Source organism: Synchiropus splendidus, chromosome 12, assembly GCF_027744825.2.
Source record: "Synchiropus splendidus isolate RoL2022-P1 chromosome 12, RoL_Sspl_1.0, whole genome shotgun sequence".
Taxonomy (NCBI): domain Eukaryota; kingdom Metazoa; phylum Chordata; class Actinopteri; order Syngnathiformes; family Callionymidae; genus Synchiropus; species Synchiropus splendidus.
Genome location: NC_071345.1, coordinates 4872649 through 4937703, shown reverse-complemented (window position 1 = coordinate 4937703; position 65055 = coordinate 4872649). Strand labels below are relative to the sequence as shown.

The following is a 65055-nucleotide window of genomic DNA, read 5'->3' as shown; positions in this document are numbered from 1 at the left end:
TTACAAACCCATGCTTGCTTTTTCATGCGTCTTAACTCTCCACACACCTCTGCCCCACACAGCCGAGCAAATCATTCTCTTTCAGTGCAGCTCTTATCGGGACAGATAGCAGATTGATGCTCTGATTGATAACAGCTTCAAGCCAGCTGTCCAATTTCCAGCGAAGGGTAGGCAAGGTCACCGCGGGCCGCAGCCCCATCACTCAGTTTGAGGACGGGACCGTTAAAAATAAACTTTTTAAAACACCCACTTGGCATGAACGACCATGCAGATGATGAATAATGAGACAGCAAGGGAGCAGCGGAGTGGATTAAGGGGGATTGTGGGTCAGCTGGCTCGAGGAATGCTGAGTCTGTCATTTTGGATCTGCTCTGATCTCTTCGGAAGAAAAATCTATCTGTTCAAAATAGTCTTATTTAAAATATTTATCCGTCTCTGTCACCCATCGAAGGTCACAAATCACAGATTAAGAAACGTTGCTATAAGTGAAGGGTAGATGAGGTGTCATGAAACATTATTGGAATTTTCAGGGGCCACTAGATGGCGCTCTTGGTTTAGACATGATGTGAGGTTTCATTGAATTGTTCAAGTCCAAACATTTTACAGCAGACAGTGCCCTCTCGTGGCCACTGAAAATCAGGTCACTGTTTCATGAAACCTCATCTATCCATCAATACTGTGTCATGAAACCTCAGCTACCAATCACTTGGCGATCTCCAGCGAGTTAGCCGAACTTTTCTCATTCCTACTGCTTAAAACACAAGCGTCAGAAGGACCATGAGGCTGTTTTCAGACCATCTCGCACAGACCTGGGCAAAGTGTGGCCCGGGGCCATATGCGGCCCTTTGCCTGTGTTTTTGCGGCCCTCATGAGGTCAGACTAAAACTATACAACTGATAAGTAGTCATTTTTTGGACTGTTTTTTGTCTTGTTTCTTTCTTAGAATTACTATTTCAACAGTAATTATAACATGTTCAGGACTAAAAAATTTTAAAGTATCTAAGTATTTTTTGTTCCTCAAAATACGTTGAAAAAAAAATATTTTTTTAAAAATAATTTCTTTAAATATTTCATCGATATTTTTGCTATAGTTTTATCATTATTTATATTTAAATTAACTCGCATATTAAATGGAATATTTGTATAGGTTTCACGCCATATTAGCACTTTTTAATATCCTTGCTTCCATCTTTAATGGTTCATTTTCTCCTTGTTACTTAAGCTTATTTTTCCGTCACGTTTCTTAGTCATCGCCGCCTTCCTTTTGGCATGGCGGCCCCTCACAACAGTCACAGTTTATAATGTGTCCCTTTAGAAAATATAACTGTCCACCTGTGATCTAGCAGCTGGATGCACACGTGAGGTTGGGTGCGTAATGTGCAGCCATATTTGGTAAACAGAACTGGAGTTGTGGGCCCAACCGTCAAGGTCAGACCCTTGAAACGTGTGCTTTGATATGGACAGCAAGACGGTGGGCATAGAAGCCAAAGCTCGGGAGAACAAAACCTCACCAGCGCTGAAAAATAGAGGCGCTGGAGTGTCAGGTCATCACCCATGCTGTTGCCTGTTTTGAGCACATTTGAGAAAACGTTTTCTTGCCACTACACCTGGCCAATACCTAACTTGCAGGCTCTACTCAGAGTCTTGTGTGGATGACTGAGTGCAACAAGCTCTAATTTCAGGGGGGAAAACAGTTCTTTTATCACAGATAGCGCCATCTAAAGGGCTCTAAAGATGAGGCTTCATGAAGCCTCACCAGCCCATCACTGCCCTGCATCATGACATAAAAAAGGCAGTCAAACTATGATAAATGGTCACAGGAAATATGCACTAAGACTATTGCCTCATCTCTTATCGCTCTTGAATCTCAGATGTGAAAAGCATGTGACTCTCTGAATCATTTCACATGTTTGTTCAAAGCAATATCTGCTCCAGGCATGAGTTGTCAGACATTTACGCAGAAGATGCTTTGGCGATATTTGGCTTTGGTATATGATTTTTAATGTGTGTGTCGCTATGGCAACGGCCTACTCAGCAGTGCCTCGGCGGCTTTGACAACTTCAAGCTGATGTTTTTGTGACAAACAAGGTCTTCTGTCGAGTAACTTCCTCAAACATTATAAATGTCAGCGTGGAATCAAAGACTGACTCAGGCTTTATTGTGAGGCACGTTCCCACACAGTTGACGGAACTGAACTTTGTAGTTTTTATTAACAGCAAATATAATGGCATTTTACTGTCACCTTTGGATCTGATTCTGTTCTTTTTGCATGCAGCTCCAGATCACACAGTTTTGTTGGGCTGGTGAGGCGTCATGAAACAGTGTCGCAGCCCACAGATGGCCTCATGGTTGACTTCCTTTGACTTCCTTTTGGTTGACTTCCTACAGACCTAGATTTCTGGTTGATCCCAAGTTGACAACCATGACATTTTTTCAGTCAACATTATTGCGATACTCATGATGGATGAATGAGGTTTCATGAAACAGTGTCCTGATTTTCAGATGCCACCAGATGGCACTGTCTGCTGTAAAATGTTTGGACTTAAACAATGCAAAAAGACTCACAGGAGATCGGACGAGAAAACAATAGTATTTTATCTAACAAAGAATTTACAAAAATCAAACAAAGGTTGAAGAATCCAAACAGAAAGCATCACCAAACCAGGAGATCAAAAGAAAGTCCCAAAACTGAAGGCGTCAGATGTACACAAACGGAAATACTCTGGAGATCACGAACAAGGAGTCTGAAAAATACAAATACAAACATAATGATCAGAGAAAAACAAAATAACAAACGTGGTGGTCAAAACAAACTCATGAGGGACAGAACTAAAATCAGAGGGAACAGGAAACATGCGGAGATCTGAAACAAACAAAGAATAGAAACAGCAATAAGTCAGGCACCAGGGGAAAACCAATGGATCAGAAAACACAGGATACGCGGAAACCACTTACCTACAGATGAGTTGATTCGATCTGGCACACATTGCTGGAACCAAGGTGCGTAAGAAGTTCTAGCTGTGTGCCAAAACCAAGAGGGAAGCTCCAACAAAACAGGGAAGAGGAAGGAGACGAAAACGGAAGTGATACAAAATAAAAGCAACCTCACAGCATTTCTAAACCAAGAGCTCCATCTAGTGGCCTCTCAAAACGAGGACACTGTTTCATCAACCCTGCGATACTGTTTCATGATGCCTCATCGACCCATCACTACCTGCAATTTTCAGAGTCCACTAGATGGCGCTCTTGGTTTAGAAATTATGTGAGGCTACATTGAATTAGTTGTTCAAGTCCAAACTTTTTTCAGCAGACAGCGCCCTCTGAGAATCACGATACATTTTCATGAAACCGCAATACTGTGTCATGAAACCTCATCTACCCATCACGATCCGATACCTTTTTGAAATGCTGTTGATAATCATGTCCTTATTTGGACTGCAGGTGGCAGCAACGATCTGGAACTTGCTCAGTCAGCGCCTGTAAGGAACATTTGAAACGGTGGATCCAGGTGGTGATCGGAAACACACAGAAATGCTACCACAAAATCCACAAAACACCCATGAGAGTTTCAACTGCTATTTCGATGGAGCAGCATCTGCGTGAGACACCGACCTGCATTCCGTCTCTCCTCAGAAAAATGTGCACATGCTGTATGGTCTGTGTGCAGCTGTGTGACAGCTGACTGACACTCAAGTGCGCGGGACGCATGAGCGAGCAGGTCACCGCCGGTGCCACTGTCCACTGCGATCTGACCGGATCAAACGCCCGACGTGAAGTTGCGGATGTATGCATTTAACGTTCCCTTACACAATCAAAGGTGGACACCCACGCTCAGGCCCGGGGCGCTGCACACGCACGCAGGCGCCACGCGCCTCGGAAAACACATCCGGACTTGTGTATGGCAGCACATCACACAGAAGGGCAGGGATATAAGTAATTTAGCGCGGTGTGACACTTTCACGGTCTAATTAGCCCCAGTGTTGCAGTAAACACGTCCCGATGACCCTCCAGTTCCGGTTACTCATGAAGTATAGATGCTACTGATGGCACGGCCTCCGTGAGTCACCAGCCTCCAGATCGTCTGGACAGGGTTCCCGATCGTAGCCGACGTCTCGGCCGATAGAATGAAGCCAGAGAAGGCGCGTGCGGGGATGTGTGGGTGTTGGGTTTTCTATTCTAACCGTGCGCAGGGTGGTGGACCAGGCCCGGGCGGCTGCGGTGCGTGAGGCGCTGCAGAGGCAGGAAGCGCTGTGGCGGCTGCGCTGACAGGGATTTTCCTCTCCTGCAGCAGCAGACGTGGCCAGTGAGCTGTGATCGCACTGTGCCTTCATCCTTCCTCTCTCTCATCCGCTGGAAGGCCTCAGCAGCAGGGCGCCCCAGATTTAAGCGCCGCCCCTCTCGTTCGCCTCAGGTCCGCCGGACTTTGGAGCAACACTGACACCTGCTGGTGCGATGCGGTTATGCGCCTGCAAGTGGGTTCTCTTTTGTTTTTACCATGGTTGTCTTGCTTTGTTTATTCACTTCCTATTTTCGCCATTTTGAGCTTCTATTTGAACTGTTTAAAGCGTTGCGTTTTAATAAAACCAAACTTCCAACTTCAGTGTAGTGGAGACTTTAAGTGTCGCTATGAAATATTTCATTGCCGAAAAGATTATTGACAACTTTTTGAGTGAAAATTGGAAGGTAGCGCATCGGATGTGGTGTTAAAATAATAATAATAATAATAATAATATGTACAAGAATATGAATTGTTAGTTAAATTTGAAAAAAAAAAAAAGCATTGCATTAAATCATTAATATTGTAGTAATGTAGTGGAAAGAAGACAGAAATAAAACGAAAATATAACTGCCATGCATAAAAAAATATACATATTATTACTCTTATTATTAAATAATAATAAAATTTAACATTAATAATGAAAAATCCAAAAGCAAAGTAAAAAAAATAAGACACAACCACAAAATTACAACCGTCTCGGAAAGCCAATATTTATGCATGTAAATAACTAATCTAAATAACATTGAGCTGAAATTAAACACTTAAACTTCAGTCACTAAACCGAACAAAAAATCCCATTTCAAAGCAGCAATTTACTGTAAATATTGAAATGTAATTTAAACTTAACACACATTGGTTTAAAACAAAATAATAAATCATGAAAATGATAAGTAGCTATTAAATAATAAATATATGGAATGTTTATTATCATGCAGATTTTAAAAAAGAGCTTGAATTCCTGGTGAGAAAAAGAAATTTTTGATTAGAATTTTTTTTAAGTTCCTTTTTTTTCATTCACTGAAGTTGAATGACCATTTTGTTTGGCTAAATTTCATCAACGTTCAGAGCAGCCTGACAGTGATTATATTTTCTCATAACTGCTCTTTGGCCAGAAGGTTTGCAGCCTCACACACTGCTTGTTCGCTTTTCCATCGACTGATGGATTTCAATTCATCACCCTGCAAGAGAACCAGATCGACCTTTCCAGATGATCCATCAGAAGCCGCGGAGGTTCTGCATGAGGCGACGGCGCGCCCCCCCCAGCAGATGGACAACGGCTAAAACGGTACATCAGCGCGGCTCCTGAGTCAATACAAGATCATGGTGTTAATCTAGTGAGTGGCCCTCTGGCACCAGCCAGCGCCTGAGAGGTTGAGGCAGAGCAAAGAATCATTATCAAATAGCCCCGGCTCAGCATTATTCCCCCAAAACAAGCTGCTTCTGTCACATGGCTGGCCGGACCTTTGGGTGACTTCAGGCCGGAGATTATTTGTTCTCGAGTTAAGAACATGAAATAACACATGGGGACTGCTGCTCATGCACAAGCGCTCAATGGCACGTGAATTTATTTGGACAGTTTTGTGACACAACTCATAAAGATGTCAAAAATAAGAGCAAAATCTCAGTCGCCGCAGATGAAACACAGCAAGCGTCTTTACTTTATGAGACTGTAAACAGGCAACACTGTGAGATACAGCATGTATAAAACATCCAAAGTAACAAGACAGTAACAGAAGACCTCCATCTCAGGTTTATATTGCAGCCAGAAAACAGGAGACCGATCACAATAAACATTCTCCGAACTTCCGTTTAAAAAAAAAAAAAAGGAAATTAGTGCATTAAAATCAACGCTGCGGCACTGGAACACAACCTAAAACCCTTCCGTTTAAAAACGTGTGCAATAGCCATCACGCTGATGCTCTCTGTCCCACGTGGCTCCTCGGCTCTGCTCTCCCCGCAGCACATAAGGCCTCGCTGCATTGACACTTCTAACCGTGCGATTCCTGCCGAGTCATCGACTCAGGAAGGCGCCGAGCTCTCCGCAGCTCCAGCTTCCTTCCACCCTGTTTCTTAGCAGCACGTTGCATTAAATGACACTTTGTGAACATGTTATCGACATACTTACATATTTACAGTCGTCTTTGCCTCAGCAAGCGTCTGCTTTTTTTTTTGTTTTTTGTTTCTTTTTGCGGACAAGGCATGGTGATGATGAGATGCTCGACTGCCTCCTGCGCGCTCACGAGTGTTTGATAGTGTATTTGCCTTTCTGCAGCTGGGAGACGTGCAATTTGGACTTGCTTCCGTCCAGTCGCTTGAACCACACTTCGTCGTTGTTGACGTTGGTGATGATGGCGCTGCAACACAACGCCAAGAACAAACACACATGATCATCTGCGTCGCCCTCGGGCCGCACACGACTTCCCGTTTACAGGGCGCCAATTGCGACCGAATCCTTCATGCAAACAGTCCCACACCCACCTGTTGCTTTACTCCAGGTAAAAAAAAATATCGGAATATCATGAAAAATACTCAAATATAATCGAGATTAGAGCCATATTTGTCCCTTATACTAGTACCACGATACACAAGAGCCACATTTATTTTATGGCAGGAGAAAAGTGAAAAATGTCCAATGAGTAAGTGCGTTTGTCACAAGATAAATCTGGCAACATAAGAGTGATTTGTGGTGAAGCTCCATGAGACAGCGTCCTTGTTTTCAGAGCCCACTAGATGGCACTCTCTGCGCTAAAATCTCTGGCTTCAAAGAAAGAAAGAGGCATCACATCAATGAAAGTAAGGACAGTGTTCAGAATGGTTGCACCACTGAATGTTTGGCAAAGGGGTGAATGGAGGATCAAACTGTCCTGTGACACTAGATCCGCAGCTCTTGTCTGGTAATGCAACAGCGTAGCGGCAGGTCGGGCTGGTCGTGCCCTCTGAAGTCCACGCACCTGGTCGGGTAGTCGTCCTTCCTGTTGATGGAGATGGATTGTCCTCTGCAGTACCACTGATTGTCATAGAAGAGCCGGCCGTCTTCGGAGCGCGCCACGTGGTGATGCCGGTCCGTCTTGACTCCGCCCCCTTTATGAAAAATAATAATAATACAGAAGAGTGGAGTCGACCGCAGTTTAGACGTCGCATTTTTTATTTGTCATTATGTTTTAAAATATTGAAATAAATAAAGACAGGAGAGAAATATATAAAATATATATAAAAATATATAAAATACTGACATTTTTTGGACATAACTTTGTAATACACAAGATAAAATGTTATGATTAAGTCACTGTCAATGTAAATAAAGCAATATGAGGGGAAACAAATAAATTACATTTAAGAAAACTAATAATTAACTAATAACAGTTATTTATTTATTTTCAGGTCATGTTTTTTTACATCATGATTTTAAATACAAATCAATAAATAATAAATGCTTAATAAAATGTAATTCAATAAACAAACTAAATAAATAAAAAATGGAAATTAAAGATAAATGGAAATTGAGAACTGTAATAAATCTATTTAAATAATTCATCAATAAAGCAAAAAAGAACCCCCTGCTGGTTGGTTTAAATACTGCACCTGAAACATGCAACTGTCAGAACATTTCTCGTCCAGGCCTGGTGACTTAAGCTTTTAAACAGTGACTGTCAGTAAGGCAGAGGAGAAAATCCTCACCGTCAACCTTGGCTCGGTGCGGGCCCAGAGAAGCCATCGCCTGTGAGGAGCACAAAAAAGGTCAAAGGGTGTCACCGGATTTGAGCTCACTTCAAACACAAAACCTTTCTTATCGCGGTCCAGTCCTCCAGAATGTCCAGGTCTTGCAGCATATAAACAATATATGGACGTAGCAGCGAGGTTAAAGAAACAGAACCAATGTTAGAAGCCTCGTAGACAACACACAAAGACATCAGGATATCAGAGACGACGACAGGCTTCTTCTTCTTCACCGGGCAGAAGGAGTCCTTCTTCTTGTTTTTCCGCGCATGTAATCCATCGTTCCACAATTCTGTAGAGCAAACAAAACTGGCTCGGACTCACTTTGGGACAAAGACAAAATCTTCTGATCGGAATATTGCGCGGTCACCTGAGGTGATGTCTATACTGTGTCGGTCCTCTTCCAGCCGCCGGATTTTCTCCTCCAGCTCGCTCTGCACGGTGTCAAAGAGCAGCAACTTCTCGCTCTGAAAAAGTAAAGCGTGGACACTTCACTATCACTCCGGCTCGTGTTGCAGCTGCCTGCTGTTTTCTCACCTCCCAGTGCTGGCAGGCCGCCTGGATCTCACAGTCGTATTTGTTCTTCACAGACTCCAGGCACAGTTCCTTATAGATCCCTGCGGGAAAAGAAAGAGGTGTGAATCACAGAAGGTGCCTTATTCTTCAGGTGTAGGGACGCGAGGTTTAGCTGATCGATTTTGTTGACGTCAGAATCTCTGCGTCAGTGTGTCGTGTGGCTGTTTGTGTAAACACACACGGGCATCGAGGTAGACGCAGTGAGGAATGAGCAGATTCTCTGGAATCAGTAAGGTATGTTTCTGTTCCTCTACTTGGTTCCTGACTGAGGTCCGACTCGCTGCACAGCTCTACGTCACCACCTCTGGCTGACCGCAGCAGTCAGTCACCGAGGAGATGAAGTGTTTAAAAGTGTGGCTCTGTTTTGCTTGCAAAGATAAAGTGACACCGCGGTGGAATGATGGTGTTCAGTCTGTGACGCCACACACCCTCCGGCTAACTGCTAGCATGTCACTTAGCACGGAGCTAACTGTGGCTGTAAGAGGAGACTGACATGTTTTTTATCATGTCACACAGGTCACATGATAACAACGAGAACTGACACAGGGGGGCAACATTGAACTCATCGTTTTGAGTTACTCTTCAAATAAGAACTTCGGAGCATGTCAATCAGATACATTATATGAGATACATAAATGAACATAGAACATCTTATGGACCAATAAAGACCTCCGTTTTTCATGGTTCATGGTTTTACAGCAGACCGGGGAATAGTGCGGCACAGGGGCCAAATGCGGCCCTTTGACTGTATTTATGTGACCCCTCCTGGAGTCAGAATAAAACTATAAAACTGACATTGTCCCTGACATTTTTGTCTTGTGCGTTGTCTTTAGTTCATTATGATGCAACTGAAACATAACTTTGTCCTTTTTTTTTTTAAATAGTTGGTATTTTCTGATGGTGATTTCAGGATTATTTCTTGTCCATTAAAATAAATCAGAATTGGAAGTAGATTGAAAAAAGTATGAGACACATGGAGAATCTTTTAATGGAATGTGGTTTAAATTAAATAAAACACCTCTGCTTTACAGGATTAATACATGTTCCTGAACGATGCGTCATTATTTTAATATACAGTGGTGCCTCGGTTTTCAAATGTCTCAGAATTCAAACAAAAACCTCTAGATCTTTTTGCTTCAGATTTCGAACGAAAATCCAGAACTCGAACGCCCCCGAAAAAAGCCGGGAAAAAATATAACGTGTGCGGACCGATCAGCTGCCCCACGAGGCGCTTTGTTGTTGTGTATAACGCAGCCTCTGTATGCAGACGTGTCCCGTTAGCTCCATTTACTGACTGTTTTTTCTTCATATTGAGGTGTAAAACCTTTCCTGTCTCCACACTGGACCGTGGTAGAGTGTCACAGGGGAGGTGCTCGCTCTCCACACCTCCACTCCAGGGTTTGATGTCCTGTTGTGGGCTGGAGCTGGGACAGGGATGAGGCGAGTCTGGGACAGAGCGTGACTTGGTTTATGACTTTGTCACAGCCAAACTGCACAGAAGCGCACATTCAGAGCTGGACACGCACCGGGCACCTCTTCACTTCTGGAGAGACGTCACTCACTCGGCAACCCCTCCCACATGCAGCGGCCACACACATAGAGGAACAGCCACCTGCAGCAGACACTCTACATTCACTCCTACAAAAGCCTGTTTTAAGGCTTGGAATGCATTATTTCTTGTTTGTAATGGGAAAAATCGATTCAGATTTCAAACAATTCGCTTCTCGAACGGCCGTCTGGAACGGACTGTGGTCGAGAACCGAGGTACCACTGTACTAGAAATGAATGGCGTCGGAGTGTCACAGTGAGATGGTTTAAGCAGCTTTAGGTAAAACAGTAATTCAAAATAGGTTCATACACTCGATTGGTCGACTAAGAGAAAAATCAATCGATTAGTGGACAGCGAAACCAAGAGTGAGTTGCAACGCTTCACCTGCCACCTTGGTGCGGATCTGCATGTTCTCCTGCAGGTTGGCGAGGGGCTCCAGATATTCCTGGGCAGAGCCGGCCATCACCTCCTGCAGTTTGACGTCGACCTGGCTCAGCCGCTCCTTATACAACCTCGCAGTTCAAAAGAAGGGAAGCACAAGTTACCAAAGCAGTGACGGCGTGGGTGACGCTCCCTGAAGGACCCACTCGATGGACGTGCAGGGTGGATCACTAGACGCACGAGACATGCGGGGGAAACCTACTGCTCCTTCAGGTCCGTGAACTGCTTCTCCAGCGTGGTCATCTCGTCCAAACACTCCATCCTCCTCCTCTCACAGTCTTCGTCATCCATCTCTGCCCACAAACAATTTCACCTCAACCGACCAAACCATACACATGTCTACTAAAGGTCCCAGCAGCAGTGAATTTCGCTCGAGGAGCAGCTGTCATTGTGTGCCGTTGATGTTTCAGGGCGGCTTTCTCACCGGAGCTGTCTCCATCGTCGGACACGGAGGAGCTAACGGTGTCCTCCTCGTCTGTACTGCTGCCGTCCTGCTCGGGGAAGTCCACCTCCATCTCTTCGTCTTTCTTCTCCCGGGAGTGGACCGGCATCGCTGCGAAAAGTGCCGGTTTAAACGGGCGGCACTTGTGTTTTCCTCCGTTTCCCCAACGCGTCCCAGACAGACGGCTTACCGGGTAGCTCGCCTGCGTCTAGACAGCTGGCGCTGCACACGTGACGCGCTCCAGCCAATCAGACGCGCGCTTACTGAGCGCGTCCAATCACGTGCTGTTATGATGAAATAGGACTACAAATGTACGTATGGGATTTGTAGTTTTACATTGTACCACTGAAACGTTTTGTTTCTCGCTTAATAAAAGCCATAATGACGCATTTTGAGTTTATTTATTTTTTACTATCGTCACCTGAGAAACGAGTCAAGTGGCTCATGCCTCATTATGGACAACCAAAGCATCAGATAGTGGATTGTGTGGTGATTTAACGCAATATTTGTGTTCTGCTCTTCAACTTTATCGACTTCCACACAAGGAAATGAGTTTTACTTTCGTTCTATGCGCACAATGTGAGTGGAAAATGGAAAAGTATCTTAGTTAGAGGTGCTTCCGAGTCGCCTATTTATATATGAGCCAAATCATCTCACATAATTCCGAATTTAAGACAATATAATCATTTAAAAAAAAACCCAACAACCTAAATATACAGTCTATGACTCAATAAAACGCAAATAACTTAAACTTCTTTTTATATAAGCAAAACCAACGATGGGGAAAATGTCTGACATGGTTGCTGTAAAACCCAGAGGCCACCGGTTTGATCGCGGAAATAGAAAATGGGTCAATCGGACGTAAAACACGCGATAATAATTTTGTAGAATCTAATGTGGTTTGTGTCGAAAACACCGTTTCCTCCGCGTGTTTTACGTTCTCACACCGCAGGGGGGAAGTTTGCTGGGTTATTGGTGCGTAGAATGAGCGCGGTGCCTTCGCAATCGAATTATTATTATTAAATATGATTTATTTTTCAGATAAATTTTATATATTATATTGAACTGTGAATCTCCTGGGCTTTTTTTTCATTCTCTGCAGTGTTTATTAAGCGAAGCCATTGGCGGGTTTGTTTTAATGCTTCTGTGTCCGTTTTGCAAGATTCTAAAGTCTCATTCATTTCTCACATGAATCTGCTTTTTGTGAACGGTGCAGATTAAGTGAAGACGTTTCTTCTTAGTCACCGCGTATGAAGTAGCGGAAGCGCGCAGGAAAAAAAAACCCCATACACTGCTGCCGTGTACAGAACCACCACTAGATGGCACTAACTGTGGCGTCAAGAACTCAGTTTCCAGCGCCTCTGTTTTAAACTGGACCTCTATGACCCGTTTGAGACACGATAGGAGTCATATTTTTTAATCGATGACTGGTTTCTGAGCATGTATCTGATATGATTTCCGATAATCTCACACTGCCAGCCAAGCCATGCATGTGGGGACCACATGAGTGGGTAGGATGTGGGCATGGGCTTCAGCTGGGCAGACCAAACCTTTTCAGTCTGTGGTCAAATGTGAACAGAAGCGGCCTCCTACGCACATACACGCACTTTCATCTAAAGCGCAAGGTTTCTGTTTTTATCACAGGCAACAAGTAAAGGGCCGACTTCACCTGTACGCATAAGAGGAAATGGTTCTACTCTTCCAGTACAGTCAAAGTAAAACCATCATTGATAAAAGTGAGCCTTTATCGTGAGACATTTTGATTTCTGTTTTTTTCTCAGTGGAAACATTGCTTATCTCACATTTCATAATCTGTTTTTGGAAGTTTTGAGAAACCTCACGGACGTAATAAGACGAGCACTTAATACCTTTTCACAACTATAAGATGCTATACAATAAAATATTAAATTAAACTAGAAACCGATCTGAATTACTCAAAGGATCAAAATACCAGAGTGCAGATTAAACAGCACTAGTTATCCATCTTTTCATTTAATTCCCTTCCATCCTCATGAAATTTAAGATCTTCACTTCCTAGAAAACAGCGCATTGAATTCTTGTGAGTCAAAAGCTTTTTTTTTTTGTTTTTTTAAAAATGTATTCTCAGCCCAGTATGTGTTTTTAAAGCTGTTGTGGGCCACATAAAATGAATTTCTCGGCCATATTTGGTCCCCGAGCCTTAAGTTTGACATGTGTACACTATAATATACAAATGATCTATGACAAATTCTAGACAGATTCTATTTTGTGGACGGGTGGGACGTGCATTTCCACTTGATGACCCTGCAATTCACAAATATATTATCACTTTTCAATGGATTGGTGAAAAAACCACTTCAGAGGTAGGGATTCTTACAGAAATGCATGTTAGTAGTGATGGGTAGATGAGGTTTCGTGACACAGCATTGAAGGGTTGATGAGGTTTCATGAAAAAGTGTCCTAATTTTCAGAGGCCACCAGAGGGCACTGTCTGCTGTAAAATGTTTGGACTAAACCGAGAGCGCCATCTAGAGGCCTCTGAAAATTGGGACACTGTTTCATCAACCCTGCAATACTGTTTCATGATGCCTCATCCAGCCATCACTGCAGGATATAATAAACAAAAAAAATAAATCACAAAAAAAGAATGAATTGAGATGAATAAATAACTTTAATTTTTATCTATCGATCGAGTCCAAGACTCTTTATGAGTCTTGCTTTGAGTCTGACTGTGAGAGAAAATCGATGACAGTGGGTCAGCAGGACGTCAAATTGTGTCACAAATAATCCATTTTCCATCAGCAAAAAAACAAAAACAAAACAAAAAGATCTGACGTGCACAAGTAGAACATGAGAATCCTAAATACTCATTTGAAACAAATTTTGCTTCCCGGCTTCATGTCTTGTAATATAATATGTTCTGTGTTGTTTATCACAATGCAAAAAAATATGGCGTTAGAAACACTATTTAAAAACGTTTCTTTAAATAAGCTAATTTAAAACCATCTTCCCAAAATGTAAATGATTTGAATCCTCAAATTCACGATTCAATATGCCTCTCTGCAAGAAGGATCAGCCTCTGAATCCGGCTCTGGACCTTTCCAGGTGGAGTTTGCATGTTCTCCCGGTGCCTGCGTGGGTTTTCACCAGGCACTCTGGTTTCCTCCCACAGGCATGCTCACTCTAAGGGTGTCTTCCTGCTTCTGGGAAAGGCTCCCACAACTCCGAACAGGACCAAGCGCTGGTTAACTGAAGGTGGATGTGAGTACGATTCAATACTTGCTGTGACATAACAGTGGTAAGCAAACATCACTTGAAACTGCTCTCCACCATGACCTTGTTACCTTTAGATTTCCAAGAACCGCGGCCTGAAATATCTCGATGCAGCTCCTCGCCCCTCCCAGACCTGCTCTCTTTTTATTCATGAGAACAGATTTCAGGTTAGGAAATGGAAGCACGGCGATATGACAAACCACAAATGCATTTTCTAGGCACGGCATTCACCCGCCCACTCCACCTAATAAAGAGGTGTTTTTTTTCTTCTTCTAAATCTGTCTGAATGTCAGACTGAACCCACGCAGACTCGGCCCGGCTCGGTGGAACCGTCCACGCACCGGTTACAGTCATTTCAGAGGCGCACATTAGTGAAAAGCAGGACGGAGCAGGAAGTGGTCATCGCAGAATCATCACTCTGAGTGAAAAAGGCACTTTCATAGGGAAGTGGATGCTACTCGTTTTAGAAAGCTGCGATGACCTTGTGGAACTTTTACAAAGAAAGCCCCCTCCTGCATCACATTTTATACGTGACTTTTTTATTAACCTGAACAAAATAACACAAAAAAAAATCAGTGTTTTTGTAGATTCATATTTATATATAAACTTGCTGAGTAATACACTTGTTTTTTTAACAGTTTAATTTTTCCGACGTATCTTTAAAAAAAAAAAAAAGAATTAAAAATAAATAAATCAAACAGTAATTTCCACCCTGCCCTCGCTCTTCTCTTCACCAACCATTGCTCTGAATGAATCACCCCAAAACACTGCTATTTTTGGGGGGTGTACTGTACCTTTTTATGGTTAGTTTTGACTGACATCTGATGAAATTTTAAGCATGCGCAAAACACCGATGTGCACTGTAAATGCAGATTTTGTTACAACCACCAGCCACCAAGTGGCAGCGTTTCCACTTGAGTAGTTTTTTTTTTTCTTACAACAGACGTTACAAATGTCAACAGCAACTTTCTTATGGAACCAAAACAAAAAATTGCATGATTTCATCTGTAAAGAAAACACCTGTTCTCCAAAGGAGATACAGTAGATGGGGGTGTTTTTTAGGTTTGGTGTCAGTCTTCCAGTTCTCTTTCAGGTAAAAGGTGAAAGAACAGATCTGGAATTTTCCACCTGTCTGTTTCAGCACAGTATCAGAAGTGGGGCCCAAAAGTCGCTGGGGGATTTGTGTAATCTACTATAGAGGGAAAATCTGTATTGTTGGTTCATGAGCAAACTTAAAAAAAGTGATGCTTAGTCAAACCTTAAATGGCTGAACACATTTAAGTGAACTGCACTTGCAATGTTAAATAAGCAACAGGAAGGAAGGAGCTGCTGTTTATCTCCAGTGCAAACACGCTGTGGGTAAAGTCTAGCGCTGCAGGGGTGGGACCTGTTATTTAACCCCTGCTTACTTTGCCTTCACACTCGGGTTTTACTTCTTGAAACTGTTTTCATTTCACCCTCATTTTTAGATTAGATGCGCAGTAAAGTGGACACACCTTTCTTCCTCTGATTTCGATGGTCAGTTTCAGCAGTGGGTGTGATGCCCCCAGGAGGCGGTTCCCTCACTCAGACGCAAGTTGCTTTACAAAATCCACAATAAGGGCAGGGAGGAGGGGGAGGGTGATACATGATGATGATGATGATGGTGGTGATACCGAGCTGGCGTCAGTGCCTCCTCAGATGTTTGTCTCCATAGCAACGGGGCAAAAATAAAGCGCCGCTTGCACTGCATGCAGAAAAATCTCAAATATGTAACTGGAAGTCCCAGTCTTACACATGCCCGTTCGACACTTGCGTAAATAGAGAAATTAAAAAAAGACACGGTACCGACATGAAAATGTAAAGAAAATGACATTTGAAAAAAAGGGAAAGAATGAGAGTGGGTTTTTGCGACGTGACGCAGACGGCGCCGTGCCCTGTCGGGTGTGTTCCTGCATTGTATTTTGGCTGGCGACACTGGAGGTGTGGAGGCTCCGGTACGGTTGCTATGTGCTCAGCGGGCCGCCCTTCCATCAACAAAGGTGATCCTGGGAATTCCACCTGAAGTACAGGCGGTGCGTGCAAGTGCTCATCCAGTTTAGAAGCAGGTTGTGCAACAGGGTTTAATTTTTAAAAAATCCAAAGAAGAATAAGTGCATTGCAAACAAGTCAGAATCTTTGTTTTGTTCTATTTGCTTAGTTGAGAACTTGTAGTCACACAAATGAAAACAGGTTCGATAAGGTTCTGCAGCTCAATGCAGGAGTTTTCAGAGAACTAGACGGTAAGATACACAAGACAGACACCATGTTTGTTATGCTGCAGGAGCAAACATGGCACCTATATTGACACCTGTATTATGCAAATGCAATAACAATGAACATTAACCTGATGTAGATAAAGGTAACATCAGCTTTATTTTTGCTTTCACACCCGTGGTCTAGCTCCAAAACGCGGAGCACTATTTGTCCTAGTTGGGAGCGGCTGTTCAGGAGTTAGAAAAAAGTACACTCTAAATTAGCATGACAGACTCCTTTGTTGTGTCACTGTTATGGTCGAGTTTGTTCTCGCTTTCCCACCAAAACACATGCTAATCTGAAGGGTTTCCAAATCTACCTAACTTGCATGCGAGGAAACTCCACGATTTGAAATGTGGTAACAGCACCCTGCTCTCATCCCGTGTTCAAACACGCCTGTACTTTTATTATTTGCAAGACTAGGGCATGATCTTAAAACATTTTGCATGTTTAAAAAAAGAGGACTTCACAGGGAGGTTGTTGCATTTAATATTTGTGTGTTTGTTGAGGTAAAAAGTGCATTTTGGAGTTGTTTTTAACTTCCTGTATTGCGCATACTAAGACATTCTTATTTCACGACAGACTTCCAACCCATATGCTCAAAATCTCCCATGTATTTTGGCTGATGGTTGAATGTGGCCCTCAAAGTTTAAAGTCAGTGCAGAGCAATGACGATATAAATCTGTCACTCAAAAAGACTTTAAAAACTAAAATGGATGGTGGAATTGTGAAGGAAACTAACTCAAGCATCTATTTATTATTTTCCCAAATGTATTTATTTAACATTTCAAAATATTTTCAGACACAAATGAGAAAAAAAATACAGTACAATAAAGGTTATACAATAATGATTTAGCAATATTACTTAAATTATATTTTTTATCAGAATAAAAATGAAGGTTAAAAAACATATTGAACACTCACTTGAGCAAAAACAAAAGATAAGAAACGAATAAAGTGCAAAACATCAGATAAACAGAAAAAAAAGACAAATTCACGTGTGCCTCCAAGTATAAAGCGTTCACATCACATATAAAATGACTCCCTCTTAGTCTATGTCATTCTTTCTAATGGAAAACGAGAGAGCATCACTTGTGCTGCTTTACTTTGTTGACTATTTAAATCGAAGGCTGCATGTCAAATCCAAATATTTGACTTATTATCAGGATGTTGCTGAGAAGATTGAATTCAGAGAAATGTTGTGTGGCGATCGCAACCATTTTGAGGAATGAGCACTGGATTTAAAAGGTGTGCTCCTGGAAGGAAACACGGTTTCAGAGGTCAGTGACTTCAGAGTGCACCTTGTGCCTGGTGTTGCCTGATGTGTGCCAGCGCGTCTCATTCATCCACAGCGATATAACCTGCAGAGCATGAGCAGGAAACTACCAGTTTTCATTCTGATGCTGTTCGGGGGGGGATTTTTCTCACAAAAGTACGGCTCTATGTGATTTCCCTGTTCCCCAGATAAGTCAAGTGGAAATCCCCGGCGCGGCTCCGCCCCCCGCCGCGTCTGAATAACCCGGGCGCGCCAGCCCCGCCGCCGCACCACTCGACGCTGAGCCGCGGACGTACGAGCAGCGCACCCGAGAGCGAATATGGACGTGCAGCGACGCTCACACCACAGCCAAATGGATTATAACCGCGAGCCCAAGCCGGGGAAGACGCTGCCGTGTCACGAGGAGCGCTTCGACAGCGGCCTGGACTCGCTGAAGGAGGACGAGCTGGAGCGCGACTTCGCGGAAGTGTCCATCCGAGACGACGCGTCCCCGTGCGAGCACGAGCCTTGGCGCAGCGTCGTCACGGACGACGGCGACACGTAAGTTTATATATTTCTTACTTTCCCCACCGCGTTCTGTGTGCAAAACATTTCTGCGCGCAGAGCGCACTGGCGAAGTAGCGCACTGTTTAGATAAGAGTGCGCTGGAAAACAAGGTGTTTAAAGCGGCGGGGCGGAGCCGAGTGGCCTCAGGCGCTCAGGAAAGTCCCTGGCTGCCTGCCATCAACTGATAAAGCATCAGATGTGTCAAGCCACAACTGGTGGAAATAACCCGACAAAACTCCGCTCTTGCGAAACGCGCCGCCACTGTGGCTTTTTTTTTTTCTCACCGAGTCAAGTGGAACCTCTAGTTCCTCTCTCGTGTTTCCTCTCCAACAAATGCGAACTTCTAACAATCTTCTCTCCTCACAGGCTTCTACACTTGGCCGTCATTCACGAAGCCACCGAACACGCCCTGCACATGATCAAACGCTCCCCAAACTGCCCCTACCTGAACGTGCAGAACCACCAAAGACAGGTACATTTGTTATCAAGTTTTTTTTTTTTTTTTGGGGGGGGGGTGAAGCATGATAGTAATGGCTGTCGCTTCCTCAGACGGCGCTTCACCTGGCGGTGATCACAGAACAGCCGCTGCTGGTGGACAGTCTCCTCAAGGCCGGCGCCGACCCCCGGTTGACCGACGACGGCGGCAACACGGCTCTGCACATCGCCTGTAAAAAGGGCTCCCTAGCTTGCTTCGCCAACATCACGCAAAACGGCAGCAGCCGCCACCTGACTTCGCTCATTTCCAGCACCAACTATAACGGTAAGAGCCGACTTGCTCTCCAGTGGTTTCCGAACTGGATGGCTGAAGCGGTTTCTCTGACTCCCTGCAGGGCACAACTGTCTTCACATAGCGTCTATAAACGGCTTCATCTCATTGGTGGAGAGTCTGGTCAGGCTGGGCGCAGACATCAACGCGCAGGTGAGTTGCAACAGCCGCCGGTTTATTTGCTCCGCCCAGAGATGTTGACGTTTTTTTCCTCTTGCAGGAACAGTGTAGCGGGAGGACAGCGCTCCATTTAGCCGTCGACCTCCAGAACCCAGCGCTGGTGCGTCGCCTCCTCGACCTGGGCGCCGACGTCAACTGTTTAAACTACGGAGGCTTCACGCCGTACCACCTCACCTACGGGAGGCAGAACGACGAAATCCGCCACCAGCTGTACCAGAAGACGGCGCAGGAGCTGAGGGAGCTGCCTGAGAGCGAATCCGACGACAGCGACATGGAGGACATGGACGCGTCGGAAGATGAAGTGAGTGTTCGACGACGGACCCAGTTTGTCGCCCCGATGCAGCTGCTGACCTGACTCGCTCTTTCTGCAGATGTACGATGACATCAAGTTCGGGAAGTAGAACAAGGCCCCCTCCTTGTGAGGTGCGAAGAGCTGCTACTGGGACGTGGGAAACGGAAGTCGGACACGCGGGTCCAGCTTCCCCGTCCAGGCACTGAGGCGCTGGCCCGGGATCATGAATACATCAAGGATGGAGTAGCCTGATCTAGAACAGAGAGACGTGCCGACGCAGTGTTCCTGTTGAAATATACCAATATGTGAATATGTTCAATAGTGTAAATACAGAGATATTATTTTTGTACTTGTGTGAATTGTTAACACTATTAACAAATTATGTTCAGAATAAAACAGATTTATGAAGCTCTTTCAATGTGCTGGTTGATGGATGCGTTCTTTACAAAATGTTGTCACTAGTGACAAACTGTATGGAATTTCCTTGTCAGGGCGAGGTCAGAGGGTCTGAGTCACGCTGCCAAAAGTCCCTGGGCAACAGTTGGGACATGCTGTTCTTGCCGTCAGACTCAACAGTAGGACTTTTATTAGGAGGAAATTGAGCTTCTACGCAGCGGGATTTTTTTTTTTCTTTCCAGAGGATGCAGACGTACTGCTGTGTCAGAGTGACAAGGAAGTGTTGCAGAAGACTGGGAAGTACAGCATTCCTCAGTCAGCTGACTGTTTACAAGATAGGAATCGCTCGGCTCAGCTCGATCCAAGCGTGTGCCGACAGAGCTTCACAGTCCGTGGGTGAGGAGCTTTGATAGCTCACTTCACTGAGACGATAACTGTCCAGAGTTGTTAACATTAACAGCTTGGGCGAGTCCTCTAAACAGCTGTAAAATAAAACCATTCAGGTGATCAGTGGGAGTCAATCTTGAGGGCATCTAAGAGGTATGAATAAAGGCAAACAAAAATATACAATTGTGAAACCTACATAGAGGAATAATTAAATATTCAGTTGGATAAAACTGAAAAGTACATGAGAAAAATAAAGAACTTGCAGGAGTCATTACTTAATACATGCGTGGTTTCAGACTAAATATGACGTAACCAAGTTCACCCAAGTCACCACTTCTGATGCTGACTCAGTCGTGACACGTTCGTCTGTCATGAACAAGTCATAGTTCCGAAACCATTCACCAAGTTTCCCTTGTCAACAAATTTTTGTCATGTGACACATTGATTGGAGTTTGAAAACTGGCTTCAGTGATAGTTAGGATCGGATGAGACAGAGCGACGGGAAACTAAATGGAATACGGAGAGTGTGAAAAGACGACTGAATCGAAAGTTATTCCAAAAAACGTTTTTTTTTAATTGAAGAATTAAACAGTGGGATAAGTATACAGCAAAGATAACACCGTTCTTCATCTGGGAAGTGCGTATCCCGTCATGCTCCTAGTTCTTCCAAAAGATGACGTGTCTCTGCTCGCTCAGTCTCGCTCTGCCAAGGACATCAGGTGGGTGTCCACCTCGGCTTCTGTCAGGATTCTGCACCCACAAGACAAAGGTGAGGACAACAGAAGTGCCGTTTTTCCAACGCAAAAACTTTCATTTACCTGAACTTGGTGTCCTGCGTTGTAACAACTCCTACCTCCAGCTCAGAAGGCTTGAAGTCAATGGACAGAACAGTTGACAGACAAGAGATCGCCGTCTAAAGGGCGACAGGAAGGGTTTATTAGCATCTCTAGAAATCACCAAGCATTCTCTCTTCTCATTTGAAATCGACTAGTTACCTCAATCGTTTGTTCAAAGGTCCAGTCCAGTTTCTTTTTCACTTTTTTCTCCAGGAAGCTGGTGGCTTCGGTTTGTTTCACTCCTGCAGCGGTGGCTTTGAAACCACAGTAGTAACCAGCCGGGTCACATTTGTAAACCTGGGGGCCCAACTCCTCGTCGATGCCAATGACGATCATACCTGCAAAATACAGAACACATTTTTACCAGAGCCACATTCCATACAGACAACGCTGTGTGCTCGTCGGTCCATATTCCATTTCACAGATATAACTGCTCTCAAAGCAAAACGGCAATATGTCAAGGAGAGGAATGAAGGTTAGTGGCAGTAAGAGGGAATACATGTGTGTGAATAAGAGGGACACAAGTGGACAGGTGAAGTTACAGGATGCAGAGATAAAGAAGGTGGAGGATTTGAAGTACTCAAGCTCAACTGTTAAGGGCGATGGAGAGTGTCAGAAAGAGGTGAAGAAGCAGGTCCAGGCAGGATGGAATCATTGGAGAAAAGTGTCAGGTGTGAGGTGTGACCAAAGGGTGTCGGCAAGGATGAATGGGAAAGTGTCCAAAACGGTGGTGGCCAACAATGTTGGATGGTTTGGAAACAGTGGCACTGAGGAAAAGACAGGAGGCAGAGCTGGAGGTAGCAGAGATGAAGATGCTGAGCTTCTCTCTGGGAGTGAGCAGGATGGATAGGATCAGAGGGACAGCACATGTGCTCAGGTGTTTAGGAGACCAAGTCAGAGAGGCTGGATGGAGATGGTTTGGACATGTACAGAGGAGAGAGAGAGAGCCAGTACATTGGTAGATGAAGATGCTGAGGTTGGAACTGCCAGGCAGAAGGTGGAGAGGAAGGCCAAAGAGGAGATGGATGGAGGTGGTGAAGGAGGACATGAAGTTTGAGAGAAGAGGAAGCTGAGGACAGGGTGAGATGGAGGAAGGTGTGGTGACCGCGGAAGGGAGAAGCCGAAAGGAAACGAAGAAGAAGTGCAGCATTTTAGTGTTACTAACCACACAAACTCAACGATGTCGGACTTTTTGTGTCAGATAAAACAATACATTTCAAGATCTGTTTTTATACAAACATCTCAACAAAAATGTTTTCAATGCCAACACATTTGTTATACGTAAAATAACAGTATATTCAATACCTTTTTTGTGAAAGCAGAAGTTAAAAACTAACCAGTTTATGCTAATAGTTAGCATAAACTGGCTTCGCTTGCTTTGATCACACACTCGCGATCAATTCAACCCCCATCACTAAGTGGCATTGAATGACTGTAGGTAGGGATGCATTGATACTGGTATTGGTCCAACACCGGGCGTGAGTACCTGTACTAGTACTGACAGAATGACTACCAATACCACGGAACTGATACCACTATGCAGCAGCATGCAGTATTTGAATGCAAGGTTGACAATTTTGTAAAATTCATGCTTGTACTGCAGTGGGACATGTGACTGACACCCATGCACGAGAAAAACATACTGAGGAACGGTGTTCAAATAATGATATATATATATATATATATATATATATATATATATATATATATATATATGGAAAAAAAATAAAAAAATGTGGAATGGATTAAGTTCTGAGCAAAAGTGAGTACTCAAATGCAAGTACACTACTTGTTTTGGGGAAAAATAGGTATCACTGCACCCCTAGTTCCAAGCACTAAAATGTGTTTTCAACATCATCATTTTACTTACAGCACCCCAGCGGTCGCATTTCAGCGTTCTGCGTGTACACCTGCGAGATGTCGGCGATTCTCTTGCACAGCATGTCCACGGGAATCTCGTAACCATACTTGTACTGCCAGTTTGCAGCTTCGTAGCGCGCTCGCTGAACTTGAGACTTGCTGTCAGCTGTTGGCGGATCAGAGGAAATAAAAATTGGGTCAAAAAGATTTCTTGTTTGAGTCAAAAAGCTTTTTTTTTTTTTTTTTTTTTTAGGAAGATTAAAACGATTCTTCACAGTGCGATCCTACCTGTCATCCCCGACATCACGCATCCAATATTGTCTGTTATTCTGAAAAGGTGGGTCACTGTGGAAGCGTCCAGAAGCTTGTCCTGTGAGTAGAAAACACAGTGGAGTCTTTAGACAAACAGATAAAACATTGCGTCTGTTCTGACTTAAAACAAATCGACATGTGTTCAAAACAAAACCATAATGTAACCAAATGGAATAAACGCTCCTCAGAAAAGAAAAGGTCACATCCAAGTTGTGGTCATGGCCTCTTGCCTAAGAGACAGTGTGTTTCCTGACAGCAGATGGTAGCTACTCAGGGCTATAATGAGATGTTCTGTCCATGACTTGCAAGTTATTTTTTTTACAGCCTTGTTTTTTGCCATGATAAAACTGTAACACAACTTACCGGTACTTTCTTTTGTGTGACAACAACTGCACAATCTTTCCCTCTTACTGCTACAGATGTAAGTCCACCCTGGTTAATAGCCTTGAAAGCATATTCTGTGCAAGAGGGAAAACACAGTAGTTAAGAACCACAAATAAAAATCTGAAGACATTGCTCAATGTCATTGCTACTTTCTCAGGATTAACTAAAATCCAGAGGAAAATGAGTTTCAGAAGGCAATGAATTTAGGTACATTTCAACATAATTTTATTGCAATTTGGAAAGCGGTAAAGACTTACTGTTTACAGGATGTCAAACAACCTACAGCTAATTTAAAGTAACTTGAAAATACAGCTTTGTTAAAGTGAATTTACGGGTGACGTGCCCACGAAGATAATGGAAAACTCAACCACTTAACAACACTGTACCACAACATTAGCAAGTGTTAGCACAGCAATGAATCAGCTCGGTTTGGAGAAAGCTAACAATGCTAACCGGCTAAACAACCAGACAGATAATATACTAAGCGGATTCGTTAACTCGCTGTACTCGCTCCACAGCGGAAATTTAAACCTGCAATTGAGTTTTCGGAGGTTCGATTTAAAACCGCTTTCGTTTTTGCGTGCTGTAACTGGTCACAGAGAAGCCGAGCTAAGCGGACCATGACAGAGCATTTAGCAGGCTCGCCAACAAGCCGGCTTCAGCGGCCACACACCGCCACACTCACCGACTTGATAGAGTCTTCCCTCGGGGGAGAAGATGGTGATGTGACGGTCAAACCCTGCACTGGAACCCCGGGACATGTTTCCGTAGGATGAGTTCGTCCAAACGAAATTGCAAGCAAATTCGACTTCATGCACTGTGTATGCCTCCGGAAGTGAACTGCGGCTAAACAGAAGTGCTTCCGGTTCGAGTGGCCTGCATCGTTTCCTAGGTGATTTTCAGTCAAATGCCCGTTGGAAACATGAATACGAGTCTCAAACAAACATTGACGTTAGCAATTCATTTTGATGCTTCTCGAAAAAACAAATAAAATGACTCTTTGATTTGTTGATGGTGTTCCCGAACGACATTGTTTCAATACTGTGGTAAAAGATGAGAAAAGATTAAAATAATTGTTAAGTAAAATAATGCCACAAAACTAACTAACTAAATATATATATATGTAACATGACTGGTTTGTCCAAAACAATACAGAGCTCTAAAATATTGAGCTTAAACTTTTAGGTTTGAGGGTTTTTTGGTAGCCGAGTGCAAGACGTTTGCAGCCATAGTTTGTTTTTAGGTTTTTGTATATAGGTTTTAAATACTGATGGGAATTTTGATATTTGCATTGCTCTGCATGCTGACACTGCAGCATATTGATGAATCAAATTACATACACACATTTACAAAGCTCATCACTCTAGTGAGACGTACTTTATGTCCACTTCAGGCCACTGTAGTCGGAGACCACTGGTGGTTCAGTGTGTGATGAAGATTAATATTGAGCTACTACCAGATCGGGTTAAAATGAACAAGGAACATGTTTATTTACACGTAACTCTGTTATCTTTTGTCCAGCGATGCGACGCTGCGTCATGCTTGATCCTCCTGCTTCACCTCTCCATCTCCCTTTTGCTCAGTGTAGACGGACATTTTGACACACTTTAACAGAAAAAAACAGTTCTAGACTGCACTTGAATACGTGAATAAGAACTTAAGTAGTAACTGTTAGTTATAATGCTACTATTAACTATGAGTCTCAACTGGTTCAACTGGTTCACACCAATTTTCACATTCCATTTATCACAATATGGCTGCAACAAATTCTATTGAATGAAGAAGTCATTTGAAAAATACTCTCCCCGTGCAAGTTGTAGTTACTGTAGTGATTTTTGCATGGCGAAGAAACATCATGACTGCAACTTTGAGTGTACCCTGATCATGACCTTCTTGTTCCAAATACAAAGGAAAACACAACTGTGTCACGGTGGAGTTTCCCTTTCGTCTCAGGTGATATGGCAGAATAAATGGTGTTTCCTCTTTTTGACTACAGTGACACCTAGACCATGACTGGTAAGCTGACATGGAATATTATGGTCGGTGGGTTTTTTGGTCGACCAGTAAGTCTCAAGATGGATGTTGAAAAGTACCGGCGTCGTGTCACATGAAAGAGCATGTGATGTCAAATATAACCACACCATGCCTTGTAGTCTGATCTAATGTAAGCAGTCTGTCACACTAAAATCCTGAATGAATGAAAAGGCGGTGGGTAGAATTCTGAATGAATGTAAGGGACGCATCAGCAAACCCCCACCCACAACATTTCTACCTTCACTGAACTTTAACCTTGTTTTTTTTTCCGACCCTCCCTCGGTTCTCTCACCTCACTCCTTCACTTTACTTTGGTTCTTACTGCTCTTCGAAATCCTAGCTTTTTGATCACCGGTCTAAAAGCGAGAAAGACCCCCCACCCACAGAGCAGCTCGAGGATGTGTGGGACTGTGTAGTGTAGCTTCTCTGTGTCACACAGTCTTGAATGAGCCGAAGAGGAAACATCGGTGTGCGGTGACTTTTCTTTGAAAACCCGATAAAACAGACCCTTTCAAGTGGTACAAGTGTAGATCCCAAAATCATAATGATTTTCCATCATACAAAATGTACCATGGAAATGACTCTATTATTAATGGATTTTTATTATTGAATGACACGTGGTGAAATTAAAGCGACACACAAACAGCCAGCCAGCACTTTCTATCCACGTGTGCCTGATATTTAACTACTTTTCAGCATCCGAGTTACGAATCTACTAACTTCAGCAGTTGCGTGGCATCGGCGCGGTAGCCGTGGGCATCAAGGTAAAGTGTGCTTTCCAAAGATAATAAAGATAATAAAATCTTATATATATATATATATATACAGCAATTGAAAAAAATGTATTTTATTATCTTTGGAAAAAGCACTTTTCCTTGATGCCTGCGGCTATATATATATATATGAATGATATATATATTATCTTTGGAAAACGCACTTTACCTTGATGCCCGCGGTTATATATATATATATATATATATATATATATATATAACCACAGGCATCAAGGTAAAGTGCGTTTTCCAAAGATAATAAAATACATTTTTTCAATTGCGGTATATATATATATATATATATATATATATATATGGTGGCTGATGGCTGTGGCAACCACCATAACCGAGTGCAAGACGTTTGCAGCCATAGTTTGTTTTTAGGTTTTTGTATATAGGTTTTAAATACTGATGATGATTATCCAAAGATAATAAAAGACATTTTTCAATTGCTGTTCGCACAGATTAAACTTTCTCCCGAACGTGCTCAACATCAATCTTGAACTAAACTTCAGTGTTAAGTGTTTGCAGCCGACTTATGTTGCTTCTGGTATGATGCAATTGGATATTTTCACATGGTTGTTTGGTGGTGTGATGTAAAATGTGGTCTTCTACTTCTTCAAAATAAGGAGAAAACACTTGGTTGCAGATTTGTTAGAATGTATAACAGAGTTTTTTTTAGCTTAAAATGTGTGTTCACTTTTAGCGCATTGTTTTTCCAGAATATGCCAGTGGTTGATGCTCATGTTGTGCGTTTACTATCCCAACAGGTTTTCCTTGATGACTATGGAATGGAGTTTTTAACACACATACAGACATGATCACATCATGCATTCCGCACGGAGTCATACGTCTCATTAGTGCCACCAGGGGGGGAATAATTCGGAGTACATCATGACCCCTGGCAGCGTTCATGTGACTGGACTGTACTTGTGATTCGATGATGTCATCTTTGATGTGGTTATGTCGAGCTGACTCATTAAAATGTTCTGCTGTGGGCCAAGCTCATCTGGAAAAGGCAGCATTAAGTGTTTATGGTCATGTGATGTGGCAACACTGGCTGAGGGCGAGTGGCCTGACAGCAGCTGGAATTTGCCACTGTGGGATAATAAATAAGCTGTCGGGGTGCAGAAGTGAAAATGTGTAGCAAAGTTACAATTACCTCACATACAAATACTTCAACTTTTAAGAAGTTTTTTACTTGCCCAACCATAAACGTTTGGAAAAATACCAAAAAGTTTGCAACAAGAGCAAAAAGGAACCTCCCCTTTCCTCCTTTAGACACAGGAGTATGTCTTGTAGGACAGAACTGTGGATGATTTTTGACATTAATATATTTACAAGGTGATGAGGAAGCAGCCTGTTAAACATTAACGGAGGAAAGACTTCACTTCCTGAAGTACACACGCATAGATGGGGACCATGTTTTCTGCCTAGTAACACAGCTATATTATTATTTTTTAAGTGCTTTAGAAATAAAGTTTTTCTTGTTGTGTTGAAAGGAATATGTTGTGGGAGGTGGGGGAGGAGAATTTTACCGTTTATTTCAGTAATTTCTTTCACCATACTTGTTTTCTCTCCACGTGCTTGTCAGCGTTTTAGTCATTACATTCACCTCCAAAGTCGAAAACACTTCCAGGTTAAGTTGTGACTCAAAATTCTCAGTTGATGTTGAGAGCTCTTTTCTGTTTTTAAGAGGAAGTGCCATCTAAGGTCGCCCACTTGTCTGCTTACCATGTTGTCAGCGGTGTTGGAGTCATGAAACGTGGTGCTACGGAGTTTAATTTCAAATTAAAATGTGATATGTTCGTGGAGAACATGTGTAGTGCACAACTACAGTAGGAATTACATGCAGTCAGTCAAGTTCTGTTTTGCATGGCCGCACCAATCAACATGTCGCTCTCTAACCGATTCATTGAAACCAGGTCCCAGAGCTAATGCATTTAAACTGACGCTTCTGTTTCTTTACAGCTGAACCTCCTGAGAACGACGACTTCCAGTCACAACAATGCGAGCAGAGTGCACAGTAGTGTTCAGTCGACATCTGATCTGGAGATTTTTGGGAAAGAAAGCGTGATATCTTCTGCTTCTCTTTCATTTGAATGAAGAGCAAATAAAAAAAAAAACATATCTCCAGTCTTTGTCAAGTTGTAGTGAACCTGTGACTGGAAACCAGAGCTCAAACCCATCATGGAGCCAAACCAACATGTGTTTTGCTGTGGCGTTTTGGTAAATTTCCTGCATTGCATCGGCATCAAACTAGTCAAAGTTCGAAATACTGAGTTGTACTGTAAGTAAGTGTGTTTTTTAGCCAAGAAACTGTGCTGTAAAGCAGGTGTTTTTTCAGTCAAAGCCACATCTCAATTACGACAGTGGGTGAATGACAGTTAATTATAGTCAAAATTTTGAGGGAAATGCCAATTTCCTCCCAGACCGGTTTTGTTACTCATGTGGTACTTAGGCCGAGGAATATACTTGGCAACACATGCGGCACAAGTACAGTGTGCATTTTTTTTAAGGTCACTGAAAGTGAGTAATGAGCACAGAGTGTCTAGCTCATTGTCTGGTCTTTCAATTGTCTGTGGAAACAATTGAGCAAAAATGGAAGGGGGGTATGCGTCGCCTTAACCCACATATCTGTCTGTAAATGTCACATGAAAATAAGCAGGACAGGCATCCTCATCGCAGACATGGTCGATCTCACTGGCAGACGATCGATCGGTGGGAAGGCTTAAAGGTAATAGAGAAGTTGAAATAAAAAAGGAGGCCACAGGACGGATGTCGGAGTTCTGGGTGAAATTGATATATGTAGTAGACGGACGCCCAACTCTGCCACATCCTGCTGCTCACGTAGTGTGCTGCGGAGTCACAGATGATAAAATAACAGACTTTCACCAGCGCATAAACAGACAAATGAGGACTGAGTGGGCTGTTCTTTTTTTTTTTTTAAGGGCTTAGATTGAGGGGGTTTGGAGGTAGAAAAATAACACCATTCCACAATCAAATGTAAAAATTCTAGCATGAAAAATATAGTTACAAGGAAGAAAACAACTTCAATACCTGTACTCGTACAGAAAGAAAGGCCACCGATACGTTTTATGAAAGTCTATGACAAACACAAAAATTGTATTTGTACCGCTGAAACTTGCGACCGCCACCCATACACAAGAAAAACACTGAGGAATGTCGTTCAAATAACAAGATATACGGAAATATCTGCATCAGTGGGTACTGAAATGCAAGTACGCAACTTGTTTTGGACAAAAATTGGTATCGGTATATATATGTTTATATATATATATATATACACACAATCAAAAGTATATATATATATATATATATGTATATATATATGTATATGTATATATATATATATGAGAAAATAAAAACATATTAATTTGCTTTTGTTATTCGATAAACTTCGGTTGCAAGGTCAAATTTAACATTGGTACGTTGTTTACTTCCATATCAGCCGGAACATCAGAACAGATGTTCACTGACGCTTTTAAACAACATATGACAACAGCCAGCAGAGGAAGCACACTACTGTGCCACAGGGCAACAGGAAACCCAAAACCTTGTGTATTTTTCAGCTGTCTTTTGAGAGTGTCAGTCTACACCGCGCGCATTCAGACAGACTTCCACTATCAGGTTCGGCTGCGTCTCACGTCCCGCTCGCTGTGTGCGTGACCACAGCAACGCCATTTAATGTCCATCATTTGATATCGAGGGTGAGAACCAGAGGAGGTTCACCGTCATAGTCTGTGTAACTTTACTCTGTTTCCTCAGGGCTGTCTCTTTCACTTTTTTTTTAATACAGGAAACCAAAGGCTCAGATGGGTGAGGTTAAATATATAACGTTTGTAAACAGCAGAACGTTGGCCTCATTTGATGCGCACGCTTTCAGTTTTAAACCGAAAGTTCCACTTCTGATTGTGATACATGGCTTGTGTTTTTATAAGTCACCGGTTGCTCTAAACAATAAGTGGCTTATAATAATGTATATTTAGATTCTCCTGTGGCTAGTTTCAATTTTCCATTTCAAGTTGGATGAGCAGAATCCACGGTGGCAGGTAATGCCAAGGGAAGTGAATTTAAACGTGAGAGAGTCCTTTTCAGAAGTTTGTAGAGGCGTTCTGGGGTAGGGTGAAGTCAACTGCATCCTTCAGTCCAGAGGTCATTTGATAACTCTCTATCATACAGGCATACAGTGACTCTGTGTTCGAGTCTCTGTCCATGACAGACGGGGACAAAATGTGGCCCAAAACAAAGGACACAACGACTATATATTACTCTAAACTCAATAGAAATGCTTGTCCCTCAAACATAAATGATTGACAGTTGTTTTTAAAAAAATATTAAAATTCAATAAAAATAATTTGAGTAAAATGTACATCAAATCGAAGAACATATTTGAAGCATACAATGTCATGGTGGTGAAGTAATTTCAGTTTGTGTTGAATATTCTTTTTCTTCTGATCTGGTTATTTAGCGTGACAGCGGTCTCACTAGTCTCAGCACATATTGACTGCCTTCACCTGGGCCATGAGTACAAGAACAAAAAGAAATCAATCGTAAAATTTAGATGGCTGGATTGTTACTAAGCCACACAGTTCAGCAGTGTATCAACAAAAAAGTATTGCAGGGTCGATGAAACGGTGTCGTAATTGGTTTAGAAATGACGTGTGGTTCAATTGAATTAGTTGTTTAAGTCCAAACATTACAAAATATAGTGGCCTCTGAAAGTCAGGTTTCATTTCTGTGTCATGAAACCTCATCTACCCATCGCTACTTCCAACTATACCATCATGGTTTAGACCCATCTGGGTACATTGCAACGTCAGTATTTACTTTTCTTTGCTTTAAAGACTTGCAGTTCCCTCTGGCACACACACCCAAGTCATGCCTCAACAGTGAAAAGGTGTCACAAATCCTGAGGCTTAAGAGTTTAGGGTAGCGTGCTACACTCCCAAATGGATGTCTTTGACGGAGCATGTGTCAGAACACGGGCGGATCTAATCACTTATGCAGAATATTAAGACTGGCCGCTAAATAAATATGAACTCCCACCAATTATTTCATGAACGTCTCCAACACACTCCGGATCCTGCAACCACATGTTGAAAAGCCTCCACTTTAAGAAAACAATTTATCGTCTTCAGTGGTGGTGAGTAAACTATGACTCCATTTATCGCGGCATTCGTGGTTAATGCTGCCATTATACACAAACCAGATGAGACAATATTGATTATCTGAAAACCTTAATGCCCGGTTCCAGAGACGAGGACCATGTTTCCCAGTGGCAACAGTAATAACAGAGCAGGGCAGCCAGTAATCTGACGGATTAAGGAGCGAGGAAACACCCCGGGTTTATATGACTGCCAAGTTTGCCGCGCAGCAGCACCCAGACCAGCCGTGACCATGAAAATGACGAAAGCGGTGCTTTAAAACAAACCCAAAACAAACCAGCGAGCACAATAAAAGCATTGTGTTCGCCGTGCAATGTGGGTGAAAGGTTTGAGCGAGATAGCTGTGACACGAAAGAGGCAGAGGTCAGTCAGCGGAGTGTGACTAATGCTCACTACTGTACGCCCACGAAAATCCCCACTTTCGCACACTTGCGCCTTTATTAATCGAGCGTTCGCGTCGTCCGCAGCTGGGAAAATGCCATCATGAATCACGCTGGGTTGTTTCAGAAAGTCAAACAGGATTAAGTAACTAGTGGTGAGTTCATTGTGGGACTGCAAGGGGAATTTGGAATCAGAAAACGAATCCCTCAAATTCAACGACTGGGATGACTCTCGGATTAGTAATGCTGCCTCCTGAATGGCTTTAAAAAAAAAAAATAATTTATTACTGACCTGTAACTGATGCAGCGCAAACTGATATATACGTTTCCCTCCTGCTTTTATCATAACAAATCGCCTCTCATTTCATTCTGAGGAGGAATATCCCGCATGGGATCAAAATACAGATCTATATTTATGCAGAGATGCGTCGGTCTGGACTCTCATTTTGCTGCAAGCAACGTCTTTATATACAGAGGAATAACAGTGAAACGAATCTCTAACTGCAGGAAGCGCAAACTCAGCTGTGCTCTTGCAGTAGGAACATAGAAACCAAAGTGATGACAAGAAATATACTTTTACATAACCAATTCAAAACATTTGGGCATCAGGGACACGTTTGGAGAGGGGGTTGGCTGAGCGAGGGTGTGAATGAGAGGCGTGCGAAGAAGAGCTGGCGCATCAGAGCCGCCACGCAGCTCAACGACAAAACCTTGAATCCAGTTTCAAATGAAGCTGGAGGTTTCATTTTTACAGCAGCGTTTGGGTGTTTCTGTTTACGGACGAACCAGCACGACCGACTGCATAACCTCTGCCACTCCTTGATAGGAGCGAGGGTAATTTGACTCGTAGCTAAGCAACAGGTCAGTTCCAAGTTCACCTGTGCTCTTCCACGCCATGCAAAAAGAATCAACGTGACCTTTAATATAGAGAGGTTTGCCTCTAAAACTTCGCTGTTACAAACAAGATCACCATAAGCTGCAACTATTCTTAGCATTTTGGCCCTACTTTAGCATTGCAGCTAACTGCTACTATAGACAGTATCAGAGTTCAGACACCTCTTTGTGTTCAAAACATTGTCAGCTATTTCCAGTCAACTTGTTTCCATGTGAATAATCTGAGCAGTTTTTAAACTGTTCAAAAACAGGACAAAATTATTACTGACTGTATAACCTTTGCCACTCCTTGATAGGGCTGCGGGTAATTTGACTAGTAGCTTAGTAACAGGTCAGCATCCAGTTCACCTGTGCTCTTCCATGCCATGCAAAAAGATTCAATGTGACCTTTAATATAGAGAGGTTTTGCTTGTAAAACATTAGAATTACAAACAACAATCATCATAAGCTAAGACTATTCTTAGCATTTTGGCCCAACTTTAGCATGGCAGCTAACTGCTACCGTAAGAGAGTTCAGTGATGGATAGTCTGAATGACTATGTCTATGTCAACAATCAAAGCAGAGATCTGCATTATGGAGTAGTTTTAAAAACTGTGCAAAAATGAACAGGAAAGAATCAATACTGACTATATAAGCTCTGCCACTCCTTGGTGGAGCTCAGCGTAATTTGACCTGTATCTTAGCAACCCCTCAGTTACAAGTTCACTTGTGCTCTTCCACGATATGCAAAAATAAATGATTGTGACCTTTAATATTGCGAGGTTTTGCTTCTGAAACATCACAATTACCAACAAAAATCATACATCATACAACTACTCTTGCATTTTTCACCCTACTTTAGCATTGCAGCTAAATGCTACTGTAAACACTATCAGAGTACAGTGGTACCTCGGTTCTTGACCACAATCCGTTCTAGACGGCTGCTTGAGAAGCGAATTGTTCGAAATCTGAATGGATTTTTCCAATTGCAATGAATGGAAAAAGAAATAATGCGTTCCGAGCCTTAAAACAGGCTTTTGTAGGAGTGAATGTAGAGTGTCTGCTGCAGGTGCGCTGTTCCTCTATGTGTGTGGCCGCTGCATGTGGGAGGGGTTGCCGAGTGAGTGAGGTCTCTCCAGAAGTGAAGAGGTGCCCGGTGCGTGTCCAGCTCTGAATGTGCGCTTCTGTGCAGTTTGGCTGTGACAAAGTCATAAACCAAGTCACGCTCTGTCCCAGACTCGCCTCATCCCTGTCCCAGCTCCAGCCCACAACAGGACATCAAACCCTGGAGTGGAGGTGTGGAGAGCGAGCACCTCCCCTGTGACACTCTACCACGGTCCAGTGAGGAGACAGGAAAGGTTTTACACCTCAATATGAAGAAAAAACAGTCAGTAAATGGAGCTAACGGGACACGTCTGCATACAGAGGCTGCGTTATACACAATAACAAAGCGCGTTGTGGGTCAGCTGATCGATCTGCGCACGTTATGTTTTTTCACAGCTTTTTTCGAGTTCTGGATTTTCGTTTTGAAATCTGAAGCAAAAAAATCCTGTAATTTTTGATCGAACTCCGATTCGTTCGAGGCACCATTGTACCTCTTTATATTCAAAAGTCGGTCTGAATGACAACTTCTTTCTGTGTGAATTGAAGCAAATCTTGTCCGTATTAAGGAAAACGCACCTTAAACTTCACGTTTGCAGTCAATTGAATTTTTCTTGATCATTTGCTCAGTCACGTCATCATGACCCTAGTGTGCGCTAGTTCAATTGTTTCTGTTGCAACAACTGCTGGAATGGAACCCACAACTCTGAATAATTTAAACCACTCTGTACACGCAAAGTTGCTTTTGGAAACAACTCTGCATAATAGTGCTGAGAGATGCGTATGAAGCTGCATTTTTCATCTCTCTCCAGTTTGATGGACGAGCGTTTTAACAAAACAAATGTGCATGGCAAAATGATCTTCATCCAATATCCTCGTGCAAGACAGATTTATTGCTAACTGGAGGGTACACCAGACATTCAAAATGGCAAAATCCACTTTCATTTCAGCGGGAAGATGTTATGAAAAACCCAGGAATGCGCTCGCTGAGGACTGCTGGAGTGGAATTTTCGCTGGGAATTTCCCGCGAGCGTGCGTGTGTGTGTGTGTGTGCACATGCCCCTGGTCTTCATCTGAGTTATCTGCAGGAGAACAAAACATACCCGCTGACTCAGGTGCAACGGTAAACAAGCACCGAGGTGTCACCGGGCGTCTGTTATCAGTCAGGGCAATCACGGGAGGAATGTCCCGCCTTTAATGAAATATCTGTTCCTGTTCAAAGCAATTAAGTTTCTTGCACGCAAAAGCCAAAATGCAAATGTGTGGAGTTGAACACCTTTCAAGCCGCTGCAGCAAAGTGGAACACAGTTATGCAAATGCTTCTAATCATATTTTAGGTGGCACCTTCATGTCTGCAGTTATTTTTGAAGACCTTTCTGAAAATAATACACTCATAAAAACACATGTTAATCCCGTATTTGTGTGACAGGTTCTGCTTCTGCAGCAAGTCGGTATGAAACTTAAGATGAGATTAAATCTGCTTCGTAATACTGAGACATAGATTGTCGTCTGTTCTTCGGTTGTTTGACATCCTTTTTTTGACCTCATGAAGCCGACAACCTCACTTTTAGTGATTTTTAAATGATAGTTTCTATCGGAATGCATTTTTCTTTTTGAAGTGTTCATGACGCAGAACTACAAAAAATGGTAACTGCGTCAAGGACTTGTTATAGAGAGAAAAAAAAATGTTACTGGAACAACCAATATTTAATCGTAACTTTATTGCGACTCATACCAGTCAACCGCTTCTAAATCTGGGCGCTGTTTGACCCACAACCATTTAATTCAGTTGCATTTGTAGTGGGTTAGTTCATGCCCTTTGACCCCAGTTTAAGTATGCATTGTACGCTCTGCACATAAAACGCAAGATGTACGCCAAAGCTCCGCAGCTCTTGGGGACTCCTGTTGACCTCCAGTAGCACTGTTGCTCAGAAGCTGTAATTCTCTTTTGCTGAAATCCCCTAAACTTTCCCTTCGCCAAGTCTCTCCTCCCTTCTCCGAGTTAATGTTCTTTTCAGGCCTCCATTGCAGCCGCCGAACAGCCCGGTGTCTGGTAGAACACGTGTGTTGTCGTGATGGCTTTTCCAGGGTAGAGCGGAGGGCAGTGTTACAGAGACGACACATGGCGGAGTGGAAGAGGGGGGCCAGATGTGCTGCAGTAGCAGTTGGCCAGTTGCACATCTGCAAACGTTTTTAACCTACAGGGGGAATTCCTCCCTCGCGGATCCGCTCTCTATACTTTGTCCTGCGGAGGGACTGTCGCGCTCTTCTTACCTTCGTGGTAGACATTACAGACTGGCTTTGTTCTGAGATAAAAATACCGTCGTGTGCGTGACGGAGAGACAAAACAAGCACCTTCAATTGACTCTTGTGGCCCCCGTCTGCTCCTCGCCGCCATGACGGAGGGAACAGCCACAAGTGGATCATCAAAGCTGCAGACTAAACCGTCTCCCCCCACTGGAAATAGCCATGACGCTCCAACAGGTTAAATTTAACAAAAGCGCCAAAAATATATGGCTTTGTGTCACAGTGGCTTTTGGAATTGGGGGAGGGAGGATTCCTTCTGGAGGAGGATGAAAGATCCTGCTTCAAACTCTTTGTATTTCACTGTTCTGCAATTGGCGATGTGCATTTCTAAGAAACAGACAGGTCTGACTTGTTGCAGAGGGGTTAAGAAAACTGGTTCCATTGTGTGTTTAATAGTTGATTCAGTGCGGATCCAAAGGTAGCACAAGTGAGGCTTTGTGTCACTTCAGGTCCATTTAAAAGCGTCGTCTCTACCTCATTTGTCTGCTTCTCACTTTGGCTGGTGGCTAAACATTCCATTTTGGGGGACAATAAAAATAAACACAATTTTTTTCCCCTTCCTATTGAACATATAGTTTAGCGTTCCTGTTGATGACTAAGACACTATGAATGAACTACAAACTTACAACCCTGAAAATAATACTAGATAATCCGGAGTACAGATTTTAATCCTGTATTTGTGCGGCACATTCTTCTTCAACAAAATAACAATTGAAACCCCCGCAGTCTAGTATGAGGAAGCACAGGAGTGTGTTTCTGCTCATGATTAAATCTGCCTTGTAATACTGAGACACGCATTGTCGTCTCTTTTTAGACAGTTTGACATACTTTTCTTTGACCACAGGTCACAGATCTAGCTCCAGATTGTCCACTTCCCAGAAGTAAAATGACATAGACTTTGAGTTTGAGTTGACTTTGAGCATCCAGAGCCTTGGAAACAGCGTTGTAAAAGCTGAAAAACTAAGGAATAGAGAGTGTAACTTCTGTTTTTCCCTTAAGCTTTTCAGTATTTCTGATTTTTATTTTGATGTCCAAGTCACCCAGATACACCGATCCTGGTGGACACGTTTACTACTTCCTTGTTTTCAGCCCTTGTTCACCGCCTGTGCTTTATATCCCATCATCTGTGAGCTCTGACAGTCATTGGGCGCAGCGTTTTCCAAAGGAAAGTACCTAAAGAATACACTCTTCATGGTCTCTCTGCAGCAACACACACGCCCCAGTACAAGGCCAGTACTCTGCAGAGGATGTCAGACTACCACTAGGCTTTGACCACCAGTTACATAAACTATTCAGAAAAACGGAGAAGGCCTCCACCCTGCAAACAAAACACCCACTGACCAGTCAAGGTTTCTCAAACAAAGTCTAAAAGAAGAACCGATGGCTGAGGTGTTGTCCGAAAAGTGTGCCAAACTAAAATGGTTAATTCATCTGGACCTTGCCTCTTTAAAGGGGGATTTCTATCATCGGAGGGAATTGAAATGATCCAGTGGGGTCATAAATTAAACACATGCACAGGAACTTTCAGGATGTGGGCCGTAAATTTTATGGTAATACTGCAATAAAAAAACCCATAAATTGTCCACATGACGTTGAATTCAAACCCACCGAAGTTCAGGATTCACAAGCTAACAAAAAAATGTATGAAAGAAAAACTCAGTCAAATTGTATAAATATATATTTATATATATTCTAAATGCCATACAAAGCAAATTAAGCTTGACAAGCTCCGCTAAAGGAAAAAGGAAGGACAATTTACAATCATTGCAAGAGGCAGCACAACTGGTGATTCTTCAGCTCCAATTGTTTCAGTGCTGTTGCCATTGTAGCAACCACCTGTACAAGCAGTTCAGATAGGAAACACAAAGTGCCAGGGACTTTCCAGACACGCATGCGAGTAAAATACCTTTTGTCTACCGGGTCAAGTGCATGGTCCTGTGTTTGGATGTGTGTGTGTGTGTGTGTGTGCCTGTCTGATAGACATGCAAACAGGCCCGCAGTTGTGAGCAGAACATTTGGATTTGCTTACATGATTGAGCTTTAAGTGACATGTCAAGGAGAAAAATGGTGTGGAGGTGCTAACGCTGATTTAAAAATGCCTCTGTTTGCTTTTAAATATTGTGTTTTCATCATTTCAAGTTCAGTGGAGAGGGTTCCACATGAGTTTTTAGGTTCTCTACCTTATATTTCTGTGGCTTATGAAATGGCTAAAATTGAAAACTATTTGCTGGTCCACCACATTTTCTTCTGAGGACTGTTACGCTCTCTTTACGTAGGAAATCGTACCCGTCCTTTTTAAACAATACCATCTCTGATCACATGCTACCACGTGGTCTTCATGTTGCTGTTCACCAATACAGCCCTCAGGGGGAGCAGCCCACTGTCAAAAGTTTCGTGACAAACTTCTAAAAAAAACATGGCGACTGTGGATGTAGTGTAAGTATTGATAATGTACCTCTTTAGCTGAAGACAAACAAGGAAGTGTTGTTGGCGCTGGTGACCAGTTAAAAACAGTAAAAGTAACCTGGTCGACTTACATCTACCAGTACTTACGACCACGGCCAGCAGATGCTATTTTATTTTTCAATGTCTGGCACTGCAGCACATAGCAGCCCGGCATCGTGTACAACAGTGTATCCCAGCATCTCACTCTCACACAGCCATCTACCACTACAGTAGCACCTATAACCCTCGCGCCGGCTATTTTGAATGGCATTCGACTTACGTCCAATCTGACTTACGACCGGTTGGTCGGAACTGATCCCGGTGGTAAGTTGGATGTTCCTTGTATATCGGACGGAGAATTCCCACCATTGTTATGTCTTCTTCGTGCCTCATTAGAGCTATGTTTTGGGTAGTAATAGCAACACTGCCCCCCATGGTTTCTGGTGGTACTGCCCCATTTGGCCCGTATCTGTAAGCTTTGTGGAAACTCCAGAATAAATACAGACGAAATGAACGGAGAGCGTTTTGTCCATATCCAGATCCAGATGTTGAGCATAAATGGGCCATGTTCTTTGAATTATTGACTAGAAACAGCAAATATATGGATTTTAGAAATGAATCCCATAAAAGTCAAGAGAGTAATAAGAGAAAGGAGTGCAAACAAGGTTGTTTGCACTTGCTGATGGATGGGGTGAGGGAGGCGTCTTGTTTGCTGGAGATAAGAAGAGCTGGATTCGAAGGTGGAGAGTAGAAGTAAAGCAGAATACATGAATGTGGATGAGGGATGAGTGGATGAGAGAGTAGGGAAGGTGAAGCTCAGAGGTAAAGAGGAGAGTGCAGGCAGGAGAGTGTGACTGAAGAGTGGCAGCTATACAGGAAGATCTAGTGAGGCCAGCCATGATGTTTGGGGTTGAAACAAGTAGCTGAAGATGCTCATAAGTAGAGGTCAGGAGACACCTTTTCAGGAGCCTGGATGGTTTGGGCATCTACTCATTTGACTAAAGGAGGATCAGTGTGGCTCAGGAGGATGTTGCGCTGAGGTGGAGGAGGCTGACTCGCTCATTCAACCCCTCTGACCCATGCACCTCCAGGACACCCAGACAGGCAGTTTGGAAGAGGAGCTCAAGAATCTGTCTCAGAAAAACCCTCATTCGGCAGGGCAGGAGGCCCGGACCCCACCTTTCAGCCTGCGACACTGGTGTCCTGAACACCCTCCTCGGGCAAACCTTGCCTCATGAAAACCTCACACATAAACGGATGAGCTTCAAGAACCAAAACCTGTGTGTTAAATGTTAAAGGTTCTCGTGACTGAAGGAGAGCAACTTACATTTGGAGAGAACCTAAGAGTCAGTCTGGGTGTCTTGTGTACTGGACACGGAAGAGAAACGTGCTGGTTCAAATTCACCACCTTGTCAGACACGTTTCTAACATGACTCTGCAGGGATGCCCTCTCGTGACTCAGTCACATTGCCTGAAATAAATAACAAGCAAATGACAGGTTACACATGTAGAGACGGTGATTAGAAATGCCTAAAAAAAAAACGGGTTAATTCAGTTTGTAGTTGGCAGCTAATTACACTGCAGGTAGCAATAATTGTCTGTGGTTATTTGAAATAAAGCTGCGACCGCTCAACAATTTCAATTATGCTCGCTTCGCGCCAGTTTTGCAACACTCGTGGAATTTCCTGAAATGAGTCACATGGCTGTTTCACAGGACAAGTATGTCTGATGGACCACAATGACCTTTTTTTTTTTTTTTTTTGAGGTGGATCATCCCGTTAATGGCATTGCTTTTCAGTGTCACTCGTGGCTTTGACTCGGTCCAGGCGGAGTTGACATGCAGGGCTGCCCTCGGACAAAGTCACGGTGAACAAGGGGAGAGATGGGAGAAGAACCGTGGCTGGAAATCCCCTTCCCTCAGCAGGCCTGGCTCTTTTTAAGTCCCTGCTGAGGCCCACATCAAAGAGGCCCCTGCTGCTCCCATCATGCTCGCGCCCCTTTTCTGGTTCTCCGTATTATGTGTCCCTCAGTCAGGCTGGCGCTTCACCTCGGAGCTTTTATTTATATGTCTATGCCGCGCGACGACCGCTAACCTGCACGACTAGGAATATTTTATTTCATTTATATAGATCACATTAAGAATATGAAAAAAAAAAATTTATTCCAATTTTTTTTTCTGCTTTGGGGCGATTGCTAAAAGCAATGAGCTCACTCGCACCCTCCCACTTGGGTCACCCCTTTATTTTTGGAAGGTTATATCGGGATGTGAACATGTATGTGCTGGCCAAACTGGTCCTCCCGGTACACCGCCCCACCAACACAAATAAACGCCCACAAAAATGTCAGGTATTCTGCAGGAGGCAGAACATGCAAATTAAAAAAAAAAAAAAAAAAAAAAAAAGGATTTGGGGTCACATCTTTCTGTGCACGTGAGCAGCCAGTAGCTGACTCTCCACAATAAAGTGCATTGTCAGTACTTGAGTCTGGATTTTCCCTGTTATTCACCGATGACTACAACAAGGCTCATGTCTACCAGAAGGAAGCCGCTCGCTCACTGATCGATGAGTAATATTCACCGGTGTTTCAGCCAGGCGATCGCAATCAGAGATAAAAAGAACGCAATTCATCTTAGAAGTTTGGCGCAAATTACGGATGCCACACAAAAGAAAGAGGGATATTCAGATGGCGAGTTCAAATATTTCCACAGAGACGCTGACGCATGACTTTTTTCAGCTCAACACCGCTCTCATGCGTCTGACAGGTGAACTGCAGACCATTTGAGTTTTGACATTTGGAAGAAGAGTACTATTTTTTCCTAAAATAACGCTGATGTAGACAAGTAATGCCATGAAGAAATGCACCGTATTTCCTGGCGAGTGCTTAAGAGAATGCATTTTGACAAAAAAAAAAAAAAAAAAAAAAAAAAAAAATATATATATATATATATATATATATATATATATATATATATACATACTCAGACTTTCTTTATTGTCATTGCACAAAAACATGTCACTATATAACGAAATTTCGGCCTGAGGCCTCCGGTTTCTAAAAACCCAAACTATATGTCCACAATAAATAAATATCAGATAAATAAATAAATAAATAAATAAATAACAGTACTACAGCTATTGTCCAATGTTCAGCAACCTGACAGCACCAGGAACAAAACTGTTCCTGAATCTGGTGGTTCTGCATCGGATGCTCCGGAAGACAGTAGCTGCAATACTGTTCATTTTATTATTTGTACATCTTCTTGACTAGTATTTATCTACTATTCATTTATTTTTGGACATATAGTTTTGTTTTTGGAAACCAGAGGCCTCAGACCGAAATTTCGTTGCCATGATATAGTGATATGTTTTTGTGCAATGACAATAAATAAAGAAAGTCTAAGTCTATATATATATATATATGCACTATGTGCATAGCCTTCTTTTCCTCTTATATTTTACATTTTTATAGTTTGGGTCTAACATCCAAACCTGGCCTCCAAAGCTGATTCAAGTTGAGTGATACATCTTGTTCCTCATTTGCTTGTAGCTTAAAATAGAAACAGGTCAAGGTCAAGGTGCGTACTTCAAATTTGCCAGAACTTAACCTACTTCATTCATGAGTCCCAAACCACGACTCACTTTAATTTTTTTTTTTTACGATTATAGACATGGATTTGATGCTGTTTCGACTGAAAAAGTTGTGTGCAGAAGAGAGTCTGAGCTCAGTCACCAACTGTGGTGTGAGCAGGCGATCAGTGGGTGGTATTGTCACTCTGCAAACAGGCCGTGCAAAGGATCCTTGTGTGGACATTTCGCAGTCACAGATGTCTCATCATGGCACCGCTAAAATGACGTGGTGAAACGTGAGCTCGGCAGCCAAATGCTCTTTGTGTCTGTGTTTGAATGAGAGTCACGTCAAGAGTTAGAGAAGGGAAAAAAATGGAACTGAAATTTCCTTTAATAAAGACGATATTGTTTTCAGTCGGGCAGAAGGTTGTTGACCTCTTTGGGTGAGCGAGCCAACAGATACGTACTGTGTTTACCAACATTTTAAAAAATGCAGACTATCAGAGTTTAAAATAATTTAATAGAAAACAAGTCATTTTGTTAACTAAAAACATATCAAAAGTTGCAATAACAATTAATTTAAAAGAAGTTACCGTCCCTTTCGTGACGTAAACTAGTTAAATTTCAACCAGAATGTCATAGTCGTGGTGCTAGTTAACCACATACTTAGTGCAAAAACAAACTTTGTAAACATTATTACAGACAGCAGACACACATTTTAAAGGTGTTAGGATCAACTAAGCTTGAATTGGCTTATTTTCAATATGGCCATTGACATGGTGAGATGAAAACCTGCTTGACGTTGTTAGAAATGCCTTGTCAGTGATCAAATTCAGGCTTCAGAGTCGCGTGTTGATCAGTCAGGCACAGTGTCAGGTTGGTTAGAGGCACAGAGGAGGGACCTTAAACTTGGATCTGCTCGACACCTTAGCACAATCGCAGCTTGTTAAGGTGCAACTCTCAAACTCCTCTGCAAAACCAGGAAGTGCTGTCTAGTAAAGTCAATAAAACCAAACCGTGCTGGGACAACAAGATGTTGAGGGACAGTTAAGTCGCTGTGACGATGGCAGGCACGATGATGGTGCTCGATCGTGCTTCCTTTTCGTCGTGGATCTGATAAGTGGCCTGAGAAGCGGCGTCCTTGCCCGAGTTTCCACGTTCCTCCTGAGGTGTGGGACGGTCCAACGACCTTTCAGCCTCCTCAGACAGGCGGGCTTCCTCTTTCTCTTCCTCCCGCTGCAACACCATCCTCAACAGTTACAGCACCTTTTAGGACAGAGAAATCCACCACTCTTACCTCTTTCTTCATCCTGTAATATTCATCAATGGCATATTGATATTTGGCAGATGTGATCCCGAACAAGTTGGCCATCCTCTCGCCAAGATAGTCGCATGCTGGGAAATAAAACACAGCAGTTATTTTGACAACAATGGCTGTGGTGTATAACAGCATTTTTCAACTGGTGTGCCGCGGCACTCTAGTGTGCTGTGAGAAGTGATCCAGTTTCCGCTCATATGATGACATGACATTATGTGCAATGTGTTGAGAATTTACCAACATGAGTTGACTATGTGGATTTGGTCGCATTCTTTCTATACAGTGGTTTATGCTGATTCATCCGTCAGTCTCAGCAGCACTGCTCAAGATATGTGTGGCTCCTCTTCACACAGACACTGACAGCGAAGACGCCAAGTTTGAGTTGTTTTCAATCCTGATGCGCCTCAAACTTGACCACACACCTTCACAACAGAACGGTGGAGCTTTCTTTATCTGACTAACAGCTAAAGTGGCGTCTCCCTTCAAAACTTTGACACTCGTAGCCCAGCAAAGTTTGCTTCGCTGTTTAAAAGGTGGCGAAAGATGAATTGCAGAACCTCATAAATGTGCTCCAAAATGTGAAGAGAGAAAGAATGTTTGTTGTTAGGAAGCAAGAAGACAAAGAATGTGAAAGATTTGTGTGGAAACGCTCATGCAAAATAGAAGGGATCGAAACACTTATTGAAAGTAAACAAATACATTTTGCCATATTGCTCACCCCTTCGTGGAGACATTTTTAAACAAATACATTTTCTGCTGTTTGTAGCAGGCCCAAATAAATATTAAAAAAAACAAACCCAAAATATAAGGGACTTTCTGGAGGACTTTTGAGGAAGCACGGTTGTGTATAGGCTGAGGTTCCTTTGGCGGTTATGAGCCTCAGGATTTTTTCAATGAACCAAGTGTGCTGTGCCTTAAAAAAGCTTGAAAACCACTGGTGCGTAAAAACAAGTCCAGCAGTGTCTCACCTGAGATGGTGGATGTGGCTGCCCTCCACATGTGGAACCAGAAATATGGACCCCAGGTCATCTTCGACTGGGGAACAAAACAAGACCTGAGCTCATCCACAGTAAAACTAGCCCCCCCCGCACCCATCCTCACCCTCACCGCATCCACCTGCGAGGCCAGCAGGTCCTTCCTCTCCGCCTTCTTGTCCTCCTCCTCCTCCTCCTCCTCGTCCGTGCTGTACTCCTCCATGGTCTCACCGCTGGAGAAATGAATGATCCTCCGCGGAGGCTTCTCCTTGTGGTGTCTATTATCGAGTTCTCCCAGCTCCACAACCTCCAGCTCCTTCATCTTTCCTGCCTGAAGGAAACGATACAGCTCAGCCAAGCACCTGGAACACCACTGACCCAAACATATGAAGAGATACGTGTCTACAAACCGTGTTCTGTTCTATCGATATATTTACGTTGCCCAAATAAAGAGATGTGTCCGCCATTGTCGCGGTTGCACGGAGATGTGCTACTGCGCATGTGCGGCTTCACAACCCGTCACTGGCCACAGAAAATAAAGAAAACAGTCGCCATGTTATTAGACAAAATAAACTGACAAGAATAATAATATTCTCGTATATAAGACGCAAGTTTTCTTATAAATTACAACAATAATTTATTTCGTTTTGGGGCGTTTAAAAAAATAAATAAAAAGTTGTCAGCTGAAGTTTGACATCTAAAAATCATAAATATGACGATATATATATCGTCATATTTATGATTTTTAGATGTCAAATTTCAGCTGACAACTGTTGTTTATATATATATATATATATATATATATATATATATATATATATATATATATATATATATATATATATATATATATATATATATATATATAATTAACTGTACATTTAATCATCTCCATATTTAATTGGGGTATCTTGTTTCCAAATTGAGCAACAGTTTGATTTAAAGACAGAGAAATTATTATTCATTCAATCGTTTATTGACGCACTTGCTTATTTTTAAATGAATAATAAAAAAAAATGTCATGGGAATCGCAAACTGGACCCTTTGCCAGGTGTTTGGGTTTAATAATTATAGTAGTCCATTATATTACATAAAGTATAACATAATAATTGCCCCGTGGATGGCTCTGACAGTTCACGATGAGTGTGACGTTTAATAACATTAAAAAAAGAATAAAATAAATGTTATTTATTAGCATTTTTATCACGAAACACATCATTTCTGCCCACAAGTCCACTCCTCTGTTGTACTTGAGATGACCTCTAGATGTCAGTAAAGCTCCATCACGCCAACATGTCTATCGTGGGGTGTTTTTTTTCTCTGTGATATAACAAAACCCACTCGTAAAAACCTGAAAATGGACGCTTGTTGCCGCTGCTGGCTCTCTCAGCGGGGAGATAAAAAAAAAAAAAAAGCCACAAGACTTCCCCTTCAGCCTCATGATGTCATCAGATGTTCAAGCAGCACATTCCACACAAAGAAAATCCAAGTCAGGCTCAATTTGCGGCAACACACAAACCATTGCTGGAGCCGCGCAGGGAAATGGCTTCATTTGATATGGAGTTAATAGTTTGGGGCTCAAGCATTTGTCCTCATCTCGCTTGAAATTCCCACATCCTCTTACGCATAAAGTTTTTTTCTCATTCATATCTGCGGTTATTAAAATTCACTCGCCACAATATATGAAATATTCTCAGGGTCCTTGGCGCTCCTGCTCAATTTTCACTTACTCTCTGCGGTGCTTTTTGTGGTTAAGATCATTGGTATAATTAAAGACTCTTACTTAAAAAGTAAAGTTTCCACCACACAATGGTCTTCTTCCATGTGCAGAAACATTGCGACCATCAATGTAAAACTCACCCAAACAGAACAGCCATCTGTGACTCCTTCTTGCTTCCCTGTTTGTTAATGTTGGATGCCAAGAATTTGATGGATTATAGACTTAGACTTAGACTTAGACTTTCTTTATTGTCATTGCACAAAAACATACAACTATATTATGGCAACAAAACTTCGGTCTGAGGCCTCCGGTTTCCAAAAACAAAACTATATGTCCAAAATTAAATAAATATTAGATAAATACTAGTCAAGAAGATGAACAAATAAACAGTATTGTAGCTATTGTCCAACGTTCAGCAACCTGACAGCACCAGGAACGAAACTGTTCCTGAATCTGGTGGTTCTGCATCGGATGCTACGGAACTGTCTGCCGGATGGCAGGAGGGAGAACAGTGCATAGTGGGGATGAGGAGACTCCGAGATGATCCTTTGTGCCTTGGATAAGCAGCAAGAAAGAAATGTATTTGTTGTATCAAGTTTCGATGTATATATTTGTGAGGCGTTTTTCACAAATCATTCAACTTATACTCATTATTTATTTCATCTGCATATCAGTGATGGGCTGGTGAGCCACTAGATGGCACTGTCTGCTCTAAATTTTCTGCTATTGAACAGCTGTTTCAGTGAATGACAATATTTTTAACTCAAGAGCGCCACTTTCTAAGGTCTGAAAATGAGGAGACTGCTTCATGAAACCCATTGTTATTCGACACTCATTTTAGCATTTGAAATGTAGTCGATTGCAATGATCTCAATGGGTCAGCTGGTGGCAGTAGTGCTCCAAATATCGCTCTACATTTTACTACCACTACTGCTAGAACTACTACTGATACTACTAGTAATAATGCAGTTTAACACACAAGTGAAACACAATTTCTATTGCATTTATTTTTTATTATTAATGTGTTATTTGATATTGAGTGACTTTTGTCAGGAATACCAACTGGATTTAAACTACCTAGAACGTGAGTTAATGGTTATTAGTAGTCAATGACGTATCATGAAACAGTATTGCAAGGTTGAAACTGTGCGCTAATTTTCAGAGGCCATAAATGATGTGAGGTTTCATTGAATTTCTTGTTCAAGTCCAAACATTTTACAGCACAGAGTGCCCTCTAGTGGGCGCCAAAAACGAGGCCTCACCTGCCCATCACTACCAGAACAGAACAGAGAGCCATGGAGTAACCTGAAAAATGAGGACTCCATTTCAGGAAGTCTCACACTACGGGAAACTTTAAGCAAGCTCTTGTCCTCAGGTCGTTCAGCACGAACATCTCGTAGATCATGAAGTCTTGTTTACGACACAGCCTGCTTCCACTTCACACTCACAGCGCTTCTTTGGAACTAACGTCTTGATACATCTGGAACACATTATTGAACCGTCTCATCCTTTGTCACTTATTTTTTCATGCGTCTTGCACCTCTTTGACAAATGTCATGTCATTGCAGGCACAAACTCAAATCGAACCCACCAGACTTCTAAAAAGGTGTTGTTGGCTTGGGACTAAATTCTAATAGTCATTTAAAGCAGGCCAAAAATGACATCATCTCCATTACTGTGATACACGAATGTGTTTTCAAGGTTTGTCATTTCGCAGGCTCTTTTCTGGGAAGTGGTTACCTTTCATTGAAAACCTTCAAAAATACTGTGGAAGATGGGAGAGCAGATGGATGTTTGTGGTGGGTAGGTGCGATTTCATGACAGTATTGAAGGCTATATGAGGTTTCATGAAACAGTGTCCTGATTTTCAGAGGCAGCGTCTGCTGTAAAACGTTATGACTTGAACAGTTACTTCAATGAAACCTCACAACATTGCTAAACCAAGAGCACCATCTAGTGGCCTCTGAAAATTAGAACACTGTTTCATCAACCCTGCGATACTGTTTCATGATACCTCAGCATTTACCTGATTTTTATTGCATGGAATGAAGCATAAATGTGGAATTTAAAACACATTATTTCCCCGTGAGGTTTGCATCATAAAACATGATGAATATGGTCCCTTATTGGAAGTTTTGAAGCAGACGCCCTCTGAAGAATTCACATGAGTAATTGTGCGGCTTATGTTAGCTTCACCTTTACATATCTACCAACAAAGCTCCAGGATTGTTCACTGGGGAAAAAAACACTATTCATCAGGCGCTGTCAGAAATTATGGATTTATTTTTTGCTTCTAAAAGGTGAACTCAAAACTCCCTCAGTGTGTTCGGAAAAGGTTACCACCGTCTCATGATACAGCACATCGGAGAGTTGGAAAAAGTCTCAAACTGTGTCAAGACTCTTTGACATATTGTGTAGTTCTTTTGTTATTCATGCAAATCAAGAATGTTTATCATGGATGAAGTAGGTGTGAATTTGCCGGCAGATCATTTTTGGGAGTGTTTTTTCACCTCCTAAAGGCCTTGAGGGGAAAATGTTGGAGATATTATTCAGGGGTATTTGGCGCGCTGGTGAACTGCCTGCCCTCTGTTTTGGTTATGCACGTTGAAATGAAGACAGCTGAATACGTATCCCAGACTGGATAATGGTTTGAGGAACGATTCCAAATACAACAGCTTTCAATTGAAGGAAGTCTGGGCGAAGATATTAGGATAGGACAGAGCTATTAGCTCTAATCCGTCTGCAAAGTTTATCCAGGTGTCCTGGATGAGCTCTCTGAACACGTGAGCAGCGAGCTCTCTGTCCCTTGTTCAACGTGTTGCCTCTCAATCTCCTTTTGAGGCGATCATATGACTGGCCTTTTGTGATGGCATCACGGCTGCTTTGGCCACATCATGTGTGCATCATTACACGGGCATCTAGACTGGAATTTGCTGAGAGCAAATTGAGCTAGATTTTGTTACAGCGCACCACAATAATTCAGGAAAATTTCATTCTAAGCGGAGATGAGAAGCTCAATGTCATCCAGGGTACGTCATGCTGGAATCCCTGCATGTCAATAAGCCAGACTTCTAACTACTAATACATACGGTGATGACAAAGACTTGTCATGATATGTATGTTTGCGTATTAACGTGTAATTACTTTTTTTTTTCAAGATGATCTTTGAGAGCTGAAGTCCAGATATAGCTTGTTGCTAAACACACAAGACATTAGGGGGAATAGCAAATGCTGCATTCTTGCCAACAGAAGGGAAAAAAAAATGATGTAATGAATTTTTTTAATGTTCAATTTTACTTTATTACTTAAATATTATGGCAAGTTCAGCACAGGTTTTGAATATTGCAGATAAAGTTGCCAATAAAAGCAGACTGTCCTGTACCGCAGTGGGGAGAGTAGCAGAAGGTGTACACTCTCGTATCTATGCGGGTGTCTCCATGGCAGCTTTCCTGTCTCCCTCCGTCCCAAAGTATCAAAGGAGAAACCTGAGTTGTCACTCTCTGACCAACTTAGAAACTTGAGGTAAACGTATAACCTTGGCCCTTAGCCCATGAGTTTGAGACCAAATATTGAGCACATAATGGTAGTGATGATGAGAAATGCTGACCTCATTTTCAGAGCTCAGTAGATGGCGCTCTTGCTTTAAAAATGATGTGAGGTTCCATTGAAATAGTCGTCCTTAGCTACATATTACAAGAAACAGTGCCACCTAGAGACCTTTCAGTCCAAGGACATTGATTCATGAAGCCTCATCAATCCTTCACTACATACAGTACATACCCAACAGCAGATACAGTAGCACAGAAGTGGAGGTGGTGTAAAAATACTAGAATATTTCAACTGAGACCACCAAATAATTACTGTTAAAAGTATTATTTGAAGGGATGGAGACGTATTTGTGGCAGTTTAGATTAAGAGTATGAAGAAAGGCAGTCGCACGATGTGTTCTCACTTACGATTAAGTGCCTTGAGATTTCAATTTTATTATATAGCCAGGCAGAAATTAGTCATATAAGTACATCTTCACAACTTCATAATGAGTATTTTTAAATAGTGGAGCTCTGTTCTATTTTATGTTTTCAAATATTAAAGTTACAGAGACTCAAACTGATGTTTTTGGCAGAACTGTGGTCCCTAACAAAACAAAAACCTCCTTTAAGTGAACAATTGTTTGCGATGTATTTCACGACTCTCCACTCCGCACCGACTCCTCATTTCCTTCCGATCAGCTATTCATCAATTCCACAACAACAGAGCCTGAAACATGATACATGGCGACGTTTTTCATTCTGATTGAAATCATTGAAGGTGACAATGCTGTTTACACAGGAAGTGATTTAACACGCACTTGTGTTTACATGCTCCGCAGCCTTTAATTACAACAGCTGAGTTGCATGAGGAAAGTGATGAATGTTTCTCAAACCGAAGCAACCCATTGGATGTATGGCAGAAAAGTTTGGAGCAAAGTTTCCCAGCTAGTTTCATTCAATCCTTTGTTTTGCTGGATAATAGTTATTTGTTGTCCAGATTAAAAAGTCATCCCCTGCTTGTTTGCTCATCCGTTTTCTAATATATATACGAATGTATTATTTTCCTAAAGCTGTTTGCATTTCATGCATAAAAAGATGTAACTAAAATTGACCATATTTGAGTGTAGCGCTTCCCATATTTGGCTGATCAGCGATCATAGTTGGACAACAGGAGCTCAGAGTGAGGAGGAAAAATATGCTAATTCAGGCCGTCTCTGGAAAGTAAAATGTCACAAGCAGCCAGAGCCTTCAAGGTAAGCACAGCGGAGCCTGACCTTCAGCATCACGGCCGCATAAAGAAAATGAGGTGGCATCTTTTCACCTGAGAGGGAGACAATATTAAACAGTGTTTCACGGTGTATTTGGGCGCCAGCTGTGCTGATGAAAAGGCTTTCATTGCTCACTCTGTGTTTCGGGTGGATTCAGTGGGCTGCAGCAGAATCAGATCCAAAAAAAAAAAGGACACCAGGGAGCCTGTGGTTTAAGAGCTTCTTGGGTTTTGAAGGGAAGATGAAGGCAGATGGTTGTGAACTGTCAGTCGAGCATGAACCCTGATACACAGAAGGAACTGAGTCCAGATGCTGGTTTCTTGGAGTTTGTTCTGGGTACTTCCCTCTGAAAAGACGCTCATTTCTTTGTTGCAGCTCTGATGTTTAATGTGTTGCTCACCCTTAATGTGAACATCCGACTGGGTCAAGATACTCCAAGCACAATGAACACTCAGCAGAATCAGTCATGGCTTCTGGACAGGGGTGTGGAAGGCGTGACATGGAGTGCAAGGATCAGCATGCCTGTTTGGGTGGTGGGAATGCACGAGGGATGGGAGACGTACGGAAGCTCTCTTCATTGAATCATATTAGATGTTAGTTGCTATTGACAACCTCTCATGTGGCTTTCCTTGTGACGGAAACTAGTCACCATGACTGAAATGCACACCGGTTTGATGGGCTTTAAATAGTATTTGACACATATTGACATGTGGAATGGATGGTGTGCTACTCCAAGGCTTTTTTTTTTTTAAAGTGACATGCTGCCTATGCATCAACATGCGACGCTGAACGCCGTGTTAAGATGCAAAAGGCAACTTTCCCAAAGTCAGTATGTTACGCCGTGGGAGTGAGGATGTGTTGCTCCTTGGTGACCTGATACTTAACAATCATTTTGCTCCTTCCCGACAAAGATTATCAAAATTATTCAAAGATAATAGAGTCTGTGTGTCTGGAGTGTTTAAAGTGTGAATTCACTGTGACAGTCTGCTCAGAAAACCATGGTAAAATCTTTGTGTGTGGGGAGAGTGGATCACTCCCAACATGAATGGTGATGTGAAATCGAATGTAGCCACTCAAGAAGTGATCCGACGAGCAAGAAAAGACACTAGCATTTAACCATGGGAAGTAAATCTCACTCCCATCTGGAGCCGTCATCCATACGTTCACGGGTCAGAATCTTAGCTCCGCAAGGAATAGATTTGTTCCTGTCATTTAGTGATAATGATGTTACTTTTGGGTTCTTCCGTTTCCTCACATGTGGTCACATGCTGTTTCTCACTTGGTGGACCAGCTTCTTGATTGGTGCTTCATGTGTGTGTGGTGTGTGAGGTCTTTGACTGACAAAAAAAAATGCTTATGATGCGTGAGGCTCCCATTTTATCTATTTCCCCTGCCATATATTAGAATTCTATCATTCTTTACACTGCAAAAAATGCCATTTTACAGTTGTGCATATACCTCCATAGCAAGAGCTTCACATGAAACATTTGTTTGCCACTGTTTCCCTCTTCAGGATCCAGATTTTCCAGTTTGTTTCCTTGATTATTTGAAGCGCACATGAATGCACATACTCTCGCCAAGCTGCCACAAAAGCAGCCAATCAGAACGCAGGTGGCGCAGACTGCTATTATTAATTACAGATGAAAGTTTCACAGGGATCTGTCAGCACGAAAATAATATCCAGAAGCCGTTTTCTAGCGCTGACATTTTCCCCGGGACTTGACGTGTTTCTATTTATTTATGCTCCTTCACATTTCCTTGTTTCCTCGCCGTGTCATTTTGGAAAGGTTGGCTGAAGAATCCTGTTTGAGCAACTACTGATCTGTGACTCGCTGTGTGCTGCGCAGAGAGAAGCAAGATGCTGCCCTTGTTTCATGATAGAGAAAGTTGGATCACTAATGTTCTTTTTAGCGCTGTAAAAGTGACACGTGGGACCAGAATATATTTCTCTTTTAAAGCCAACTCGCTCATCTGGCTTTCGTCTGTAGAGGGACTCAACTAAATGTGTGTGGAGGCAGGACGCAGGTTAACAGTGGGGAACTCCCCTCGCCATTGTTTCACTGAACAAACAGCCGTAAATGGCTCATTCAATTATTGAAGCAAATTCATGGCAGCCCTCTAACTCTTGGAGCTGCACCAGTCAGAAACACCATTCCAACTGGGGAGGCATGAACTACCTTCAAAAATAGGTTTTATCCTCACTTCAACTTGCTGCGTCCCTGCTGAGGATGCCAGGGTTTTCGGTCGAGGGAAAAACAAGCGCACCTTTTTAGGAAATCCCACACGTCTCTCGTGGACCGGTGCCATTGAACAGGCCAGAAAAAGGCGATACAACAAGAGACAAATGATACATTCATTCATTTTACTACTGTGTTTTGACAACTTTTTTTTAACCTTAAAAAATTGTACGAGATTAGTTTGATAAACTTAGTGTCAATTCATGAAACTGCAGTGCAGTTGTGTGTCTTGAACAGCACACTGAGGCTGTACACGGCTCCCGCTCCTCTCCTGCCCACATGGTAGTGTAAACAAATGGAGTCAAGTGCCTCCAGGAGCCTACAACCTCTTTGGGAGTTTGTAGGCGTCAGCGAACAGACGATGTTTGATTTTAAGATGTCAGCAATAGCACCTTTCCAGTCAGAGCCGAGTCAGGATGCTTCACTTTAGGCTCCATGTAATCTTTTTTTCCCATATTTACTGGGTTCATTTTTACGTGTAATTCTTAATTTGAACGTTAAAATAAAGTGCTAGTCATTTTCTGTCGCTGGCTCATGATTTGATTTACTTTATTTTCCCCTTCAAACTTGATACAGAAACATGATGTATTTCATCATCTACAAATCCATATATCCCAGGCATGATTTCAGTACACGTGTGAAATTTTGAAGTGAGGACAGCATGTTTATCACTTGTCAGATGGACAGTATACTTAGAAAGGATCCTTTTAAATGACACTTTGGATGTATACTTATACAGTAGACTGTATTACAGAAAACCTAGAGCACACTTCGACATAAATGTCCAGTTTATTTTGAGTATATCTGCTACATACTTCAGAAAGAAGGCAGGTTTTATAGTACATAAAATGAGTTTTTCTGTCCTTGGGTTTGGCTGGACCAACTTCAAACATACTTCAAGCGTAGCAAGAAGCATGTCCTGGTGTCATACATTATTAGAATGAATAAAGTAGAGTCTGAAAATATTATAAACAAGTCAAATATGTCAGTTAAGACCTGGGGACTATGACTAAAACTGCACTTCAGTAGGGTGGGATTGACACCAGCAGCCTTGTTACTACATTGAATTGTACTAATAAATGCACCCCAATTCAGCTGAAGATGATTTCAGTACCTGCATGTGACTCCGACTTCGGTGTTAGCCATTTAAATGGGAAGTGTCCCGTGAAAGTCTTCTCCCTTCTTCTGTGGCAGGAGAGAAGAAGAAAGTGAAAAAGACTCACTCAGGATTAAGGGTTAACTGAGACTGCTTCCTCCGCTGAAGAGGTCTTTTGATCATCAGCTGTCTGAGTTCTGAACCTATTCAAATGGAATTTTCAGCAAATGTTGATACAAATGACTCCGTTTAGGTGGTTCTGAAGTTCCAATCTAGATGCAAATGTCCACTTGACAATCACCAATATGTGACTCCATAATAGTGAGAATATAACCTGAAACCAGAGCACACTGCTGTAGTACTCTTTGATCTTGGTCTTGAGACCACTTTTTTAGGGTCGCAGCCTCATGTCGAATGTATTTTTACTCTGTCTCGTGGACGCAGGTAAAAGAAGGATTCTGGCTTTTTGTTTTGATGTGTTTTTCTCTTTGATATCTGTTGTCCCAAACTGATCCACAGCGGGTGCTGGTTTTTGTTGCAACTAAACTGGCAGATCCTGATATACGCTGTCTTGGTCTCAATACTTTCCAGACTCGATAATGTCTCAGTCTCGGTTGGTGTGGTCTCGACTACCAGAGCGTACAGAGACCAAGTCCATGACCAAGACATTGAGCGTCATCATTTTGACTCTGGTGTCTTTTGCAGTAAGATATAGATGTGTGTGTCGATATGACTAGTGGACTTACGCCTCAATGTTCGTGGTTCTCTCCACATAGGTCTTGGTCTAAACTCTATCTCAGACCCTCAAAGTCTTGGGCTGTTCATGCTCTGGTCTTGACTGTCTTGGGTTAGGTCATCTCGACTGCAGCACTACATCATGAGACTCGCTTATAGACACCTTGTAGTTTTCTCTTGAACACATGTATCGATTGCCTCACCACCAGTCAAACACCAGAACAACACTGAAGTTTCAGGGTTTTTCGGAGAACTGGCCTCCATCAAAGTAGTCAAGAAGTGAAGCTGAGCAGGCATGAGTGAGGGCTTCTGAGAGTCGGGCAGCAAAGGTCAAAGTCTGGAGGTATTTTGTGGAAAAAGTTTGGATTCCTCAACGACACGGGTTGCAGACCTCTCCATCGACGGAGCAGCTGTGAATAGATGTGAATAAATGTATCTGGAACAGTACACTTCGGGGACTACAACCAAGCGCTGTGTTTTCTTGCTGTTCAGAATGAGTCAGATGGCACGTATCCAGCCGCTTGAGTTTCTTTTTCATTTAAAAATCACAGGAATCAAATTGACGTCTGTTACATCCAGAGCTCCTGACAAGCCGCGTGCCTTTCTTGAGTACAAGAATCACCAGCGGGGCACGTCCCGCTTTCTTTATTCGTCGTAATTCCGAATTCGCCATGTGGTTATACTCCCTTAGAGGGAAAAGAAATTAGTGTGCATGTCCATTCAAGTCCGGCATTTGTATTCATCAAGCCATTGTTTTAGGCTGAAAGTAAAAAAAAAAAAAAAAAAAAGCAATTCCAGGCTCATTATTTGGCGACGATCCTCATCACCTTTGCTGGCTCTCTGAGGTGTTTATCCCTGCTTGTCAATCCCCAGCTGATGGAGATCTGCCCGTCACACAAAGCAATTTTCCCATGTTTGCATTTTCAGTCCTGGCATGAAAACACCAGTGAACTTCAGGGTCGGTGTTTGTCATTACAAAAGAACAAAGTCAGTGGAGGGTTTACAGTCATAATCACATCCCACCGGAGCACAGTGTTGACACTGGTTATCGCGCTCTTTTATGCACATTTGAGGTCTTCGGTGCCAACTAAAACACTGACTGTAAATACCAGACTATAGAGTGCACTGTGCAAGAGCCCTGGATTGAGGCCCCACCCACTAAATTTAAAAAGGAAAATAGATCTTGGTCTGCACTGGTCTATAAGCCGCAGGTGCAGTGGTGATGCCTGCACCGTAGAAAGGTCAGTTGTGCTTAAAAATGCACGAGGATCACTTCTAAACTAGTTTGGAAAACTGGCTCCAGCATGGAGAGTGACTCATGAAACAAACTGGGCAATGTTCTGAACTTGAATCATGAGCTCCTCACATCTTTTATTGACATTAAAGCGCTCAAAATGCATTGTTTTCTGAAGTTCTGATACCATAGTCTGTCTTAGCTGCTTCTGGTGACCGGGGTATAAGCTGCAGGGTTCAGACCGCAAGGACAACGTAGCGGCTTATAGTCTGGAAATTACGGTACACCCATATTCTAGTGGCCTCACACCTCATAGTTAAAAGTTTTGGAATGAAACCCTATATCATTTTTGAACCAAGAGTGCCACCGTCTGAATGCTGTCACTGTGGAGACAATTTAATAAAAGTCTATTAGATCATTGCTGCTATAAATCCCTAAAAATATCTATCTATCTATCTATCTATCTATCTATCTATCTATCTATCTATCTATCTATCTATCTATCTATCTATCTATCTATCTATCTATCTACCTGTCTATCTATCTATCTATCTATCTATCTATCTATCTATCTATCTATCTATCTATCTATCTATCTATCTATCTACCTGTCTATCTATCTATCTATCTATCTATCTATCTATCTATCTATCTATCTATCTATCTATCTATCTATCTATCTATCTATCTATCTATCTACCTGTCTATCTATCTATCTATCTATCTATCTATCTATCTATCTATCTATCTATCTATCTATCTATCTATCTATCTATCTACCTGTCTATCTATCTATCTATCTATCTATATATATATATATATATATATATATAAATGTAGAATGTAGATATTTTATCCTATGAAACTATTTTCACAATTATTTTGAGAAGAATCATTATTTTGTGTAAAAAATAAAGAATGAACAAGTTACGTATTTATCCAATATATTGTGAACAATATTTCCAGAGCTACTATTAAAGTTTTTTGGTCAGTTTAATGCCTTGTGCCTGAGTCGAAATGCTGTCTCATCGTGCTTAGCTTTCACTGTATACATCAGACGATGCTTCTCCTTCTTCTGAAAATTTGGGAATCACTAGCGCTAAATGACTCAATAAAATCCAGTCAGTGTGCAAGCAGGCCGGGAGACTCACATAAAAATGACTGACACCCGTCCCTGTTTTTATCCCCGGCTCTCAAACGGGCCCTCCGGTGGGGCCTTGCTGCAGAGACGAGCCAAGCTCCTCTGGAGATGCTCTGGCCATGAAATGTACTTATAATAATTTATGTGATGTGACTGAGCCTGAAGAAAGAGTTTAGCGATGTGCTTGGAATTTGGCATGGAGGAGACATTGGAGAAGGTTAAAGGAAGTAGAAAGGAAAAAGTTTAATTTATTTTACCGGAGAGGAATCTGTTTTATACTGTCGTGAAGTTGACAAGCAGGGTTGGAAGACCATAAACCCACATCCATACGAGACTTTCTGAACACACTGCAGGTCACAATTCGCTCAGTTGCACGCAAATATAAATCAGAAAAGTTTCCTCAGTTCAACCCGCCGCAGACTTTATCACCCGTGAAACCGCAGAAAGTAATTGTCGAATAAAATATTAAACCGGCGATCCTCAGGGGGCGGGCTTTTACGGGCGGGCTGCTCATCACTGAACTGGAAGTTGGTTTTTCCGCTTCCAACTTGGAAGAGTGTGCCAGTGTATTTATTATCTCTTCAATTGAATGCAAGAGTCAAGCATGTTCCGCAGTTGTTTACGAGCCAGTAAGGAAAGCATGCAAACATCTGGGTCAGGATCTGCTTCCTGGTCGGATGGGAGAGGAAAGTGCTGCATCTCGAGCTGCACCAGGGAGCAGGAATGTGTTCACTGCGGAAATGAGTCACACCAGGGTCGCACGCTTTGTAGACTTGAATTTATCCTATATCATTCGTTTGAGGCTGAAACAGAGTTTCCATTTGTGACTCTCTTCACATTAGGGCTGGGACTTTAAGCGATTAATATCGATGAATTAATTACAAACAACTTTAAAGATTCAATTCACACTGATTAATCGTGCATAAACTATCCCTCATAGGGATACAGTTATGCATACAAAGCATTTTTTTACAGACTTGAGTGTAAATGTGTAAAAGGGAAATGCGATTTCGAAGCCTGTTTCCATTTCTTATTATTGAGAGGAGAGTGCGCCATGAGATGATGTCATCAGACAGCGTCTCTCTCTCTCTCCCTCTATGGCACAAAACAGTCAATAACTGATAAACTGTTGCATTTCTTTGCTGTTTTCCAACCAGACTAGCATTAATGTTCACTTCTTTGAGCATCTCTGGAAAACGTTCCGTTTCTTCGTCCCCCCCAAACACCTCTGACGCCATTTTCTGGACCACAGTGTGATGTGAAATCCGGTTCAGACGTGTGACGTGATATCTGGTGCAGGCATTGTTTAGCCACAAAGCCTATTTCCATCGCAAAAAGTCACTGACAAATCCACTGCCACTGCCAATTCTAAACCTTCTTCGACATTTTTTTGTGCATTTTCGTTTTCCTAGATATTTGGACCTAGTTCATGCCCTTCCTATTGGAACAATGGGCGATAAGTTCCCTGCATTTGTTCCAGTGTGTGTCTAACTGACACCTCACTTAGATCTCCCTCGGCTGTCTGTCTCCATGCCTTTGCTCTTTCTTTTTCCCCAGCATTTCCATTTTGTTTTCTTGCTATATGTGCAAATTCAAATAGGAATGACTGGATGGAAACAACACAACAACACTAAATGAGTTTAATGGGATGGATGGACAATTTAATTTAAGTTTTAGAAAAGTCAAGATGGAAGCTTTAATGTAGATTAGCTCGATGACTGGGTTTCTTAACTTGGCCAAACACGCCGCCATCTTCTGACGTCACTAGAGGTACCAACTCTGTAAACAGAGTGTGAGCAACACCAGTAACAGTTGGCAGCATTTGTTGAGGAAGAAGAGCATCACAGCTTCTCTCCTTTGAAAATATGTTGCTATTTGTTTACCGTAAAACCGTTGCAAGCACCCATTTAACGTGACGCCTTCTGGCCAAAATGATCGCCGCAGAGTACGGACTTCGTTCTTTAGACGTGCGTCACCCATTTCTTACGACGCTCTAAATCCTTTGGTGGAGGAGAACAGGCTGACGGTTCGGCATCTCTTCTCTGATACTGAAGCCCAAGAGCTTTTTTACCTGCAATTTATGGATGCGTTTCTCCGGTTCTCGCTTAGCACTAGTGAACGCACTGCTGTCACTTCATGCTGCATATTTAAACATAGTTTCATAGCCCTGTCGGTGACTCTTCAAGCTCCTTAATTTAGTACTGATGTGTCTAAAATGGATTTTCTTGTGGATGGGACACTGCTGGGAAGGAAAGAATAGGCAAGGAAATGTTAGACAATAGCAATTTGAATGTTCAATAGTGAACAGAGGAAACAGTGGCTGAGTCTGACCTCAAAAAAAGTGGATTTGTTTGGTTCACGGGCTTGTTATTGAACCCACAAGGAACAAATCCATTCTTGGCTGTAAACTCCAGAGCATGAACTCCACTACTGACCCTTGGCGACCACAGCACACAAGAAGAGTTTGTTTTAAAGCGGAGAGAGATGTTCGGTGCTGAACTAGTCCAGGGTTTAAGGGTGATACAGCAACCACAAGGTGCAAGAGCCCTGGATTGAGGCCGGTGATGCATCTGCAACTGACCAACCGCAGCGACACACTTATCCCTGTCATTTCTCTCCGTCTGTTCTCATGATGGATCACTGGGATTAGAGGTGAGGCACAGAAAAATGCTTGTGTGTTCACACTCGCCGGCGAGAGGTTTCCGCTCGCGACGTGCGTTCACAAATGAATGTGTGGGCACGCTGCAGTCCTCGGGAAGCAGGATGCTGTGTCCTCATCCTTCTCTCCCTATAATTAGCCACGTCTGATAAAAAACACCAGTTTGCTGGCGCTTGCGGGATCAAACCGCGATGAGCTTCACGCTTCCCTCCGCGCTGCCAGTGCCAGGTGGCTGTCCTCGAGTTGAGAGCCGAGCCTCTGTGCAGGATTCATCTGGAGGACAATTAAGGCGGGAAAGAAATCGCAACAAATTAAATTCTCGTCGCACGATCAAAGTTGCGGCAGCGTAAACGCAATATTTGATTGGGGTTTTAAAGTGTCCATTAGCGCGGCCATGTTTGGACACATCACTTCCATCCGAGGTCCTTCCTGGAGTCTAAATCCAAATTGGCACTATGGCTAGAAGGCCGTTGCTGAACTGTTTTGCGCAGGTTTTTTTTGAGAAAAACACACACTCTCGCTGCCACGAGGAAACACTCGCACATACCTGCCATTTGCAGCGTTGGAAATAGATGTGTGCGCAAAAGGGTTTGTTTTGATACGCAAATCGAGCTGGCAAAATGCAAGAACAACCTGACGACATGAGAAATGGATGTTCTCGAATTCAGGACGGAAATACTGTGTTTTTTACCCATCAAAACTGAAGTGGCAAATCAAGTGTTTTTTCGCAAGGCCACTTGCGTCACCAAGGTACCGGTTGATTTAGTTAGTTGTATGTCTGTGTGGATGAATCATTAGGGAACACAAAAACAATGGCACTCTGAGCAGCACTGTGCTGGTCATGGTGCGATGCCGGTGCCTCACACCTGGAACAATGGTCCTTCAGAGTATCTAGCCAGACCCTATGTACCTGGTTATAGCATGCATGCTGAAGTGAAGTGACCACAATATTCCATTGTTGGACGATGGACGGATGCGGGTGGTTCACTGTGATGCAGTGCTACAGAGAGTAGTGTGGTCTTCCCGGCACAGTGTGGCATTGGAATGGAGAGCGATAAAAATGATGACTTCTAAACTTTTTGTTGCTTTAAATGCAAACAAAAACTGCGTTCTAGTGTGTTTTAGTAGTGCAGAAAAACTTTTTTTTTGTAAAAATATTTTTGTGCAGTAAAAAAAAAACAAGGTATACCTTTCAAAAGTACTCATACTGTCATGTCATAATTTCCATGTTTGTAGCTGTAAAAGTACTTGATGAATTGGTTAGTTGTAACAGAGAAGGGGATGTTATGTTATTTTCTTTTACTGCCACATTCAACATTATTTATGAGCCGTCCAACCTTCCAGTACATTCTGCCAAGAAGGCTAGGATGTGCTCTTACTTCTATGATGTCAGGATGTGAGCTCAGTTTAAGTCACAACTCAAAAGTAGTCTCCTTTTAGAGTAACACGTTTTGGGGATTTTTTTATGGTAGTTATTTACATCATCATCCATTAAACTGAAGAAATTGTTGGATACACTTTGAACACATGGAACATCTTTCAACTGAAACTGCCCTGGTGTCTCATCAGTGCCCAGTAGTGGATGTCCCATCAGTGTTGCCAGGACTGGTGAGGCGTCATGAAACGGTGTGCTCAGATTCAAACTCTTTGGCACTTTTTAAATGGAGAGCGCCCCCTTCTGAGCGCTGAAAATGAAAACATTGCTTCATTTTGGCGACGCCAAGTGATATATAGTGATGGGCTGGTGAGGCTCATTTTCCGTTCCCACTAGAGGGCACTCTAGATCTAACATCTGGCTTAGTGATGGGCAGATGAGGCATCATGAGACAGTATTGCAGAATTGTTGAAACAGTGTGCTAATTTTCAGAGGCCACTACATGGTGATCTTGGTTTAGAAATGATGTGAGGTTTCATTGAATAAGTTGCAGTCTCTGGTGGCCTCTGAAAATCAGGGCGTTGTTTCACGAAACGTCATCAATTCTTCAATACTGTGTCATGAAACCTCATCGATTCATCACTAGCTATTTCAATGAGACCTCACACTGTTTTTAACAGAGAGCGCCCCCTACTGTGCTCTGAAAATGAGGCCACTGTTTTATGAAACCGAACCAGCCCATCGCAGTGAACAGTTACTTCCATAAAAACATCATTCTGAGTCTGTAATAATCCTACACAGCTCCCTTTTCGTCAAAATATCCCCCTTATTTTCAAGATGTTGCCTGTGGATACCAGCCTCATCGCATGTACTCCACAAAAAGAGCTCAATTATCCCTTCTCCAGTCCAATAATAAAGTCCTTGCATGGAGAAAAGGCAACATTTCAGTTCTGCCAATCGTGGAGAACACTTTTGTATGCGACTCACAAGTACTTCACTTCAACAATCACAGATTCCATTCATTCCTTCTCCTCTGTCTTTTCATTTGACAGTCCTTTCTAAACCGAATCTGTGCTCCTGGTGACACTGGCGGCTGAAACGCCACAATTCTTTCTGAGGTAAAAAGAGCTGTGGCAGCGCGGAACTTTCCCTTGATCACATTTTATATTTAAATGTCAAGATATCTGCATGGAAAGCTGCGGGGTCACAATGTTCCAAAATTCTGAATTGTTAGGATTCACTGTGTGACTTGGGCCAAGAAAAAAAGAGCTCTTAATATTCCATATGTTGTGGCATGCAATTTGACTTTAGCTCTCACGGACTCATTATAGGTTTAAATTGAACCTCGATACGAATCCGTCGGGAATATTCCAGCCTCTGAGTTACGTTTAAAAGCTTTATTCCAAACTGCCATTGAAGGAGATCAACAGTGACAACAAAGCTCATTTAAATGTGCGTAATGGCCAAGCGCCTTGGGCTGAAATCTGCTGTGCTAAATTGGCAGTTCTGCCTTTGTGTGAGCTTTTGTTTTAAAGAGAAACGTCACTATAAACTGTCGGTAAAGAGGCACCGGCAGTCACTCGCCGCACAAACAGTGAAAGAGGTTATAATTGGCCATCATTCAACAATAATGACCGTCATGTCAGCTTGTTTCTCAAGGCTGATTCCTTTCTCCTCGATTATTTCATTTTTCCATGCTGTTGATGGAAGCCGGCGCACAAAAAAATGGGCTTTAATCTGACATCGACTGGTCCTGACTCGAAGGTCGCTGGTGTTCTTCCAATGAACTCGTGTCACTTTCATGAGGGAGGAAAAAATAAGTGTTTCGGGGGGAAGGCGATGATGTTTCAGTGCCGCTCTGAGTCTCGATACTTTCCACTGAAAGTCAGAGACCCTATACGTTATTGGGTTTCCAACCCAAGTCCTCTGATTTCCTCCCACAATCCAGAAACAGGCAAGAACTGGATGGGCTGATGAGATTTCATGGTACTGTGTGCTCATATTCAGTGGTCACTAGATGGGGAATGGTGGTCAATAGCCTTTGAAGCTTTGAAAAACAAGTTCCATGAAACCATACAGTGCCACCTACTGGCGCTGAAAATGAGGACACTGTTTCGTGAAACCTAATTAGCTTATCGAATGCCAATGAGTTACACTGCCAAAACTACTTCAACAGCTGGCAGTAAGTCACACGACTACTTCTACACATCTCCAAAACATTTTTTTTTCCAAATAATTATTTAAATAAGTGTATTAATTCTTAATATACTGTGTGAGCAACAACGAGACCTACAACAAATACAACAACTACAATTGCAACGAGACATAATATTTTTTAAACTACTGTCGTAGTCCCATATTTTATTTATTTGTTTCTCTTTTGAATTTGTTTCTTTTTTCTTGAAACATTTTTTTTCATTTTTCATTGGTTTATACAAACATATTTTATTTTCTTATTTTAGATACATTTTTTAATTTTCTTTAAGTTCTCTTTTTATCACTAGCATACAAAAAAGCTCAAGTGAAAAAAACCCCCAAAACATTTCATCAAATATTTCGTGATTTTTTGCATGCTTTATTTACACTTTTTGTCTGCTGTTTAATTTGCCATTTCTATCACCCAAAGCAGTGATGAAAGAAGCCACATTATAGTCATGCAATATCAGTGGATTATGCAGCACTTTATGCAAGGAAAAAAACCAAAACCAAAAATAAATAAAAAAAAAAAATTGGTCAAGCGGTCACCACAACATCTCATTAATTTTTCACATGGCCATCTGTATTTCTATTTTCAAATCTTTCCAAATTCCATCATGCATTATTCAACAAACCCAGTCATTTAATGGGAGATTATTGATAACCACTTAGGAAATTTGATACCAGGGTCTGTTGCCTTTATTTAAATGTCTTCCCTCCATGTCCCTCCATTCTGGTAAAAAGAAATACAATATTCCAACAATGCCCAATCCCCTCCTGCATCCCATAATCAGAAAAAGATTTGTCGGCCCAGAGAGAGCAAAAACAAGGGATCGAGTTTTCCCATTTTCTCTCTGTAGGAAATCTGTAATGTGAGGGCAAAGGGCTTAGTGGGCTCTTGTCTGATAAGCCCAGACATTCTACGTCGGTTGCATCGATGAAAAGGATCCTTTAAAGGGTTTACCTTTCCAAGCGGCACAAGTCAATTCAGCCTCTCCTGCGGATGCACCGGCTGATTTTTCTGAATTGCTCATTCTGTTCATGTTTTTTTTTTTTTTTTTGCTGGTTCTGCTTTTCGGCGATCTCCATTTCTCCTCTTCATTTTTCCTGAAATATGCTGAGCAACCTAATCTCTTTT

At 42.4% G+C, this 65055-nt stretch overlaps 4 protein-coding genes across 5 annotated transcripts; 1 reads left to right on the top strand and 3 right to left on the bottom strand.

Annotated features, from left to right (window-relative positions):
• Positions 1-5435: 5435 nt before the first annotated feature.
• Positions 5436-11212, bottom strand: LOC128768251 (breast cancer metastasis-suppressor 1-like protein-A). Its single transcript, XM_053881005.1, has 10 exons — positions 10987-11212; positions 10765-10855; positions 10506-10633; positions 8534-8613; positions 8367-8463; positions 8199-8288; positions 8062-8126; positions 7958-7997; positions 7231-7360; positions 5436-6633 (listed from the first exon to the last, which is right to left on the bottom strand). The coding sequence occupies exons 1-10, from the start codon at positions 11111-11113 to the stop codon at positions 6516-6518; spliced, it is 966 nt and encodes a 321-aa protein (XP_053736980.1). The 5' UTR covers positions 11114-11212; the 3' UTR covers positions 5436-6515.
• Positions 11213-18089: 6877 nt separating this feature from the next.
• LOC128768239 (NF-kappa-B inhibitor alpha-like) lies at positions 18090-20002 on the top strand. Its single transcript, XM_053880985.1, has 6 exons — positions 18090-18346; positions 18719-18824; positions 18902-19112; positions 19183-19271; positions 19339-19599; positions 19670-20002. Exons 1-6 carry the CDS (start codon positions 18126-18128, stop codon positions 19697-19699), a joined length of 918 nt encoding a protein of 305 aa, XP_053736960.1. The 5' UTR covers positions 18090-18125; the 3' UTR covers positions 19700-20002.
• A 921-nt stretch (positions 20003-20923) lies between these two features.
• Positions 20924-24607, bottom strand: LOC128768173 (proteasome subunit alpha type-6). The gene is made up of 7 exons (XM_053880849.1): positions 24451-24607; positions 23745-23839; positions 23358-23439; positions 23080-23235; positions 21369-21547; positions 21192-21286; positions 20924-21123 (listed from the first exon to the last, which is right to left on the bottom strand). Exons 1-7 carry the CDS (start codon positions 24524-24526, stop codon positions 21066-21068), a joined length of 741 nt encoding a protein of 246 aa, XP_053736824.1. The 5' UTR covers positions 24527-24607; the 3' UTR covers positions 20924-21065.
• A 17723-nt stretch (positions 24608-42330) lies between these two features.
• Positions 42331-45231, bottom strand: zgc:153383 (uncharacterized protein LOC751751 homolog). Of its 2 annotated transcripts, none has more exons than XM_053881338.1 (5): positions 45137-45231; positions 44860-45057; positions 44721-44787; positions 43732-43829; positions 42331-43670 (listed from the first exon to the last, which is right to left on the bottom strand). In XM_053881338.1, the coding sequence occupies exons 1-5, from the start codon at positions 45191-45193 to the stop codon at positions 43482-43484; spliced, it is 609 nt and encodes a 202-aa protein (XP_053737313.1). In that variant the 5' UTR covers positions 45194-45231; the 3' UTR covers positions 42331-43481. The 2 variants fall into 2 exon arrangements, with proteins under 2 accessions (XP_053737313.1, XP_053737312.1); XM_053881337.1 differs by having other exon boundaries at positions 42335-43670; positions 44854-45057.
• Between the last annotated feature and the right edge of the window lie 19824 nt (positions 45232-65055).

Bases quoted from the DNA above. Each gene is read 5' to 3' on its own strand.
- LOC128768173 (XM_053880849.1), bottom strand. From the start codon at position 24,526: ATGTCCCGGGGTTCCAGTGCAGGGTTTGACCGTCACATCACCATCTTC. The intron at 23,236-23,357 runs GTAGGATCGCAC...ATCCGCCAACAG, and splicing joins CGTGATGTCGGGGATGACAG to CTGACAGCAAGTCTCAAGTT. The intron at 21,548-23,079 runs GTAAGTAAAATG...TGTATTTTGCAG, and splicing joins AATGCGACCGCTGGGGTGCT to GTATGATCGTCATTGGCATC.
- LOC128768239 (XM_053880985.1), top strand. From the start codon at position 18,126: ATGGACGTGCAGCGACGCTCACACCACAGCCAAATGGATTATAACCGC. The intron at 18,347-18,718 runs GTAAGTTTATAT...CTCTCCTCACAG, and splicing joins GTCACGGACGACGGCGACAC to GCTTCTACACTTGGCCGTCA. The intron at 19,113-19,182 runs GTAAGAGCCGAC...GACTCCCTGCAG, and splicing joins TTCCAGCACCAACTATAACG to GGCACAACTGTCTTCACATA.
- zgc:153383 (XM_053881337.1), bottom strand. From the start codon at position 45,193: ATGGCGGACACATCTCTTTATTTGGGCAACGTAAATATATCGATAGAA. The intron at 44,788-44,853 runs GTGAGGATGGGT...TTTGTTCCCCAG, and splicing joins CGCAGGTGGATGCGGTGAGG to TCGAAGATGACCTGGGGTCC. The intron at 43,830-44,720 runs GTGAGACACTGC...TTTATTTCCCAG, and splicing joins AGCCACATCCACCATCTCAG to CATGCGACTATCTTGGCGAG.
- LOC128768251 (XM_053881005.1), bottom strand. From the start codon at position 11,113: ATGCCGGTCCACTCCCGGGAGAAGAAAGACGAAGAGATGGAGGTGGAC. The intron at 8,614-10,505 runs GTGAAGCGTTGC...CTTTTCCCGCAG, and splicing joins GATCCGCACCAAGGTGGCAG to GGATCTATAAGGAACTGTGC. The intron at 8,464-8,533 runs GTGAGAAAACAG...TTACTTTTTCAG, and splicing joins CGGCCTGCCAGCACTGGGAG to AGCGAGAAGTTGCTGCTCTT.